The sequence below is a fragment of the Oppia nitens genome, unplaced genomic scaffold, assembly GCF_028296485.1.
Source record: "Oppia nitens isolate AA-2021 unplaced genomic scaffold, nextdenovo-longstitch-racon4-pilon3 scaffold10_pilon_pilon_pilon, whole genome shotgun sequence".
Taxonomy (NCBI): Eukaryota; Metazoa; Arthropoda; class Arachnida; order Sarcoptiformes; family Oppiidae; genus Oppia; species Oppia nitens.
Window position 1 is genome coordinate 1,130,583 of NW_026533189.1, and position 60,948 is coordinate 1,191,530.

The window sequence follows — 60,948 nt, forward strand, 5'->3', positions numbered from 1 at the left end:
GGATTGCATCTCATGATGTTCTTCGTGCCACATGGTTGGACACAAAAATACATGATATTTACGTTTATATATATTTTGTTTAGAATCTATATAACCAAAATTAATTGATGGTAAATAATAAATATTATCACTTAGTTTATTATAGTATAAACTTATATCCAAATGTCTGGATATAACTTCTGTATTGTAAACCGTTATAACAAACGATAAAAATATTATTGAAGACAATGAAATCAATATAATTAGTGATAAATTATTATTATAATGCTTATCGATATCATATAAGTTAATAAATGCTAAATAAGATATTTGAGAAATGCGATTACAATTGGTTCTGTATTTCAAATATAACACCAATAAAGCAATTAATGTAATAATTGGTCCAAATATTAATACAATAAAGTTAGTAAACATTTGTTTTGATGGCACTTTTGAGACCAATTGACGACTTAAGTGATTACTTATTAAACCACAAATTATATAAATGACTATAACATTGAAGGGAACAATAGATAACATTTGACTTTTTTGCAATAATTGTTCACTTGTTTTATTGAAACTATTTTTATATAAATAATTTRATTCAAATAAATGACTAAAATTAAAATACCATTTCATATGACTGTTAAATGACATATAAAATGACATAATGGCAAATGTGAGGACTATTTTCCACAAAGAGATAATAATTTGACAAAATTGATGACCTCTTTCATGAAGATTATCTCTGGCTTTAGCTAACATTGATATAAACCTAAATTGTGAGCCATTGTGAACATGATATGGCCATGAATTTAATGATATTAAATATACTGCAATCGGTATTAACCATAAATATAATTTTTGATTATTATTCACATATACAACATAAGTCCAAATTATAATTATAATTAGTTGTATAAATAAAGATACAATAGTTGTATATTTGAGTCGTCTTATTGTTGATTTTGTGCTATTATTGACAAGTTGTTCACTAAAACAATTCATTGCATTAATAAGTGCTGGAAATAAATAGAAAGACCATTGAATTAATCCGATTTCAATTGCATTGATTGATGTATAGACAACTAAAACTAGTAATGTTGAGCCAATTGAGACCAATGTATCCATAATTAAAACCTTTGAAAATTAGTATTTTAATTTTAAATTGAATTTATTGCGATTATACTAATTACCAGAAAAAAATCAGTAAACAATTCAGGAAAGCTGTATTTTTTAAATCTCCATAATAGCAATTTATTTATTATAGTTATCACATCCGATGATATAAGTATCAAAAATAGAGAAAATAGCCAAACATTGCTTTCAATACTTAATTCATAAGCGATATTATTACTTGATTTACATTTTGCTATAGGATTTGATATATTATTTGATAAATATGTTATAATAAATAATGTTATTTGAGAAACTATTGTAGCGAAACATAGAGTAAATAATGTAATAATTAATATAATTATTTTGAATAAACGTTTAGTGAATTTGGTATTCATTATAAATTATTGTTTATATTATTGAAATCACTAATATTGGCAATTATTTCATAATTTATTTCTAACTAATTCATCTAAACTTATATAAACTAAATTTCACTTCATAAATAAACAATTATAATAATTTAAGTACAGTATACTACTGTATACATTTAAATAAAAAATTTTATGAGAAAGTTTAAATAATATTTTCAAACATTACTACTTATGATAATGATTTCCCTGTAATTAGGCTTTTATATCAATTAGTAACTCAGTTATTTCATAGTAATCCCGACAACTTATAATTTATTTAAGATTTTACCTTTAAGTAGTAGTAAATAAATCCATAACTACAGCAAAATTTTTTATAATTTTTATATAAACTGTGCAATAATTACTTATTGGACTATAATAACATTTTAATCTTAAATATGTGAAATGTTTTAGTCATTGTAATTGATTTATGAAACCGTGAAATATTACAAGAAAAAATTTGATATACATTTTTATGAACTGATTGTTAATATATATATATATATATATATATATATCTAATTGAGCAGATAATCAAGGTGAACTAAATCATATAATTGGAAATCATTATGTGTATCACTTTATTGTACTGTATAATATTTAAATACTATTATTATACTATGATAATATTAATACTGTAAATTATATTTACTGTACATTTGTATATGATATTATATSATGATATTATACTATATATGATATGACATTTGTATATATATATATATATATATCAGTATATAAAACCCAAATATGAAAGCTTAACAATTATACAAAATAATTATTAGACTATAACTATTACATATTACATGAMGCTATGCACTAAAAAAAACTAAAGCATAAATTAAGTGATAGTACTCTATTGTAAACTTGAAACATGAATTATAATATTGAATATAAAATTTTACATACATTTATGTAAGTCATTATATTATACAGTATATCATATTATAAGATTCATATAACCAAAAAAAAAACAAAATATATTTAATTAAGTATTTTTAAAATTGAAAATAGGATTTAAACTTTAGTTTATTATAAGTTTCAATAAATTAGTGCAACACTTGAGATGATAAGGATATAAATTTAAATAATATTTCTTTAATTATTTTTTTCTTTAAAATTAATTATTTATATTTATATTATTGTAATAACGATACTATATGTAAAAATGAATATATTATGTGAGTATTAGTTGAGTATTAATAAAGGATTTATTAAATATTGAAAATAATTAAATTGAAAAATATATTTACAAACTATTAAAAAACATATTTGGAGAACAAAATTACTATTTGGTTCAATCAATGTATTATTATTTAGTCAATTATTGCATTCATGTAGATATATACATATTATACATACAACTAGCAATTTATATACTATATGACCCATTTAAAGTTTTCTTAGTTTTATTAATGATTTTAAAAATATAAACCTCTAATAGGATGTAAAATGTTTGAAGAGAAAGTGAGAGATAATTATGTCATACCGTGTGTATAGATATCAATAATATCTAACAAATAATATTTAAAAAATTATTAATCGATTTTTATTAAATAAAAATATATCGTGATGGATAATTTATTATATAACAAATATTAAAATTTGATATATATATATATATATATTAAAAATTGATATTGTTTGCTCTAAAAAACATTATTTATTATCAACAATAACAATAATTTAAAATCTTTACTTGATTTTTATAATTAGCCTACATTTAAATAACTTATAGATTTCTATTCAAGGCTTAGATACACTTATTAATATTTATAACAATATTATTAATAGATGGTTTATTATAAATTACACTATTATTGGTGTATATACTATAACATATTGAATAAATAACTTTTTTACACTAACGAAATAATAATTAACTATTAGGGTAATGTAAATAGATATCAATTTTAATAATTAAATAAACAATAATAATTGATAATGTTTTTTATATAGTAGTTGTAAATTGTAATATAACATTTGTAATATATTTCTAAACATTAATTTTAAATAAAACTAAATTATTATTAAAATAAATTGAGATACTTTATGAAACAAAAATTGGGGTCATGTATTAAATTTTGTCACTTATTTAAAATTGATTTTTATTATTTAAGTTAAAAAGATAACATAATTTTATCCAATATATCTCACAAGTAATTGATATTTTTAAATACATAAATCATATGTCTATTTTTCATTTAATGAAAACTAGCTTACTGTATGCAATTGTTGTTTATAATTTTATGATTTATAATTATAAATATATTATATCACAAAATAATAAAATCAATAATTAGTTTAATTATGTTATTAAATTAAAACAATTATTAGTACAATTATTATTGATGTATCAAATTAAATTTGTCTATAATAATAAGCAATTTTAAATAAATTATTAAATACAATAATTATATATAGTCATAAATTAAGTAAATATTTGTCTAATTTTTAAAAATTAAATACATTATAGTAAACAACAAAATCAACCAAATAATTGGATAATTAGTAATTATGTGATGGTTTACGTGAAATCACATAAAATATGTTATACAATAAAAATGTATAAAACATTTTCCTCATATTTTTGAACTTCTGGAGCATTGAATTTGTGTTTTGAAAATTGATTTTTTGTCTCATATTTTCCAAATGGTTTAATCACTCGAATAAGTCAAGGCTTTTCATAATATCTGGTCTTATAATTTGCTGACATTTATACTGTATTTAAAAGTATCAATCGATACACTAATATATTGTGAAAAAAAGGATTATCAATAAATTCATAGTATTTATACTGTTATCAAACTGTTTTGTTGACAACTATGATCTCAATTTTATTTAATATTTATGTTTGTTGATATTTATTTCTTTTATAATGATAACTATAATATTGAATTATACTATTTATTTAATGTCAAATATGACAAAACTTCGAAGCTTTAAATCTTAAATAAATAAATAAAACAATTATTTAATAATATTAATACAAATATTTGTTATTAATAATTCTATTAAATTCATTAAATAATATTTTAAATAATTGTCGATAAACAAAGTCAAACTCAATAATTATAAAAAAATAAATCTGTGACAAAAGTGTGGGCACATGTTTTCTTGAATCAATTTTTTAACATTTGAAATATTAATAAATTTATTTTAAAATATGGAATTTATGTATAGAATAAAATTGTAATAAAACTTGTATTAATCATTATATTTAGATTAATATTAAATTTTTAGACTCAGATAGATAAAAATTATATTTATATAAATTTTGGAAATCTTAAATATAGTAAATTATAAATGATTAAATAAACAATATTTTTAAATATGCAGTAGATTACTAGTAATAAAGATAAAAAATAAATTGCAACAAGTGTTTAGATTTAAATTATTAATATTATAATTAATATTTTATATAAATTTAAATTATATCATTAATTAAAACTACTGTTTAAAAATCTGTGGTCATTATTGATGTCAAGTTGATTAGACAAAATCAATAATAATAATAATATTTATTATTATTATTATATATATATATATATATATATATATAGTCTATTATTATTAAATATTTCCTCTAAAATATAATAGTATTATAACTTAAGTTTGATATAACTATAATATTTAATAATAATAAAAATATAAATGATTGACATTTCTAAAATGTTATGTTATAGTGAAATGTGTTGTTTATATTTTACTTCAAATACGTTTTAAAATACCTAGAGTTGGCAAAAAGAAAATTTCTAAAATAATGTGGAAATTTTTATAAAGTTTCTAAAAGAAATTTCTGTTTATGGGATCCGAATGTTAATTTTGTTTTCTCGTAACAATACATTATAATTTGAAATAATAACTAAATATTATAATTAATATTTAGAATATATAAATTAATCTATTTAATTACAATAAACTAAAAATATAATTAAATTTTGAATAAAATGTTTAAAAAACTATAATTATAATAATTAGACAAATACTGTATATTAGTTTTATATATAGAGATCACATTTGTATAGTAGTGTAGTGTATAGTAAATTTATAGCTTTATTATGTGTTATTAATAAAGCATTACAATAGCTATAGACATGAGATACCATAATTTGCTATTAAAATAAAACTATAGAACTATAGAAAATTATTCTTGAGAAATTTAATAGAAATTTTCTAACTAAAATTTCTATTTGCCCATCTCTATAAATAACTAACTTAAAATAATTTTATTTATTTACGTTATAACAGTTATGAATTAGACAACCGTTAATAGAAAATAATTAAAATTCAATATTAAGTATTATAAGCTAAAATACAATTATCTTATAAACTTATGTTAGAATTTTAATTTATTAATAAATTTATTTTATATATAATAAAAAGTTATAACTGTATTACTGTTTTTAATGTTATATATATTTCTATGTATTGTTAATTTTTGAGTAACTTTTCTATAAAAAAATCCAAATTTATTTTATATTTGTTTGCAAAAAAATAATAAACATTAATAAATATAATGAAAAAATCTCTAATATATCTCAATTACATTACTTTAACAAAAACGAACTAAAATTTTAGTAATAAATTTATTAAAGTTTAGTATTTGATATATTATTATTTATAAAAGATTAAAAACATTTAAAATTAAAAAGTTCTTATTTATATTAATAATATTATTTTGATAATAATGGCATAAAAATGCAAAAAATATATAAATTATAATAAACTTTTCGTAAATAAAATAAGTAATATTGTGACGGTTTTTGTTATATTGTTATATATATTTCTTATAAAAAACAAAATCAATGAAAATATTATATTACAATTGATAAATATCAAAAAATTATAAAATTAATGTTTTAATAATTAGCTAAAATTCACAATTTTATCCTCAATTCACAACCAGTTTTTTATATTGTAACTGTATTGTAATCTTCATAATTTAATAAGTATATTAAATGAATTTTTATTAATAAAGTATTAATAAAATCTTATAATTTTAATGATAAATAACTAATTTAAACTATTTTCCTCTTGCTATCGGATTATTTCTTATTTTAGATAAATTTTAAGTACTATTAATTTATTTTTATAAAAAGCATCTAGGCTACTTTAAGGTAATAATATAAAAATGACATTTTGTTATATTTTATTTATAAAAAGCTTGTTGAAGCAATTATATTAATTTTTACATATTTTAAAGATATGTTTTTATTATTATAATGTAWTATCATTATAAAACTTAAATTTCTATTTTGAAATTGAAAATGAATTTCTACTTAAAAAATTATTTAACTTTATTTTTGTTAAAATCATACAAAATTGAATTATTATTTTAATTGTTTTTGTATTTATTGTTTTATTTGTATCTATTTTAAATTAATACAAATATTTAGATTTCAACATTTTTAAAAAATAGTTTTATTATTCACGAGTATCCAAATTTTTTTTACATAAATAATTTTTATGTATTATTAAGTTATTTAGTCACGAAAAGCATCTTTGGATACTTTGGGTAATAGAATGAAAAATAACGTTATTTTATTATTTTTTAATTTTAGTTAACTATTTTTAGTTATTTTAAACTTATGTTTATATATTATAGTAAGATAAATATGAGTATTATATTGAAAAAATTAAATATGATTTGTAGTTAAAAAGTTAATATAAAAACTTAAATAACTTTATTATCTATTATCCGAATTAAATAATTTTATATTATGTAAAAGCTTTTATTTTTTAAATATTAAGTTTCAATAAAATCCATAAGCATTGATCCATTTCCGGACAAAACCTTTGTTTAAACACAATATATTCTAATAGTTTTTAATGTATACTAAATGATGAGTATTATAACATACTTAAGTTATATTAACAAAAACAGTCAAAAATAGTGATATTTTAAAAGACAAATTATTGGATCGCTTAAGTGTTTTAGCCATTAAATCAAAATTATTTTCATTTCATTAAAAGTTGAGATCAAAAGTGTTTTTTTTGTCAAAGTATGAAATAAATGAGTCATTGAACTCATTTTCCTTAAATAAAAGATTTTTTCATATTTCTAAAGTCTTAACACTTTAGTTTTAATTTTAGAAAAAATTTATTTATAAAAACCGCTATAAAAATGTTTTGACGAAAAGTGAATTTTTAATGATTAATGAAAAGAGAGAGTATTTTCTATATAAAGAATCGATAGTTAATACACAACACAATCTATTTTTTAAAACATTTATTTTGTTAAAAATCTTTTTATAATGACTTAATAAATAATTTAAAATCGATTATTTGTTATGATTAAAGACTTGTAAAATACATAAAAAAACTAAATTATTTTTATCGCTAATAGAGAAATATTTTCTAATAAAATATTTAAGTTATAATTATTTTTTTACAAAATCGAACAAATATTTTTAATTATAAATGTTTAATACTAATAAAATCAGTTTAAATAAAATTAAAAGTAATAACCAGTTGGCATTAAGCTTAGTATTATAGATAGTTTTATAGGCTTTAATAAAATAAATATAATTTTCAAACAATTTTTATTTTTGATTCAAACAAATATTTGATGAATCATTAAAATAAATAACATTATAAAATATTTATATTAAAATATTTAAACAAAATTATAAGTAAATATATATTTTGTTTAAAATAGAATTTCAATGAATAACTACTATTGATGTCTTTAATTATAAGTTTAAATAAGTATATATTAGATTGTAATAGTAATTAATTATTTAAAATAAATTTTTACGTAAAATTGATTATCAAATTTTTATTTTTAGTTGCCTTGTTTACATTATTGTCTAAGTATAGAGATATAATTAGTTAAGCAAAAAAAATATTTTTCTTAATCTAATCACAATGTATAATCAAAAGGACATTTATATTAAAGTTTTAAAATCATTTTTTAAATCATTTTTCAAAATCAAACATAAATTCTCAATTTTTGCAAATTTGATTTGCAAAATAAACTGTTTTGTTACTGTTTTTTATGTTATATTATTATTTATATTACTTTATTCATTGAAATATTTATAATATCTATAAAAAATTATTCATAAAAAATAATTTTAGTGATTTTTATTATTTTTTAAATTTATTTTGAATTATTGAAACTTTGTAGTCATTTTTATACTTTTGTAAAATATAAAGTATTGATAAATTGCTATATAAAAGGTCACTATTAATAAGTATATCCACAGAATTAAAATATAATATAAATTATAAGCTATTTTATTWTATACGTGTATTTTTAAGCAATTTTAAAATTTGTTTAACAAAATATTGACTGTAATATTAACTAAATACAATTAATTTAAATTAAGATATTAAATAATTAGTAATAATCAATCAATTAAATGATTAGCAAGTTTCATTTAAATCCAAATATTAATAAATTTATTATTAATTAAAAAAATAGAAATCTAGTAACTAACTTTTTAAAAATTAATAATCATATATATATATATATATATATACATCATGTATACTGTAGTAAATATAATGTAGTTTGAAACCTATTTTCAAAAAAAACTTGAAAAGTTTTGTTTATTGAAATCTATAATGGCTTTTTGAGTCTGTGTGTGTGTGTGTGTGTGTGTGTGTGTGTGTGTGTGTGTGTGTGTGTGTGTGTGTGTGTGTGTGTGTGTGTGTGTGTGTGTGTGTGTGTAACATATTTTTTTGCGAATTTTGAAATTCTGACTTCAGATTTGGTTAGAGGACTACTAATAATGTATTGAAAAGTTGCATCAAAAATTATCTATCTCTTCGGGAACATAGACAAAATGGCGGCCAAAGTAAAAAAAATTTAAGAAAATTTTATCAAGCATAGATTTGAATAAAGCATCAAAAACAAGCATAAAAAACATACATTAAAATTTTGATATTTTTTCGGGAACAGAGAAAATGGCGGCCAAAGTAAAAAAATTTAGGTAAAAATTTTAATGTTTATAATTGTATAGAGCATCAAAAATAAGACATAGTTGATCAAAATTATATTTTTTAAAAATGGCGGCAAAAATATAAAAAATGTATGTAAAAATTTTAACGTTTAGAATTGTATTGAGCATCAAAAATAATATTATAGATTAAAATTATTAATTTTCAAAAAATGGCGGCAAAAGTATGAATATATTTGTTTATTTTGTTATAATAAATCATTTGATACCACATATAARTAGTTGTTTATTTTGTCATACCGAGTCATTTGAATATATGACTAAAACCCAATGACAATTAATTTGCGAACATAATATTTTATGCCGTCAAGTTTTTTTTCTGATAATGCTTTCTAGCATTCTTAACTGGTTATTCTTAATATTTATAATGATAACACAAATTCAGATTTTGAGCTATTTTTTATTTTTATCATATTACACGTTATGTTGTGATTTCAAAAATTTGTAATATAATTTTTTGAAATCACAACATAACGTGTAATATGATAAAAATAAAAAATAGCTCAAAATCTGAATTACACAACAATAACTGTTATTAAAAATTATTAATAAATAAGACCTTCATTTAGGTTTAATTTGTAAACCACTTAATACAATAGAGTATATAATACAGTAATTTATAAAAACAAATTGTCTAATAAAGTGCATCAATATTTACAAAATTATTGATTAATTTGATGTTATTATACAATTATCCACATTATTAACTTGAGATTGACTTGAATTGTATAACAAAACATAAGCAAACATTGTCTCTGTTATGATGTTTGCCGACTCTCTCGACCGCACAGTCCTAATGAATATATAGTTATTCTTAACAATAAATAACAAGAATTTTAATAAATATGTGACAATAAAGTCATAAATAATATAAATTATCTAATCATTATATAAATAGTCTATACTATAATACAGTATATATAATATAATGACTTACAATAATTTAATATATTGTACAATATTAGTCAAACTTGAAGCACATGTAGTGGTATGTGTATCCGCATCAGTCAATTGACAATCAAACAACTAATTTCAGTATTGTTTTACTCTCTAAACCTAATGATAAGATCTATTTATATAATTTTAACTAATTTTAGTTTTTATAGATTATATACTGATTTAAAACTCAAGATATTTGTATCATTAGGTCACTACAGACTTAAAATATCTTTAAATAATTACTTTTTAACAATTGATTACATATTGTTTCTAATTGTAAAATTGATTGCTTGTGTTTTGTTTAAATTTAGTTTCTTTGAAAATTTTGTTATAATTTTGCAACATTTATAATACAAAAAATATTATTATTATCTTGTTAATAATTTTATTTATTAGTTTTGTAATTTTATAATAAAAATCAATCAAATAATATGATAATAAAATATATGTCAAACATTTTAAAATATTTGAAATATGAATTTATATTAAAATGATTTTTATAACGTTATAAATTTTTTTCAAAAAACATTGAGAAATATATTATTTGATTCTATAATAAACATAAAAATAAAAATTTAGGGTTTTATATTAGTTAAACTTAATTATAAACTGATAAAGATTTACTATTGCAAAAAATAATATAATACTGTATATATAATTTATATGTATAGTTAAAATATTTATTTTATTAGCAACATAAAGTTTATATAAAGTATGATATTGTGATTTGTAAGTAAGTGATGTAAAAATGTCAATAAATATAATAATTATCTAATAATTTTAATGATGACTTATAACTGAGTATATTATTGTTGTGAAACGTTGGCCTAAATTTTTATATAATATTATACTATATATAAAATATAGTCATATTTAGTGATAGTCTTGTAATTTAAATTATCTTACAATAAAAATAAATATATTTTAAAACAATTCTATTTAACTAATATTAGTAAATATTTGATTATGTAATCTATTTATCTAAACTATATTTGCTATAAACTTCATTTATAATCATATTTTTTATTTATTACTATAAACAATAATTAAAATAATAAAATTATTGTTTTAAGTATTTACTTAATTTTTTTAATTATATTTTATTTTATCCGCCGATATTTAGCACTTACTGTAAAATATTAGAAACTTATATAAAATTTAATTATTATCATTATTACAAATGTAATTGATAACTAATCTAATTTAACAAGCACTTGTTTATAACTGACAATTGATTTTAAAATCAAAATAACAATATTGACTAAAATAAAAAATTTAATTAAAATGCTAAAATTATTGCAAAATCATTACAAAATTAAATTAATTTAAGTCTGTAAAAATAAATAGTAACTTACTAGATGTTTGATCATTTTTAAATTAAATATTATAGACAAGATTAATGACGTTTAATGTTTTATTTAAAATAATATTTATTTCATAAACAATATACTGTACTTATTTAAAATATTAGATATTAAATAAATATTTTTTATACCATAATAACAACATAGAAAAAAATATATAAATAATATAAAAATATAAAAAATCAATTTTATAAATAATAATAATGCTAATATAAATTTTTAAAAATAATGTTATTTGTAATTTATGTTAAAAGATTTTTTTAATTTAGAAATAAGCACAAATGTAAAGATATTTAAAATATAATTATTTTAAAAGAAAACCTGAATTTACCGGAAATTATTAATATATAACATATTTTACTTTTTATGCTAATTATGTCTGAAATTTAAACAATTTTTAATATATAATTTGTGTTAAATAATAAATAAGACTCACAATTGTGTTTATAGCGTCAGATTCTTATGTCATATAAGTTATTCAAATAACAAATAAATAAAATATATATAAATAAATTTTACAAAAAAAACAATTTTTATAAAATTTTATTTTGTTGTAGCTATAGATTGCCAAAACATAAGTTTTAGTCAAATCAACTTTCAATACGACATGAGTTAGTTTTATATGTTTTGTAACTAAAAATAATATATATTTGAACCAATTTTTTCTTTTAAGTTAACATTTTTTGATTGTTACTATGCCCTAAAGTTTTATTTTTTATTAAACATTTATTAAAATATATTGTTTTTATATAGTAAAACAAAATTTAAAGATAATACATCTAAATTGCTATTAATAATCATAATACTAATAAATCGTGTGTTAATTAAAATAAAATAAAACTATTAACTAAATACAAATCAAATTATAGCTCATTAAAAAGTGTCAAGAGATAGGTTTATATATATTAATATTAATAAAAAACAATATAAATATTATAAAAGAAAATACAATTTAATAATTTTAATTAATCAAAAATTAAAAATTTTAAGAACTCAAAATAAACATAATGTTTTACAATTAAAGTTATATATCATTATTATTATAAAAAAAATAATATTTATATAAAAAATTATGATTACTAAATGGTAACAAAAATAGACATTGTAATACAAAAATAAATCAAATTACTAATAAAATAAATTTATGTATTGATTAGCAATGATGACTATAGTCTATACTACAGTATAGACTATTAGATGATGTACAATATGACCTTACATATACATATAAAGTACAGTATTATAAATAAATAATTTATTGTATCAATACTGTCATTTTAGTATTTAATGATTAATTTTAATTGTGTGAATTTGTTAAATGATTAATATTAATATTATTATTGGCTTAGATATTTTACTATTGTGTAGAATAATTTGCAAGTTTACACATAAAATATATCTATTTATAAATAGCAATATTAAAAATATTAATGTTTTTAAATAAATATTTATAAATTGTTTTCCTTTGAGTGCTTCAATGTTATTAAAGTGTCGGTTAATATATATCTATAAAGTACAGTAGATATGAAATGTAAAGTTAGTATTAGATAATCATAGAAAACAACATATAAATAAATTCTAAACAAGTGTTGATTTATTATTTGATTTGGGTCACAAACATACACACACACACACACACACACACACACACACACACACACACACACACACACACACACACAGTCATCCATACATACAATTATGTCATCCCTTTTTCACATAGACATCACTATCAAGTTAAGTGTGTGAATGAAAATTTTGGTATTTTGTTATACGATAAGTCATGATATATAAACACGACTTTATAGTAAAACTTAATTAATAAATCGTTTTTTCTTAAATAATTTATTGTATTTAACAACTGTTTTAATAGCAAATATCATATTATTTATATATCTATATTATACTTATATATATATATATATATAATAAAGTTTATTTTGAGGCAATTTTTTTCTCTCAATAACGTAAAAATACTATTTTTACTGACAGGGAAGCAAACAAAATACCAGTTCCTTTCACTTAATGCCCGCTTTTTGGTTTTGAGGCCACTTTTATCGTTATAAAACCTTAACAAATATTAATCCCATATCTTTGGTGTTTTTTAAATAGTAATAGTAGTAGTCATAGTAGTAGTCATAGTAGTAGTATTTTTACAATTTAATGAACAGTATTTCCATTTTTTAAATATTTAAAACCGATTCGTTTGAGTGCAACCATAAATAGCATACCTTTTTCAAAAATGTTGATTATTTTACATTTGTATAATTTGTATACAATATTAGAACTTTTTGCTATCGTTTGTCCTAAAATTTACTTTATTATTGATTTTTTTTGTTTTAAATTGAATTTTATAATGATGTTTCGTATATTAGTCATTATTTAGTTTTTTAGTACTATTATCAGTATTTTTATTGTTATTGTGTTATATTTTTAATTATTGTCTACAATAGCATTGAATTTGTTTATTAATAATTGTCATTTTTATATCTATTTTTATAGTAAAAATTGAATTTCTACATTATAAATATAATTCAGGAAAAACATTAATAAATACAAAATATTTTTAAATAATTGTAATAAATAAATATCAATGACATTAATTATTTAATTGCTTCTTTATTAGAATTAATCTTATATAATATTATTTTATTAGTTAATATAAAATGTATTCAATATATATAAAAGATAATACACATAAATTTTAATTACTATATTGTAATAAATTTAATAAATTATAAAAGTATTTATTTATGATTATTAAAATTTGAGTCTTAAAAGCAATACTTATATTACTAGAACTAATATACATTTTATAATTTATATTATAAGTATATGAGTTAATATTAAAATATAATTTTTTTCAATTACTTATGATAAATATCATTAAAAATTATTGTTTAGTAACATTGTTAACTGATGCTAACATTATTAAACTTATCATTTTAAAGTCATTTGAACTGAAATTTTATATTTTTTTGATTAACAAAAAAAATGAAGAGACTTATGAAATAAGGAAAAAATATTAATTAAGTTTAAATAAATTTATACTCAATTTCCCGGTCAACACACATCTAAATTATAATTTAGCTGAAAGTATATAATTTTATATTTTATAAAATACTATTAATTCCAGTTTTATTTAATTAATGTAAAATCAAAATAATCAACAATAAAAAAATTACTAAATTATTATTATTTTAAAAAATATTGCTTAAGTTTTATTTTAAATATTCAATAACAATAATTAAATGTTTTTAATGTTAATGGTTCATTAAAACATAATAATTATTTTTTTAAATATTGACATTTAACTAATTATAATACATAAAGTATTTGTCATATTATAAGTAATAAATTAAATAATTATTTTCATTACTAAAATTATGTAAAATTTATTAGTTGTCTTTAATAAAGTCGATTAAATGAGTCAATTTTAAAAGCGCCAAAAGCGCGCGCACACACCATCGCAACTATGATATACTGGCAGCTCATATACACACCAGCGAACACATACCGGAGCTCTAGAAGGAGTGTTATGGAGAACCAGTTTTGTTAATATAAGGTATTTCATGTGTTTGGCAATCGAGTCATAAACCTGCTGTCAGTGTAAACCTGCTGTATAGCCATCATCTGTGAAATGGGACGGAATGGCGTACGCCTGGAGTTTGACTGAAATGCCTGGTTTGGGCCACTCATGCACTTCCTCTTTGCTTCTGCCAAACAACAAACATTTACCACCAGTTAGTCAGTCAGTAGTTAGACAAATAACGGTACATAACTGTGCTTAGAGTTTACTGATAATCAAATCATTTTTGTAAAAGAGTGACAAACTGTTGTTCATAAAAATCAATTACTTTATTGTAAAGCTTTACAAAAAAATCTTTTATCATTTAGTCATTAGTTTGATACACATGTTTGTGTTTTAATGAACAATTAATTCAAAAGTTTTAAATAGTTATTAATTAATTTATAAAAAATTATAATTTTGTATTTAAAAAATAGTTTTCAACGAATAATGAAATCCTAACATTTAATTCAACAAAATTTTAACCAAAAAATCTTTTGCTTCACAAGCGATCAATTCTTCATTTCACGTGTGAAGACATGTCGTGCAGATGTATAGACACTGCACTGTCAATCAGTTTTGAGAAATTGGGTCGTTTGATAGGCCAATATCCGGGATATTTTGTGATTGTGCCCATACTGTTGGCTGCACTGTTGGCCACCGGTTTGCAACGTCTGCATTATGAAGACGACCCGGAGTACCTGTTCTCGCCATCAGATGGTCGCTCAAAGACCGAGAGAGCCATCATTGATGACTATTTCCCTATGAATTATAGCTCTAATTTTAATTTGGGACGAATCACACATAAGGGTCGCTTCGGGCGAATCATTGTTGTGGCCAAAGATGACAGTAATATTTTGCGCCGACAAATATGGGATGAGATCATGCAATTGGATCAATCTATACGTAATATGTCCATTGAATGGGATGACACGCAATGGACATATGATGATCTGTGTGCTAAACATGAGTTCAAGTGCTGGCATAACGACATACTAGACTTTGACAACCGGATCACTGAAATTGAAGAAAAAAAGTTTTTCTTGAAGTATCCCATTTGGATCAATCATAATATATATAAGGCTTACTTCTTTCCAGCGTATATGGGAGGCGTCAAAGAGGACGCCAATAATCTGGTCGAGTCGGCCAAAGCCATACATCTCATGTACTTTTTAGACACTACTATCAAAAAGGGTGATATAAGGGGACATCTCTGGGAACAGGCATTTATGAAACACATCGCAAATACTAAATTTAAATCAATATCTGTGGCCCGATTTGTGTCGACTACACTGCAAACAGAATTGGAGGCCAACACTCATTCATTGGTCCCATTCTTCAGTATAACGATCATCATTATGTTAATCTTCAGTGTGGGCACCTGTATGATGGCTGACTGGGTTCTAAGTAAGCCATGGCTCGGTCTATTGGGTTGTGTGTCGGCCGGCTTTGCAGTGGCCGCCGCTTTTGGTCTCTGCGTGTATTGCGGTATCGAAATGATAGGAATCAATTTGGCCGCACCTTTCCTTATGTTAGGTATGTCTACATTTATATTTCATATTATTATGTCATATGTATTGCAGCTATTGCTTTCTAATTGCTTTCTTTTAGTTATATTATAGTTTTTATAAATTACTTTATTATTATTTTTATTATTATTACACCAAATCGTGTATCGCTTTAAAATTAATATAACTGTGCATTTAAATGAATGGCTTACTTATTTGAATGATTGACTGATTGAATGAATGATAAATTGTCAATAATTATACATACATTTACAATATTACTGTTAGCATTAGTACAGTATATAGCTTTGATAGGTTTTCAAATAGTCTATAACTAATGTAATATAATATTAGGTCATAAACTAGAAGTCAATTCATTAAGTCAATGAAAAGAGTTTACATAAAGTTTGCAAGAAAATCAAAATAATGTTTTAGTTGAATTTTTTTTGATAATTAAATATCAATTAAATGACAGACTTTTTGAGGTTAAAAATATGACACCAACTTATCAATAATAAGCAAAATAATTATAATGAATTTCAATCAGCACTTGTCTCTCTAATTTCTTTTACAAATTATCAATAAAATTGAATATAATTACCATAAGTTTGTTTTTTATTATATTAGTATTGTTTGTTGTTGTTGTTGTTGTTGTTGTTGTTGTTGTTGTTAAACGCATAATTACAAAAGCAAATATATGATATCCATCTCTAAGATTAAAGCCGATATCTCTAACACTACTGTTAAAAATTTATAAATTAATTAGTGTTTTTAAAAAATCATTTATATAAAATTATAGTTGATAATCAAGTTTTCAATTTGATTTACATAAACGATTCGTTCAATTATATATTGAATTCATAGTACAGTATATATAACTTATATAAGGTATTATATATGAATTATATAAGAGTTGTGTCTAATTTTAAACTTTGTTTTGTAAGATGTTTTAGTAATGATGACAACAATTTATTAAACTTTTTTTACTTGTCTTACTTCTCGTTTAAACATTAAACTAATGTGTTTTATATGACGTAACTTAATATTAAAATTTAAGTCAAAACTAGTTCACAACTGAATATTTATATTTAATATAACATAAATGTTGTGAGAAAGATGTGTGTCTTTTAAAGCGATATTGTATTTATTGATTATTTTTTATGTTATATATAATAATAAAAATATAATTTTATTTTTTAAATATGAATATTTATAACATTTATAAATATCTTTTATGTATCATATGTTTATTTAAGGTTAACTTTTTATTGCATATTTATGCTAAATCATATATATATATATATTAAATAAAATTATATATTTATTTTTTTCAATATAACACATTATATTCAATGTGAAATTGAATTTGCAAAATTTAAGATTTTAGACTTAAATGTTTTTTTAGTCAACTTTTATAGACATTTTTGCTTTTAAAATTGAGACAAAAGCCTATTGAACGGGAAATGAGTTGAAAACAGGATATTATTGTCGAAAGATTTTTCATATCTTTGCAACTCTAGTGTGACTGTGAATGACAATTGAATTTGAAGCGCAATCCATGCATAACATTATATTTATTTATGTTTTACTTAACTTTTATTTATTAAAGTCAAATAATTTGTGTAAAAAATTGTATTTTATTTTTATACAAAATAGATATCATATATATATATATATATATATATATATATATATAATTAATTCTATTAAATAATKATAATAAGAGATAGTTTATGTCCAATGAATTTGTTTTACTCATAACCAAACAAACAAAAAAATCTTATCAAATAAAATGCTTGAAATGAAAATCAGGAGACAATTTAAATGTAACCATAATTTGGACAATAATTGTATGATATCTGACATTGACTTACAACTAATTCATCCGTTTTTTAGGTCCAAAGATTCCTGAAATATTTTACTGTCGATTGTATTGTCATTGAATGTCAGCATAAATACTGACAAATAGCACAAAAAACTTTTTTTGTCAAACAAAAAGTCAATATTTATTATTTTCAATACTTTATGAATCTTGTTATTTAGTAATTAATCATAAAAATTTTGCATCACTGTTTTTATTACTTTTATTATGGAAAAAATAATACATAATTTATTATAGTTGTTTCCCATCAATATTTATTTAATATAATTATATAAAAATATTTAACGATATTTACAAAATACAAACAATTGTGTTAAGAGTTTTTATTTATTTTTATTGTTAGTATTATTATTATTATTACCATTATTTAAAATATATTACAGAATTTTTTTTATTTAAAAAGATATATAAATGATAAATAGTGAAACTGAGAGTGAAAGGCATTTATAATTATGTTATGGTGTGGTCTCTCTCTCTCTCTCTCTCTCTCTCTCTCTTATGTAGTCAATGACCAGATGTAGGTTCTCTCTCTCTCTTTCTCTTTCATAGCACTGTTATAAAACTACTTTCAAAAATGTTGGCCGACTTTCTATTTATATCTAAATATAAATTCATAGAAAGTAGTCAAGTCTTCCGCACTCATACTAACATTACTAGACCTGGAAGTGAATGAAAGTCATGTTATAAATCCATTATATTAACTCAATTCACACTATATTTATGTCTAAAGTGTTACTTTGATTATCTTTATTAATATTTTATTTTTATTTGATTTGCACGATAGAGTCTAAATAAACATAAATAAATTAATAAATTAAAAAATAATATTACAATGTATTAATAAATAATAAAATAAACTCAAATTTATCAATAATTTATTTTGAAATTTCTTCTACTTTGCGAAAAGTGGAAAATTTATGTTAATTTATAAAAAGTTATAAAAAATTTCGTAATACTGTTTATTAAATTTATTTAGTCAACAAAAATATTACAATTAATCTATTCTTTTGTTGTTATTTTAAACACTTTTTTCTTTTGAAATCAGATAATTAATTAAAAATTATTTGTGAAAATATAATTAAAAAGTAAAGTTTTTTGAAGTTATATAATACTACTATTAAATATTTGTATAAAAATTGTTTTAATTTGTTTACAATTAAGAGGTCAGAAAGGAATTTTGCCTAAAATACTTTATAAATTATCTATAAATTTAATCCTTAAATTTATTAAAAAACATTTCTTTTATTTCTAAAAATAAATTATAGCTCTAACAAAATTATAATTAAATCAACTAAAATTTTAATGTCTTTTTCATTTCAGTAAATAAATTATTAACTTAACTAATAAAGTGAATAAAATTATAAATTTAAAGAGATATTGAGGAAATTTTTGAAAAAGATTTTAATTGCGATTTTAAAAGTTAAATATAATTTTTAAAAAACAAATTACACAATAATAAATTTTTACAGTTAAGAAATATAAAGTTAAACAAAATGGAAAGAGTAGTATTGATAAAATAGTGACCGCATCTCATTGTAAATACTTATTTATACTGTCATCAGATGATAGTCTAGTAGACATCGGAAGACACGACGACCCACTGACTCAGTTAGACTGTCGGTCACCGTCCTCTCAGTGACCTAACTGAGCAATCAATCTGTTTGGGCATTAAAGTGCTCTCATGTTATGCTATTTGACCAAAATTAAAATACTCTATTTATATAATAGCTATTTGATGGTCTAACAACAACAACAACAATAACAATAAAATTAATTGCCATTAAAATTTAAAAAAAATACCAATATACAGAAACTAAAAATTATAAGTTAATTATAAGTTAGAAATTTTATTTTTTTTACAAATTAATACTATAGTAAATTATAATAATTTTTTTCTAAATAAATATTTTGTTACTAGTATTAATTATAGTAATATTATTATTTTTAATACACTTTAGTTTCTTTTTATTAAAATAATAATATGTAATACGATAATAATAGATTAAAAATAAAAATATTTTTATTTATGATTTCTTTATTAATAATATTTTATTATTTTATTAATTTTATTTTTTAAGTAGTTTATTTAATATTTTTATTATTTAAGATAATAATATAATTTTAAACAAAACTATTTTAAATATTAGGTGTCGGTATGGATGATGCGTTTGTATTGTTGGCCGCCTGGAGACGGACTAACCCATTGATGACAGTGTCCGAGCGATTGGGACACACATACTCAGAGGCAGCCGTTTCCATAACTATCACATCAGTTACTAATTTCATCTCATTTATGATCGGAACAATAACTCCATTTCCATCAGTAAAATATTAAACAATTTAAATAAATAAAAAAATATTAAAAATAATATTTAAATTTTTCTTTTAAATTTAAGGTAAGAATATTCTGCATCTACACAGCCGTAGCCGTACTCTTCACATACATATATCACATAACATTTTTCGGCGGTTGTATGGCTTTCTTTGGTCACGCAGAGAGACGTAATCTTCACGGCCTGTTATGCATACCTGTTATGCCTAAATCATTAGCTGGTATTTTTCATTACACTTAAAAATTAATCGATTAATTACGACAATTGTTTACTAATATTATTATTTATATTGAATATTATTAGAAGGAAAAGGCTATTTCTTTCGCATGCTATGCACGGGTGGCAAAAACCCGGCCGATCCTAACAATCCAAAAGATAATAAAGAGCATATAATGATGATATTCTTCAGGGATGTATTGGCCAATGCTCTAAATCGGACACCAATCAAATTGTTGGTAATTTTTGTGTTTTTTATATACCTGTCTATTGGTATCTACGGCTGTACAATGGTTAAGGAAGGACTCGATCGTAGAAAGTTATCGCGTGATGACTCATATTCGGTGCAATTTTATGACTACGAGGACCGATACTTCAGGGAATATCCTTATAGAATACAAGTGGTCGTCAATGAAACACTCAATTATGCCGATCCGGAAGTCCAGAAAAAAATCGAGAGTATGTTAGAAAAGTTTGAAGAAAGTCCTTTTGTTGCCGACAAAATACTCACAGAATCGTGGCTCAGGGCTTACCAAACATTTCTCAATCAAGAGGATAGCTTCCTATTCCTTCAAGCGCTCAACATATCGGATCAATTAGACTTTAATCGAGGTCTCAGAGATATCTTTCTTCATTTTCCATTGACTGAAGCGTTCAGAAACGACATTGTCTTCAATGATGACGGCTCTGAGATAATTGCCACCCGTTATATAATACAAACCAAGAATATAATGGATGCAAATATGGAGAAAGAAATGTTAATTGGTTTGCGTCACATCGCTGACAGTTTTCCAACTCCGGTCACTATATTTCATCAATATTTCATTTTCTTTGATCAGTTTGTGTTAGTCCGAAGTATATCAATACAGACCATATCTGTAGCGGCGGCCGTAATGATGGTTATATCACTTATATTCATACCGTCCCCTTCGTGTGCCATTTGGGTCGCTTTTTCCATTATTTCTATAGAGATCGGTGTAATCGGTTATATGACTCTATGGAATGTTAACTTAGACTCCATATCAATGATTAACTTAATTATGTGTATCGGCTTTTCAGTCGACTTTTCGGCGCACATATCATATGCTTACATATCTGCCAACGAAATTGATCCAAAAGAGAAGGTCCGGTCAGCGCTATACTCATTAGGTTTGCCTATATTTCAAGGAAGTGTATCAACAGTGTTGGGCATTATAGCGCTGGCATTTGCGCCGTCATATGTTTTCGTCACTTTTTTTAAGACTGTCTTTTTAGTCATGTTATTTGGTGCCACTCATGGAGTACTTTTGCTACCAGTCCTGCTGTCTATAACAGATTTATGTTGTAGTAGTAGCAGCCAATCGGCCAAATACAAGTCATCCAATTTGGGAGATCAAAACAATCCACCTTTTTTTGTGGGGGACAAACACTTTGACGGCAAAACTATTATGCAAAACGGAGCGCCTATTTTCATTCCGCGACCAACTTTTACCGAACTGGCCGCAGACCAAAAAGTACCTTATCGTCGATCAGACGAAGACTGTGCCACCACTTCCAAGAGTTCTGCTTCTTCTGATGGAAGTGTTGTCGCTGAGAAAGACTTGGGTTTAGGTACCAGTGCTGAGGAGTGCAGTGAAGGCAGTTGGAAGGGTAGTAAAAGCCAAACCAATAATGTGGTCACCAAACAGTCAGATATTAATCACATGACTGACAATAATATTTCAACCAATGCTTATGCAAATATGTTGAGAGACTGGTCTCAAGTGAGTGCAAAACAATACTCAAACAATGGTCATACAAATGATGGATACATAAGCGATAGCACTGACTTCTATGGTCACTATTCATCCAAAAACAAACAAAATCAATCAAAAGGTATGACCACCGGTCAGCACAGGATATCAGTTTATCATCAAATAGCTGACGCAACACACACTGACCGTAATGTATGGGAACGACAATCGGCACCGTCGGCACCGTCGACATCGAAAAATAAGAAAACTGACAAAAATAAAGATAAATCAGAGAATAGCTATTTAGTAGAAGTGGATGCAACACATCGGCACCGGGAGAAAGATCGTGATGACCAACGACACAGGGATAGAGAAAGACATCGCATTTTGAATAATAACATCGAAGTCATGTCTTCCCGGATCGATAGAAATATAGCCAATAGATATAATGGGTTTCGCCCTCAATAGCACTGTTAGCATATATTTGTATGCATTTCCCAGTATTTAAAAGGGTTTTAAGTAGCGATTAAATATTAAATTAGTTAATTATGCGTTACTCTGATAGCCCAATGCTAAGTCATTAAACATTAGCCTTAAAAGTTCATTTCATCCATAGCTCATAATTAAGTTTATTATTAACTAATAATTTGTTTGGTATTTATTTAAATGGTTTGTTGTTTGTTAAAATAATTTATGTTACTATTTGTTATATAAATATATTATAATGTTAGTATTAATTACATCATAATCATATTGATCTATATATTTGGCGCAAATGATTATATATCATAGTTTAATTTATAAGACAGTTGGTTTTATTTAATTTGTTAAACTATATATTTAGGTAATTAAAATAATTTTTTAAAATGTTATGATCATGGTCAAATATAAATGTAATAATAATAATAATAATAATAATTAAAAGAATCCTTGTTTTGTGCCAATTGTCTCAACAGTAATTGAATTACTGTTAAGCCAAAGGTTTACATTGAATGGCGAGTTATGACACAAACGTTGATATTATTGATTTAAAACATTAAAGTTTTTAAATTATAAAATACTAGTAATTTTAATAATAACAAAAATTGCGTTTAGCTTTATATAAGCTATACAATGATATATTAGTGCCTAAATTAGTTGTTATATTAGTTATTATTCTTATTTCAAAATAATTGTAAATTAATTTTTTAGTTAAGCGATAGTTTGCTCAACAATTCATAAGAAATTTGTTTTCACATAAAAAATGTTTATTTTTGTACAATATAATTATTATTAAACAAAAATTTACAATAAAATTATAATAAATTATTGTAATATTTATATTATTAATAAATATTGTATATCATTGATAATTTTGTTAATCTATGATATATATATATATATATGTGTTTTTAATTATTTGCAATTTGCAATATCAAAAACTGATTCACAGTAATGAATTAATTATACTATTATTTAAATTTGGTTATTAAAGGCAGAAAATGAAATGTTTTTCATTTAAAAAAATAAAATTATATAATACAAAAATTAATATTGTACAAAATAAAAATAATGTTTAATAAAAGCTTTAATAATATATTTAATAAAGGTATATTTTAAATCTAAAAATATAAATTTGTTAATAACTCTAATTTGTAAGTCATGTTTAATAAACTACTTTTAGTACATAAATGAGATACAAATTTAATTAAAGTAATTGTATAAATTAATTAAATAGACAGTATTAAGCTAAGATATACTGAATTTATTATAAAATGCATTTAATTAGTAAAAATTTATTTAATTAAATTGCTTTAAAATATCAGAATAACAATAGAACTCAATTACTCAAACTTTGTTATTATACATGTCTTATAACAGAAAATATTATTAATTTTTTGTTGTTTAACGGTTTTAGTCATTCTGTTAGATATAAATATAAAAATAGTAAATACAGTATTATATTAATTACATTTTATATAATAATCTATATTATATAAAACTAATATATAATAGCTTTGTTATAGTACAGTATGTATATGTAAACAACTGTAGTATTATTCAACCCGAACCGTTTTTTATAAAATTTATTTTAACTAAACTATTAAAAATTATTTTTTTTTTAAATATTACTAAAATATCTGGTTAAGTATTGTAATGCATATTTATAAAACATATTGACAAAAGTCTGAGTTTAATGAGACTTAATAATAATAAATAAAAACTGTGATAAAAATAAACTAAAATAACAAAATATCTTTAATAGAATTGTYACTTAAATAAATTATTGTAATAATTTTCAATAAAAATAAAATGTTAAAATGGTTTTGTTAAAGTAGATTTTACAAATTATATTATACAGTAATATAATAATAATAATAATAATAATAATATTGTTATTATTATTTTCATCATCATCATGTTATATTGTTTTGCATTATATATTTAAAAAAATTGAATCTTTAAAAATAGTCAAAACTATACTTAAATACATTGTATAAACATTGACAATATGTTTATATCTTTATATTCACCTTATCTTATATATACACACATATGAAAAATACATAACAGTATATAATAATATAGAATAAAACTTAATTTTAGTATATATTTTCAACTATTTAATAATAATATTTTTATACAATAGTACTGTACTTTATGTTGAATCTCATGTTTGTATTCACTTTCATTAAGTTCACAATTTTTAAAAAATTAAAATTAAAATCACTATATTATTTTATTTACATACTTTTAAAACTATTTAATTTATAATAATATGTTTAAATTAATTTAGTTAAAAAATTTGTTTTATTTAATAATTCGTTTTTAATGTTTAGCAATATCTGCTAATTATAATACACTGTTAAACATTTTTATCAACATTTTTTATACAATATATGCAAATCATTTCATATTTACATATATTAAACAAATATACAGAAGTTATGAATTTTATAACATTTTTATTATAAAAAATCAAACAAATATTAATTAKTTTAATAATTAATTTAATAATAATTTAGTCCTAATTGTTTTTTTGATGAATAACAAGTCAAATGAAATAATTAAATGAATGAATTGATGTTGAAATTTGTCACAAAATGGTATGATTTGAATGTAAAATTAGTTATTATATTACAACTAATTGTTTGTAAATAACATATAGTTTATAATAATAATAATAATAATAATATCAATAATTGTCATCAATTTTTTAGTTATATTTTGATAATAAGTTAATTGTTGGCAAATTGTCCCAAAAAAGGTGTCAATTATCGGCTTTGAAGTGCAGTCCATCCACTCGTCAATTGTTTTCAAACTTTATACTCCGGAAACTTCTTTTTTGACTTTTTCTTAGCTTTTTTGTGCAAATGTTTCTCTTTTTGTGGGCTTTGGTCATCAGTGGTGGACTCATGGATACTGTCTTTGGTGACCAGTGTTACGGTAAACCGAGATATTGTCTTTGGACTCTTTCTATCCAATGGCGAGGAAGTGTGCAGTAGTTGTTGGCCGTCTGCAGCTGTGGAGGCAGTGTCTGGCTGTGGATCTGATGATAGAGGCGTCTCAGGTAATGGATCTGTTCTCGCGATAGTTGTTGCGGCAATTGCTGTGGCAGCAGCTCTTCCGGCAGCGACTGACGATTCTGGACAATGTGGCGGAAGCACTACAGATGTGGTAAACACTTGATTAGAAGGGAAGCCATTGTATGAATCAGAGCTTAATCTTAAAGTCTCTTTAGTTTTGAGACTTAATTGTCCGCTAACTGTAAAATCACAGGAGAGGCTTACTGGAAGGGCCTCTTCACTGGCACTTCTAAGCATTGGTTGGCAAACCCCTGACCCATAAAAGGCTGCGTCGCCACTCAGGTCAGTGTCCAAAACACTTCCGTTCTCGTCTTCGTCTCGATTGTTGTCGTGAACTGTGGACGTAGTGGTCGATGTGGTGGTTGATGGCGATGGCGGTTGCATTTGCTGAATCTTTTTGGTGTACGGACACAATGATCCCGTTCCGATGAGTATGGAGCTCCTGGACGGAGAAGGACTGGTATTCAGTTTTAAACAGTTTACAGTTTGAGCACTATTTGTCAATGACTGAACCTCGAAGTTGATGACTGTTGTGGTGGCGGCGGTGGCGGTGGTATACCAGCCATCAGATGGTCTGACTGTCGGTGATGAGCGCCTAAAAGATATGCCAAGTCTTGTTCAACTAAGTGTGATTCGAGTGCACTCAATGCTGAGGAATGGTATGATGTGTGAGCAGATGGCATATGACTACCACGACCTCCACTACTGCTATATAAATGTCTATCAGATTCCGGTTCACTCATACGTATGTCATCGGAACCGGAAGGTGAGAGACCAGTATTTTGAAGCGATTGTTTCTCTAACTGTCTTAAGAGGTCTTCAAGGTTTCTGATCCTAATTGGACCGATGGGAGGCACTGAGTCTTCATCAGAACCGCTCACTTGGGAATCGGCTTTTAAATGACCTAAACCTGTGATTTGAAGCATAAAACAAAACAAATAAATAGTTAATCAATTGATTCATTATTTTTATAGTCATCGGATAATAACAAAATAAGTTTTTTTTTTGTTTTAAACAAATTACAAACAATTCAATTGATTTTCTAAGTTTATGTGCATTGTTTGCTAAATAACTGTTTTTGTTTTATTTATATATTAAATTCAATATCTATTTATAGCACTGGTATCTCATACAGAATACACCAGTGATGTCAGTGAAGTATTGATTTCTATGTCACTCTAAATATCTAATACCTCCGTATTCAGGGATCGAGTCTAAGAAGGCTTTYTTAGCGGCGTCTGATGAAGGACTCTGATGACGGACCAAATCAATGGACCGACCACTGGACGATTGGAGCGCTTCCAGCATATCGTCGTGATATCCATTTCCCAGTCCTTTAAGGCGCTCCATATCACTGAAGGCATCAGAGTTGCGATTGTTGTCCGATTGGCTCTCATTGTTATCCGAGTGACTCAATTCACTCCAACGTTCTTTTAAATGGTTGACCTCAGACTGTGTGGCCGTACCGGCGGCGATGTGTTTGAGTATACCTTTCTCCGGACCCGTCAAATGGTGAGTAATTTTGGATAAATTGTTTGGCGATAACTCWATGAACTGAGAGGTGTCGTTCATTAGCCGGTTGTGTGAATCCAAGTCTGTCTGTGAATCACTTCTCATACTATCCTTTTGTCTTTTCATTTCTTGCATTTTGTCCTCTCTATAGGACGGCATACTTCCAAACGTTATAATGCGAGACACGTTGGCGTCATTGTAGGCATCGCTCTCATTGTTTGCCGAAAACTTGCGATTATTCAACTGTTTCTTCAATTGTCGCTCAGATTTTGATGGCTTCAAACTCTGTCGTCTATAATATGAAATGAAATAACATTTTTAAAACAATTATTTATTAATTTTATTTTATTATATTCTAAATTTTAGATAACAAATCTATTCAATGTGTTATTAAATGATATACAATTAGAATTATATTTTTATATTTTAACTAATTTTACAATATTTTACTATCGCATAATAAACTATTGATTTGTTTTTACAGTAATTTTCAATTTAAATTCAATTAAAACAATGGCATAAATGAAGTGCTTATTGTATTCAATTATCATAAGTGTGAGTGAGTGAGTGTGTATGTGAGTGAGTGAGTGAGTGAGTGAGTGAGTGAGTGAGTGAGTGAATGAGAGAGAGAGAGAGAGAGAGAGAGAGAGAGAGACTTGTCATTAAAGCCATTATCCAAATGGAAGGCTTTATTTGATTCCTCTTTTATTAAGACATTTAATGATATGCTTTGATATTCATTGAGTCAATGAACGAATTGTTGTGTTTTGTGCCAATTGTACGCTTAATCCAAACATTTTTTTATTTCTTTTATTTCCTAATTTAAACAAAAAGCTCTACAAAACTTAAATAATAAAAATGATAATAACAGTAAATGTTTTACTATAAAACAAAAAACCAGTTACTATACAATTGTTTTTTCTTTTATTAAAACCTTCACTTTCAACACAAATGCAATCACAACTTATATAATTGTTTTAACATAAAACTTATTTTTTTTATCACAAAAAAACTATACCATTACATTAACATTAATATTGTTATCAATTATAAACGATTTACAATTATTATTAAATTGTATTTTTTATTTATTTTTATTTTATTTTTATTTTATTTTATTTTTATGCGTTTAGTTATAAAATCAGTGAAACTTGAAATAATTTAGTCAAACAGTATTGCTATCAAATTCTATGTCATTATATTGTATAATATATGGGAAAGTGTGGACCCATTGAAGTGCATTTCGTTTGGTTGATTGAAATGTATAGCAAACAAGTGAGGCATAAGAATCGTCGTATCAATTGATTCATTGAATCATTTATTCTGAATGTGTTTCAGATTCCGCTGTAAAAGCAATCTCAGACCGGCATATAAACACCTGTCCCAACACAACATACAAAAAACAATAACAATACAAATACAACACAACAAACAATAATAGTCTGAAAAAATTTTCTGATTCCGTAGAAATTCATTCAAAACAAGTCATTCAATAGTCGTAACAAAAAATAAGATTTTAATTCTTATACTCAAAGTTTTATTGATATTTCAAACTAAATCTTTAAATATAAAAATAAAATTTTTCGACTTTTGACTTCTCAATCCAAATCTACTATTTTACTAACATATAAAAAATACATCTATTTGTGACATAGACTATGTCGATGATATTATATATAAAATGAAAAATAAATAAAAATTTAACGATTGCTCTCTCTCTCTCTCTCCTCTCTTTGCCACCAAAATTCATATGTTCAATGCATAAACAAATATAATATAAAAATTTTCGATACAATATGTTTTGAAACGACAATATAGTGTGAAAATGTGAGTTTCAATCTGTCATCTCCTGTAATATTTGTGTCAAATAAGTTCTTTGTGAGTGTCACTCAATTATAACATTATCTGAAAAACCAAAAATCTTATCATAAAAATAAATTATATATAAACTATTTTCATAAAAGACGATAATATTTATAAAGTAATGCATTTTTGACTTATTTTTATCAAAATTACTTCATTTACATTATCATTTGTGGCATATAATTAAAATTTATATACAGTCAGACTAAGTCAATATAGTAAAAATAAATGCAATACTTTTGATTATAAAATTAAATATGAATTTAAATTATTAATTATTTACAATTTTATACATTTGATATAAAAATACTGTAGATAATAATAGATAAAATAATGTAGACTATAATAAAAGTTTTATAATTAATGCTTTTTATAAATTAAATAATTTTAATTTCTTTAAAATTAAATATATTTATAATTTATTAGAAACTATAAACAAATGTATTTTAAAATGTGAGCAAAAAAGCAAACAAATCAATAAAATTCTGGTTTGCAATCAATATAAAAAATCTGACGACTCTTTACTACTTATACTGTATAGTATTATGCTTTTTGTGCAAATATATATATATATATATATATATATATATATATATATATAAGTCAAATGTCGTGCCATTTGGTATTTGCCGTACATTACAATTATGTCTAATAACCCATACCTATAACACATGGCCAACAGCGCAAAAAATATGAAAACTCCGCCAACAATGGACACTAATATCATGACCAGATAGGGGGCTCCCAATGACTTTTTCCTATTTTCTGTAAATTATTAAATAAAATATGATTTAATTTATAGTTTAAAGTTAAAGAAAAAACAGTAATTTTTATAATACCGTATTCTTTGATAGTATTTTCTGTTGAATAGGACTCGGAATTTGATGGGTTTTGGGTGGGATTTGTAACTATTGTCGTTTGATTATCTATTATGGGCTCATCTGTGGTCATCACATAATTGGACTCTTGGCTACAGTCAACTCCCATCCAATTTTGATAACAGACACACGTATTAATGTTGGAACAGTCCTATCAAAAGCAATGGTATCAATAAATTGATTGATTATCAAAATTTAGTTGGACTCGACTCCTGCTAATTGATTGGATTCAGTGTTTTAAGTAAATATTGAAAAGTCTTATCCAAATCAATCTAATGATAGCACTATTTGTTGATATTTGTGTTAATCAGTGTTAATATAACTTACTCCATGTCCAGAGCACGTAATCTTCACATCACTAGTCGGACAATCGCCCGGTTCTATGAAAAAGTCAATACTAGTGCACGACTGGTTCACACATATCTGTGGGTAAATATTGAGCAAAAAATAAATAATACAAATAATATACGATATTAGTTAACTTTAAGAAATTTTGTTAGATTTTAAAAATAATATAAATAATTTTGTTGTTCTAAAAAAACTAATGATTATATTATTAAATATAATAAATTGTTATCTAAAAAATACATTGACATACACCTACTTTATGATCAGCACATTTGGTGCCGTCCTGTATGAGTCCCATATTTTCAATGTCGGCCCGAATGGAACCGGTGGCCACTTTGCACTCGTATTCCACTTTCTCTTTGACGACAATAGTTCGCGAGTACTCCTTATCCATGCCTTTAGTAAACGGCGATTGATTGCCAAACTGGCACTGAAGCGAACCACACATAAGATTTCTATAAATGATTTTTAAATAAATAAATAAATTTATTAATTTAATCACAATATGTTGTCAAATATAAATAAAATACAAAATAAGATGATTGACAAAACAGGTATTAGTGGTTTACAGATGAATAAACATAGCATTTAATAAAAGATAGAGTGCTTTGTAAAAACAGACAATCAATTGGACGATTGGCTTACTCTTGAGTACACTTAAGATGGATGCCATTAGTGTCTTGACCGCAATTTCCCCGAGCATTTCCCTGAGCATTGAATTGCTGAAAGCAGATGAGCTCCGAAGCTCGGGAACCCTTTCCCCAAATTACTGAACATTGGTTGTCAAGAGTGGGACACTCGCCGTGAAAACAGAATCCTTTGCCGTCTTTACAAGAATTGCCATTTTTCTTGTATATGTCTGGAGGACACTAACAATAACAACAAAATATAATAATAAATCAATAGTTAAGTGCTTTAGTTATTTCATCGATGCATTTATATTAGTACAGCACTTACAGTCCCACTTTTGCCATCACATACTTCAGGCAAATCGCATTCATCATTGGAAAGCCTACAGACGTGACCCAATGGCTTCAACTATTGATATATCAATTAAATAGTTGAAATCAAACTCTTTATAACTGTCTAATAAACAAAACAAACACTAATTAGGTTTATCTTACCTTACAGTTGACACAACAGGGTCCGGATGAACACTCGGCTTCCTGTTTGAGTTTACAAGTGATTGGATCACAACAGGGATCCCTTTCCAAACAATCGTGAAACGATCCGCAATCGCAATCTTCGTCCTCCTCAACAATTGCATTACCGCACGATTTGAAATCCTCCAATTGGTTCGGTTTGTTTAATAGGCATATCCCGTGACCCATCTGTAGGGCATTATTATACTCCTCGACAGAGCACTGGGAAAAGTGATAGGGCTGTACACGATCTTCACCTAATATATTCTTAGCCATTATACAACCCCACCAGTCGTTGCACTTACAGCTACCTGAGTGTCATTTAAACAAAATAATCAAAATCACTGTAAAAATTATTATTATAAACTAATTGTACGACAGATACATACTTTTATCATCCTTACTGTCCTCATCGTGACCCATACCTATGTTATGACCCAACATATGAGTCACAGTACTGGCAACTAAATGAGGCTCATATATGCTGGAGTCAATACTAATGGCCACAGCTTTGGCAGTGCAAATAGTATCAGGAACAGCCATACCAACTTCACCTCCACTAAAAGGCTTTCCTCTATTTAAAACATTTAATTAAAACATTAATTAAAACAAATCTATAATAAATCTAAAAGAATATTAATTAAGAAAATTTAGTGTATATTATATCACTATTATTAGTACTATTAATATAAATATTCAATTAGTATATAAATTTAATTTCTTAATAATGAAATATAAATTAAGAACATTTTGTTATATAATACCAGTGTTTGTATTTGAATAGCTAATGTTATTTGAAAGATATTTTCCAACAAAAATACTAAACAAAAAACAAAAGAAAATAAATCAAAAATGTATTTTAAGTTTTATATTTAACTTTGTTTTAAATGAGTTGAATGCAATGTTTTTGCGATAAGAAAAATGATAGCAATTTTATGTATAAGTTTTTAGTAAAGTAACTGAAATGAAATGGAAGACAAAGTTTATTGAATTGAAAAAATGATAAAATACATTGAATATTGCATTTGAAGTTTGCCATAAATGCCAAACTTTAAAAGTTATATATGATTATGCTAAACACAATCATCTAAATATATGCATATATTGTATATATATATAATAAAATATAATATGTATTGATAATATATGTTTTAAGAAATCATTGAATTTATTTTACACAAATTGTTTCAATAAAACCTTTTTAACAAATAAAGTATTTTATGACAAAATACGTTGAATTTCTTTAAGCCAATTGAAACAATAAATACAAATTACACAATAAATTGTTTTGTTGTTCACTACAAATGAAGTTGATTTAAATTTAAGACAAATTCATTATTATATGGTCTTAAAAATTTTGTATTACAAAAATCAAAATCATTTACAATAATTTGAATCTATTTTTATATTAATATTTTTTTACTTTATTTGATATTTCTATTATTAATCGCATAGACTAAAAGTAAAACTTTAAATTTTATGATTAATTTTATTTTCATAATAATATTGCAAATATAAAAATAAATGTAAAATGTGTTGACATTTTGAGAAAATTACATTTAATTTTGAAGATTGCATACAATTTAAGTTAATGTAAAACAATAAAAACATTTTGTTTTTCTTTTTTGTTATATTTATCATAACTTATATAAAGATCTTTGATATAATTTTTATGTTAACTGAGCACAACTTATATAGTTTTATAATATTATAGTAAAACAAAAAATAGTGATCCAATATATAGATATTTAAGTTGATTAATTGAAAATATATTTTGCTTTGTATCACACATATGAAGCCAACGGCACAATAATAACTCAATAGTAATAAAGTAATGTTTCTGTATTTTTAGGGGATTTCAGAATTATATATTAAGAGATAGATATATAGATTAATAGATTGAAAAATATATGTGTGTATGTATGTATGTGTGTGTGTGTCTATGTGTGTGTATGTATGTGTGTGTRTGTATGTGTGTATGTGTGTGTGTGTCTATGTGTGTGTATGTATGTGTGTGTATGTATGTGTGTATGTATGTATGTGTGTGTGTGTGTGTGTGTGTGTGTSTATGTGTGTGTATGTATGTGTGTGTATGTATGTGTGTATGTATGTGTGTGTGTGTGTGTGTGTGTGTGTGTGTGTGTATATATATATATATATATATATATATATATGTATGTATGTATGTATGTATGTGTGTGTGTGTGTGTGTGTGTGTGTGTGTGTGTGTGTGTAGAGAGAGAGAGAGAGAGAGAGAGAGAGAGAGAGAGAGAGATAGAGAGAGATAGAGAGARAGAGAGAGAGAGAGAGAGAGAAATTTACAGCATATTTTGAGTTTGCATTTAATTTGAGCACAAAATTGATTTTTTGTGAGTCGTTGACGACAAACAATAAATGCAATTCTTGTCTTTGAGCACTAAAAATGTTTTTTCGTTAACTTATTTTATATGTTTAAAAGTAACATAACACACACACACACACACACACACACACACACACACACACACACACACTCACACACACACACACACACTCTCTCACACACACACACACACACACACACACACACACACACACACAAACATACATACAAACACACACACATACACATCTATATATTCAAATATTTGAAAAAACCATTTTAAATGTATATTTGCTTTATTTTTATCAAATCAGTTCATCATATTTTTTATGCATTTTTCATTCAATATGCAAAAAAATTTAAAAATATATGCAAAATAATAAGCATATATCAATAAAATTAAAATATTATACAATAAATTGTTAACCTAAATTTTTATTTTGTTAATTTTTACAAAATATTAAATATAAATAATAAAATTATTAATTTATTAAACAATTGTTTCAAACAATGCTTTCTTGACGGCAATTAAATAAAAATAAATTTATATTAAATTTCACGACAGAAAATATAAGACCAAAAAAAGAAATAATTGTCATTTAGGTTATAATAACATACATTTTTAGAGATATATTCAACTTGTTATATATAATACAAGATATTAGCAAAAATATAAGTTATATATAATAACTAAATAATATTTTTGTGTTGTTATAATAATAAGATTTTTTTGTTGGTGTGTCGAGTGTTTCTTATAAGATATAAAATGCTTTCAAATATATATATACAATGTTTGGCACAAGTGTTATATACCACACTATATATAAAAATGTTATTATATATATGTATTATACAGTATATACTATATATAAAGATTTATATAAAGAATAGAAACTATTTATTACTATACTGTATAAAAATATATAGACATCTTATTTGGAGTCTATATATATATATATATATATATATATATATTGTATATATATTCTGATATTCTTGTTTTGCACAAGAATTTCAAAAATAGTAAGAAATGATCAAAATATGTAACAAAAAATGTCTTAATAATAAACACTGTTTAGTAGTGTAGCCATTCTTGTGAATCAAACAAATAGCGTGTTGTTGTTGTTGACGATCAATATCATAAATGTCAACAACAAAAACAAGTGGTGGTATAACTATATAAAGATATGTTATTTCTCTCTCTCTCTCTCTCTCTCTCTCTCTCTCTCTCTCTCTCTCTCACACACACACACAYACACACACATACATATACATAACGTAATCTTCTTTGCATTTATTATTAAATTATTATTCAAATTTGTTATCACTTTTGATATGTTTAACATTCAATACATTTTTCATCCAAAATAATTTCATTTGCTTAGTCTTAAAAATAATATTGTTATGAAATTCAAACAATTTCTTGGAAAAGTCAATTATGTTTTCTATTCTTTAAAATTCTTTAAATTCAATATAATTTATGCAATATTTAAATAACTTTTATATTTAACTAATTTTCAAAATCAAACAATACTGTATTACTAATACTGCATTTAATTAACGTCTATTTATAGTATTTTAAAAGGAATACCAATAAATAAAATAAGATTTTATTTATTCAATTGTTTTAATTTTATAAAATATTTAATGATATATTAAGTATACGGCGTTTGCTAAATTTAAAGTTTTAGTAATAAATCACAGTTTTTGATTAAATTTTATTTTAAATGGACTAAATATAGATATCATTTATAATAAAAAATAAAATGAAATCATTTTAATCAAAGACTTATTAAAATAAATTAATATATAGAATAAATGTATGAAGTATTGGCTCATTAAATGTAAAATTGTCTAAATTCATGAGGCATTCAGTAATTTATTTTTAAATACTGCTTTTGAGTGAATAATCAAAATTATTTTTAAAAACACTTTTTACATACTAATGTGAAATATAGAAAATCTTTATAATGTCAACAATAGATTTATTATATAATAATATAATTTAGTTGATTTTCTTTGTTATTTAAAATAAAAAGTAAAAAAATAAATAATATAACTTATTCTGTAATACAGAATACTGTCTATTTATATAACATTTCATATTAAACAAAAAAAATTTATTAAGCATATAGTTTTATAATTTTAATTAAATTTTAAAAATAAATATTTGACTTTCTATATGTAGATTTCATATGTATAGCAATAAAACATTGTATTCATTCAATAGAATAGTTATAAAAAATTAAAAATACAGTATATTATAGTACTATTAATACATTGATGAATAGGAAATCAAATATGAAATGTTTAATTTATATTATGTATGAAATCAAATAAAAAACTAAGGCAACTATATGGTTATTATTATTATTATTATTATTATTATTACTACTATTATAATATAAAAAGGTTATTGAACCGGCTTTTTGTTAACGAAATTGAGTCAATAAAAAATGTATGATTTATTAAAATTTAGTTTAATGTTTATGAGAGTAAATATTAAGATTTTAATATTATTAAAAATAGTAAAAAATAAAATGTAATAAAAATGTTTGTTAGACATTAGACATACAGTAGTAGATGAGTGGCATCGGCGTGAACTTTATAAAGTTTTTTGGAGGCATATTCCATAAAGTTGAGCAAAGTTTGTCTAACGTTGTCGTTCACATCGATTTGATTACCGTAAGCCCACGTCTCCACATAGACTACCGATACCCGAGTATTGATGAGTCGGAAGTAGACGTCCACACAGTTGATGATTTGTAGAGCATCGTTGACCACATCGGTTCGGGACATATTGCGGGCGTCAAACTGTTTTTCAAACGACAAATTGTATGATTAATATATTTGTGTAAACAGGTCTCGCATTTTTCATGTCAAGTATTTAATAGTTTGAAATATATATATATAGACAATGTCGTGTCGACACAAAAAAAAAACTATACAAACCATGTCTTTGTCGAGTATTAGCGCTAATTCCACGTACTTTTCGACGGCTCTAACGTCTCGCTTGGGTTTAGTGGCGACAGCGGGAGGTCTCCTCCGGTACTGTTTGAACCCCCACTCATGCATACGGCTATTACCGCACATGTGTCTGGACTTTGTTTCTGAAAAGTAGCGATAAATGACGTGCGGATGTCTTTTCTGTAATCCAGTTATGATAGTCCAGTCATGTTATCATATATAACGGTAATAGTTATGATAGTTATGATGTCAATCGTGGATTGCATTTCCAGTTATTTAATAGTCCAGTCGTGTGTTGTGAGGAAAGAGGCAATAGTTTCAAAAATAAATCCAAGTATTAGTCATATATAACCTTAATATTTGCCTCAGTTTTGAGCCGTAATGAGCCATCACTTACAGATAGGTCGCCGCCAACAAATGGGTGTATCACAAAAGTTTGGTTCAGCACATGTATGACACCACTGGATAGTTTTAAGATGATATACATGTAATTATATAACCAATAATATGGCCATTAAAGGAGTAACAAATCGGAAAAATAAAATAAATTATTAAAGACATAAATGTTGTTTTAATATCAGTTTTTACAACAGATATTATTTATAAAGATATCTCATTAATTAAATTTATGGTGTGCTAAACAATAATTAAAATCATAAAAATAATAAAAATAGTATATTATATTATACAGTGTTTCTGAAGTAATAAATTTGATGAAAAAAGACAAAAATAATAAAACTAAGAGATGAATAATAATGGGTATCGTTAAACAAAATGCAATACAAACATTGAATATAATAATAATAATATTATTATAATAATAATAATACAAACTTTTTTAAGACATAAGGATATTGTGCCAAATGATAATAAAATGTATATTTCATACAAACAGAGTAATACTATATATGCGTTGAGAGAGACAAAACGCGAGGGAAACACATTATTTGCAAAATTTAGTTAATTTAATAAATAATAATAAATACTATTATGTAAATCATTGCTTATCATAACATTACAAATGCAAATGAGTTGATAAAATGAGAGAAAGAGACAGACAGACAGACAGAGAGAGAGAGAGAGAGAGAGAGAGAGAGAGAGAGAGAGAGAGAGAGAGAGAGAGAGAGAGAGAGAGAGAGAATATAGAATAATGTGAACCTAATGCCATTGCAAGTCCTAAAAGCAGCCACACCACCTGGGTGATCTCTGATAGTACCATGGTAGTAACAGTGCTCTATTTCCTATATTATATATTAAATATTTGTAAGATTTATAATAATATTAATAATATCTTAACCACTTGATATGTTATAACTAAAAAAGTATATGTTAACTAAATATTAAGACATYACAATTATTATATGAGTAAAATTTTTATAGACAACAAAATAAATTTAATTATGTTGCTATTTTGTTGTTGTTRTTTTTGTTGTTACAATATTCATATATAATAATGTTGTTGTTGTTTGTGGCACAAGTGCTATGAATGTGTCTGTCCATTACAATAACTATGCGTTTCATAAATTCATGTGCGATAAACTATGCCTTTTAATGGCAATGTATCAAAAACTTTACTATATCTGCATAATAATAGTCGTTAAAAATAATATGTTTTCAAATAGATAAACTTATATCGCTATCGACTCATTTTAACAATATATTTTTTAACATTATAACAAAATTTCTGACTTTAAATCATCACTCAATTTAAAACTAATTAAATAAAATGAACAAAAATATTMCAATAAAATTAATTTATTAAATAATTCAACAAAAAATTTAAACTAAAACAAATTTAATTATAATAAGTATAAGATTTAGTGAATTATTGAGAGACATCACTATATAATACAGAAATGGTTTATCGAAATACTTTAATATTAAGTAACATATGAGAGATGAGGGCATTCATTCAAAATGCATTTTCAACACAAAAATGTTAAATCGATTGTCTATACTGGAGGTCATAATTTAAAATATGTCGATTTTTTTATTATTTGTTGTTTTCCTAGATATATATCATGTATAAAGTAAACCTCTTTTTTTTAGTACACATCCAAAAATTGTATTTATTTATTGTAAAGGACTTGTCAAAGAATATATAGAATTTAGTCAAAAATTTATAAATTATTTTGTTTATCAATAATATTAAAATAATATACTAATTATATAATTAAAAGTTTAAGATTATTTCTGATTATATATAAATATTTAATAAATCTTATTTTTGCAAATTATTTTATTTCTAATTCTATATTTTTAATAATTWAAAATATTATCAGTATACACAATATAAACAATTTATTTTCATGACAGGTACTTTATTTATAATGTATTTATATTTGCTTTTTATCAATATAAATGTTATGAGACAATAAAAAGCTTATATTGCTTATGTGCCCACATATACTGTATTTGTRATGCATTTTTATGCACTCAAAACTTTAAATACTAAAAAACAATTGTCTAACCGTAAATTCGATGCATTTGCGATGATAGTCAATGTATATATATATGTGTGTGTGTGTATGATATGTTGATGTTTGTTTCTTTTAAAATATTATTTCAAGTTTTTTGCCCAAAAACGACTATAATATTATATACTGTATATAAAATATATAGTATTAAAACAATATATTTATTCAGCAAAAAAAAAATAACAAAATAAGTTAGTGAAAAATTAAGGTGTATTTGTGTTTATAGTTCAGAGAAATAGTAAAATAGATTTTTGAGATTTTTATAATATATACGGTATATAAATATATTTTTCAATTTTAGTAAACATTTTGAAMATTTTGAACATTTTGTCAAAGAATATTCTGTATATATATACTTAAATATACAAATAAAGCACAGTATAAGCTATTGTAAAAACGGTGTCCATTTAAATGGTATAATAGAAAAAAATGTTTTGTAAAGATATGTCATTACCTGAGTTGATATTTGTTGGGCGCCTTCGGGTAAAAAGTGCTTCTGTATTAGATTTGGTGCTAAAAGATGTCTGAAATAGCATTTAAAAAGATAAGAATAAATACATACAAAATAAATAACTAATATTACAAATATTTCAATACAAAAATCATACATTCACTGACAGTTTATACTGTACTATATATAATATAAAACGTTTAGGAAATAAATGTTTGGCATTCAATTGATATGTCATTTTATGTTTGACACAACAAATCAACAATAATTGAATCTAATTTGTTGCCAAAAACTATGTGTCTATCTGTTTATATGTAAGTTATGTTTAGTATTGTTTTGTGAAGCAAACTAATCATTTGAATGACAGCCTAAAATAACTCCTAGTTTTTTACGTTTAAAAAAACTAGCGTTAAGTGAGATAAATTTGGTGACAATATCACAACATGACATCACCGGTACATACATATTGAGCTCCAACTCCAGTCTGAACTTGTAATTAAAGGCTTTGATGAGCAAAGTTGTCTTATTGTAGTGTTTGCCAGTCTATGGGATAAATAAAACACAAACAATTCAGTTAATTAACACATCTATAGATTGATATCACAAGTCATTTAATCAAATTCTGTGTTAACATTGTAATAATAATAATAATAATAATAATAATAATATCAAATGATATCAAGTATTTCATTGCTAACAAATGTTACGCTAATTAGTGTCTGACAGTAAAAAATAAATTATCCATAAAAATGAGATATCAGTTAAATAATACAAACCCGATTGGCAGTCGTATCTCTGGTGGAAATACCAGTTTTGGTCAGTTCCCTCACCTGAACCGGGTATATGACTTCAAAAAAACGACTCGGAATACTAGATATAAGGCGATTGTTTTCCGGGAACCGTAGTCTTAACCGCTCCGCTTCCTCTGCAATCAAATAACATTTAATTTTAATAGACAATCAATAAATAAATAAACAAATAAAACATAAAGTAATTTAATAATAATTATTTTTAAATAATAAAATATACTCAACAAACATAATGTAATATAAAAAATAACAAAAATATACTTTTAATTTGATAATGTTAGATTAGTAAAAATATATATATTATTAACAAACAATATAGAGTACAGTAATAGTATTTTAAATTAACATAATGATGTACTATTCAATTAGGATAATTATAATTATCACAATAGTAAAGAATATAAATTCTAAATAAAAACAATTTAATTTATTTGATCACCATTTTTCAATTTAATAGTATATAAAAAAGTATTCAAACATTTCTAATTAATAAAATGTATAAATAGTTGTGTTTAATATTTTAATACAACTAATTTTTAAAATTAATTATATTAGTGATAAAATTAAATAGTAACACATTGTTTACATTTATAATAAAATATAATTGTTTTTAAAGTAAACAATATCTTTACATTGAGTATTTGATAAATATATAATTAAATTGATTATAATCAATCACAATTTGTCACTAAAATAACTTTACTTTTAATAATTATACTAAAAAAAACTAATTGAATTGGAAGTGAATTAAAAAATAAAACATGAATTATATTATATGTTTTCTATTTTCAGTTATATAAAACACATTGAAAATTGCTATCATTTTAAAATTAAGCTAAAATACTCTATTTTTTGCAAAAACCACAACAAATACAATGATATTCTATAATGTATTGTAAAGTTCTATATAATACTGATATATCCAGCAGAGAATTGTCTAAAAAATAAGCGAAAAACATGATTATTGTATCATAAGTTTCACTTATATTGTATAATAAATAATATGGTTTTTATATTCATACAAATACTTTTCAACAAACGATATACAAATTTGAATACAAAAACCAAAAGCAATAATATATTCAAAAAATAAAAATATTTTCTTTTATATTATGTAAAAAAGMAAAAATTGAAAAAATTGGTTCAATTGATGTCTGATTTCTCGATATTGTAAAACATATCGTTTTTAACAATTGATAAAATAAAGTAAATTTTAAATATTTTGATTTCCAATTTGGTAGAAAATAAATTTTTAACGACTAATAACATATTATTTTATGAATTGATTAGATTTGATTTAAAATTTTATATTAAAATTTAATTAGTATTAATAATAAGCTAAATATTGTGTGATTTATTAGTCTAATATTCTAATTGAGATTATATTTATACAAATTATATATTAAATAAAATTTATACTTCAATTTTAGTTAATAATCAAGTATAGAATTTGACTTAAATATTGGGAAAAAATAATTATAAATAAAAAAAATTATTATTAGTTCAAAATTTTTATATGTACTGTATATGATATTAAATATACAGTATTTATATATTAAATTATTACATGAGACCGAGAGATAAATGCTCGTAAAATAGAGTATATTATGTAATGAACTAATAAACTATAATAATATATTATTTTAATAATAAGTTAGTAGTAAATTGTAATAAATAATAGTAATAATTTTGAAATTAGAAATGAAAAATATTCAAATTATTTCTATCATGTAATATACTGTACTATACAGTATATATAATATATAATAATTGAATACTGTATATAAATTATATGTATATATTGAATGAGATATTATAAACATTTGGTGGCAATCATTAATCATTGAGCGATGATCTCATTAACTCTAATAATTACTTTAACGCCCTCTCCTTTGAAGGCAACGTTAAAGGCATCTAAAGTTTGTTTGAATGGAAATCGATGTGAAATCAATGGTTTGAGCTGTACTTTACCAGAGCTGACCAATTGTATTGCCAAAGGAAAACAATTTCGGTAACGAAAAGAACCCATAACTGTAACCTCTCTAATGGCCGCCGTAGACATCGGCAGATTCATGTCTTTAGGTCCGTGACCGGTCAATAGGACAGTACCACCATCTTTGGTACTCAACATTGCCAATCTGACCATCTTCGGTGCGCCACTACATTCAAGAGTTATATCAATTGGTTTACCCATTAGCTGATGCACTGTTTGTATTAGTTGTTCTTCATTGCCATCTTTATGAACTTGTAGTATCTCATCGGCACAGATAGATTTGGCCAGTTTTAGGCGATTCATATTAGTGTCTAATACAATAACCCGAAGTGATCCAAACGCTTTAGAGATCATCATTTGAAACAAACCAATAGGACCGGCACCCGTCACCATAACAGCTGATCCGCCCTCAACACCGGCTCTTTTGGCAGCATATAAGGCAACAGATAGCGGTTCAATCATAGCTCCTTCTTCGTCAGTGATATTGTCGGGCAGTTTGAACGTGAAATCTGCCGGATGTATGAAATATTGGGTTAGAGTTCCGTCATAGGGAGGCGTCGCGTGGCATAAGATTTCATCGCATAGGTTGTACTGACCATCTTTGCAATAGGCACACAGTCTACACGACACTGCAGGTTCACAACACACCCGATCACCCACTTTAAAATTTTTAACGCCTGATCCGACAGCAGCTACCTGTGCACTAGTTTCGTGTCCCATAATAATAGGATTTTTGAGCACAAAATTTCCAATAAATCCATGTTTCCAATAGTGTACATCTGATCCACAAATGCCAACACATAATGTTCGCAATAGTAGTTCATTAGGTCCGGGCATTGGTGGTATTGGTTTGTCTTCAAGTCTCAAATCATTCACTTTATGCAAAACTGCCGATATATTGGTTTTTGGTTGCGGTATCTTATTATTACTTTTAATATGACTGCTGTCACAAATTGTCGCTAATTGGATGTAACGCTTAAAGACAATTGGATGTGAAATCAAATAATTTGTCAAATATTTGCCATAATTTTGAAATATAAATGACGGCCACGAATGTTGCTGATGATGAAGACATTGGTCTCTTAATATCATTAATATTGATTGCATTTGACATGAGATTTCAATTAATAATCACTTATTTTTCAATTACAAATTATTTATAATACAACTAATACACTAATAATTTGTAAAATATATTATAAATTAATGTTTATATTTAATTAAAATCAATAAAACAGGTATTAATCAATCAATTATCAATAGAATGAATCAATTGATTCAAATTTATTGAATGCAATGATATTATTGTATAATCGGTAATATTATAGATATTTTGTACAGTGTTTTATAAATATAAGATTTCTCGCGCTATCCTTATTGCTGTTATTTATGCTAACTATACGTACAATATATTTCAATACACAGAATATTAGGCAACTTTTATATATAAAAAATCTCTGTATTTTAGTTTTTTCTATTGACTCGACTTTCTTGTGTTTTAAACAACAAAATACTATACAATAGTAAGAAAACGATAGAAAAATATGAAAAAGTGAATCATTATGTGAACTAAAGAAAAGTCTGAAAAGATATAAAAATAAAAGAAAATCTCTTCCTTTTCAGTGATAATGAATAGAAATAATACAATAGTATTGAATGAGAGAAATGTTTGTAACGAATAGATTTTATAATAATAATAATAATAATAATAATAATAATAATAATAATAATAATAATAATAATAATAATAATAATAATAATAATAATGGCAATTGTTTGATGATTAAAAAGCACTATATTAAATAATTATCAATTTGTATATGATTTGCAATTTGTCTATAAATATAATTATGATTGAAATTACAATATTAAAAATAAAATCTTATTTATCTTTTATAATAATAGTATCTATCGGTATAAAATATTTTCTAATTATTAATTAAAGTCTAACTTTCTGAAAATATTATGATATTTATTTGGAAACATAAATAAAAAATATAATTAGTAAATATAAATGTAAATTCATATATTTATTATATATTTTAAATATCTTTGTTTACTTTTAATTAAAATAAATTTTTAGTGCTAAGTTCAAAAATTGTTTCTAATATATATATAATAAATAATTAAGATAGTTATATTTTACAAAATTTTATTTTTTTAAATGCTAAATAAATATCACTAATAATTTAAATGGCAAAAAATATAAACATTATTGATTATATGTTTTTATTATATACAGTGTTTTTAGGCTTTAATGACATAGTATTTTGGTTTTAATGATGAGATTAATAATTTTTTTAGTTTAAACACAGTTAAAGAAAAAATAATAGGTTTTATTTTATGAAAATTTCATAAATCTTTTAGCTTAACGGCATTAAATTCAAGTGTAAAAATTGCTGACCATTAATAATATACTCTAAATATTTCTAATAATCAATATATAATAAATAAAAGGTTATGAACTTATTTTTAGTATTTATAAACCAAAAGACTAAAAGAAATATAAAAATATGGAAAAAGTTAGTAAAAAATTAAAAGAATTGTATCTTATGTTATGAGTGAATGATAAATGAAAATGTCATTCAATTGTGAAATTTAATTCAAAATGTTAAGGATTGCCATCAAAATGGGAAATGGATGGCAAATATAAACTATAAAAAACAGAGTCATCTTTTTTGTAATAAAATGAAAAATTTTGGAAAATAAAGTTGAAAACAGTGGAAAATATAGAATTTTTGACATATATATAAAAGATAAATAGATAGATAGATAAACAGTGAGTGAGAGAGAGAGAGAGAGAGAGAGAGAGTCATGGGTTTGATAAGAATGACTTATTTGGTGCACCGGTAGTATTGAATGCAGAACTTACCCCCACGTCTGTTGTCATCATTAAAGTCATCTCTTATGCCATCGACATCAGTGGCTAATTGTTAGATGAATGAGGCATCACATGAAACAAATAGAAATTATATATTATTTTGTAATTTGATATCAAATGTTAACAATAGTTATATAAAATAAAATAAAAATTATCACTAATACAACACAATAAAATCAAACTAATAATTATCATTTAAATTGCATTTAACATAATTCTTGTTAAATCCATTGTCTTTATAAAATATAGTAAAAATAATTTATGTTTAAAACTCTAATAGCTTTAAAATTATTTATGATGTAATATAAAGTGCAGCTGTAAATTATTATATTATATGTCACTTATATTTTAGTTTATTATATTTGCTATATATAGATAAAACATATATATTTTAAAAAATAAAGTTTGGGTAATATCGTAATATATTGTATATTACGTTTTAAAGATTAACAACCAGACTATTTTATTGTTAAATTGTTAWATAAAATATAAGACATTTTTACTATAATATATTTTGCTATCATTAATAAACAATATGAATTGATTATTGTTAATATTGAAGTTTTTTCTATAAAATCAATTTAATTAACAAACAATGACCGATATTATGGTTTCATTGACTTAATTAATATAAAATTAAATTTAAAATGACGTTAAATAAATTATAATAAATTTGTCGCTAAAATTGTGATCAATAAAGCTATTAACTGTATGTTAGTTATAATTTTTTTTGTTGATTAAAACAATATAAATTTATCGTCTAATATTGATACAATTTATTTTACCATACAATTAGAGATAAGCAAATAAAAAGTTTCTAATAAATTTTCACTGAGAAAGTTTCTAGAAAATTTCTCAGGAATATTATAATTTACTACTTTATATAAATTTAGTACACTACAATACAAAATGTAGTACCTATATATAAAATAATTATAATTATTTAATAATAATCAGTTTTGTAAAATTTTATTATATATAAATCATAGTTTAATATAATTAAATTAATTAATTTTTTATTTTAATTAATAATTAAAATACTAATAATAATATTTTATTATTACTTATAAAAACAATGTATTGTTACAAGATAACAAATATCTAGATAACAAAATTAACATTGGGATCCCATAGATAGAAATTTCTCTATTATTTTATAAATTTCTCTTTTTTTTGCCAACACTTAGCAAACATTACAATAATTTACATTAATATAATATAACATTTGTATATATAAAGAAAAAAATTATAATATTTATAATTGAATAAAATAAAAATAAAATATGCCATTATTATTTATTTTTTAAAATAATTATATCTCAAATGTCATAAAAAAATCTTTTATATTACTATTTTTATACATACTGTATATATATATAAAGGAAAGTAATCACGAATATAGTGATTAAAAACTACCAGTGCTCACTGTATATGAACTCATATACTATACATTGTATACTGTATAAATTATATAGACAATGCTATGTATTATATTGAATATGAAATACTATACTTTAGAATATAGTAAAATAGATGTATGTGTATGTGTATGTGTATGTGTATGTGTATGTGTATGTGTATGTGTATGTGTATGTGTATGTGTATGTGTATGTGTATGTGTATGTGTATGTGTATGTGTATGTGTATGTGTATGTGTATGTGTATGTGTATGTGTATGTGTATGTGTATGTGTATGTGTATGTGTATGTGTATGTGTATGTGTATGTGTATGTGTATGTGTATGTGTATGTGTATGTGTATGTGTATGTGTATGTGTATGTGTATGTGTATGTGTATGTGTATGTGTATGTGTATGTGTATGTGTATGTGTATGTGTATGTGTATGTGTATGTGTATGTGTATGTGTATGTGTATGTGTATGTGTATGTGTATGTGTATGTGTATGTGTATGTGTATGTGTATGTGTATGTGTATGTGTATGTGTATGTGTATGTGTATGTGTATGTGTATGTGTATGTGTATGTGTATGTGTATGTGTATGTGTATGTGTATGTGTATGTGTATGTGTATGTGTATGTGTATGTGTATATTTTTGTATCTGTTTAGGATGTGTCATGAAATGCCATTCACCATCAATGCATTTACATTTGTGGAGCACTTGTATGTTATTATTGCAGTGGACTTATATCTATAAGCATTATATAAGCACATAGTGTGTGCAAACGGCAGTTTATTTGAGGCATTTTCCTATGTATTAATACTATATTTATAATATAATCGGTTAATATAAAACAGTGTTATATACTGTAGATATGTGAGCGCAAAATAGATCAATCATTTGCCAGTTATATAATAAGTCTAAGCTTTATATGTAATATTAAATTTAATGATTAAAGTGTACTAAAAATAGAGAGACATTGATTTTGATTCAAATATAAATTATTTGTTTTTTAATTTTCTCGCTTTAATTTTACGACAAATTACTAAAATACATGAACTTATAAATTGAGGCTCTTTTATGATTAATATTAACTAAATAAAGCTTATAATAAAAATATACAATATATTTATATATGTAAATAACGGCAATAATTAAGAGGATGACTATATTTTATGCATAATTGTATAATCTATATATACTTCATAGATATACAAAAATTTTCTTATATTTAATAAAGTATTAAATAAAGTGCATCTAAATTAAGCAAAATTAGTTCATTTTTAATAAGACTGTACATTACGTGCGTTAACCTTAAAGGCAAATGCAATGCAATAGTATTATTAACACTTAATCTCTTCATTAAGTCATTGCATTATCATTGAGAAGACTAGGAATACAATTTAACTTACGATAGGAATTCAATCGAGAACTGGTAGGTTTGCCTAACAGTACATGTACTGTATATATATATATATATATATATATATATATATATATATATTATATATATAATATGTATGTATTTTTTGTACCCATTTATTATATACAAGTCTTATTCAATGCACAGCAAATAAGGTGTGCTATATATAGTGTATATAAAATGCAAAAATACTGACATAAGAGAGATTACATTAGAAATATTTATTATATATGTTAAGTAATATGCAACCAAAACTCATATGTAAATAATACTATCAATATGTCTAAATGTATATAAGCTTTATATACTATATATATATACTGTATATGATGAACAAAACCAATGTTAATATTGAAGAATAAATCAAATAATATTATGGCAAATGTGATGAAAGAATCAAATTATAATCAAAACCAATACCAACACTAAACTTATCGACAAATCAAATGTTTGTGATATTTAGTAATTTATATAATCTTTTATAATACTGTATTATATTTATGCACAATTATATATTCTATCATTTAAGTTATTTTAATATAGAAATTTTAATGTTGTTTGTATACTAAAAATATCAAATAATTATATTTGAATAGTTAAATAAATAAATTAATCAAATGATTTCAAGTGGGCTAATGGGTGTAATAATCTTGCAAATTATAAATAGATAATAAATCATTTCTATAGGATTTATATTGTATAATTGTAACTATTAATTAAAAACATACATAGAAGTGACATTAAAACTGTTTGTTTTTAATGTAAACAAAATTATATAATATTATATACTTTTTAGATAAAATGTTATGAAAAATTGAACTGTTATTCTATGGTTTGTTTCATATGGAGTGCTATTTAAAGTAACAAAAGATATTTAATTTTAACGAAATGAGACAACAGATTGAAAGAGGCATTCAATAGACTGATAGTTACTTTATAAACACTATGAAAGACTTATGCGATCCACTCGTTAATAATTGTTATGCAAATGCTGTCAATATATGACTTTTTCAATTTATAGTAAAAGTATATCGTATATCTAAAGTATATATAAWAATGTGTGTATGTATGTGTGTRTGTGTGTGTGTGTGTGTGTGTGTGTGTGTGTGTGTGTGTGTGTGTGTGTGTGTGTGTGTGTGTGTGTGTGTGTGTGTGTGTGTATGTATGTATGGTGTGTGTTTACTTTTAAAATAATTTTAGTATTAAATAATCTAAAAATGCAATCAACTTATTGTTTACACTTTTCTTTTGTTTGTTTCACTGCTAAACTAATTTATTGAATTTAAATGTTATGATTCTGATATATAATAATTATAAAGTTACATATATATATATATATATATATATATATATATATATATATATATATATATATATATATATATAATATTAAATAAGTAGTTTTAAAAATATCTATTCATTATTAAAGATAAAAATTTTAATATAATTTTTATTAAGTTTGCAGGGAATTATGTAAATAATTAAATTTTAGCTCTTAAGTTTTTTAAGACATTTTGATTAAAAAAATTATTATGTAAAAAATGTTAAGTAATTATATTTAATTCAATTAACTCTTAATTATTATCATTAATTATATAAATTATTAATAAAATAGTAGTGTATAAATTTGTTGCTTAGTTTAACAAAATTAATGTATACACCGTTAGCTTATTAATAAATTACTTTAATATCTAAGCTAATTATTTAATTAAAAAATTTAATAGATAAGAAAATCATAACTATTAATTTAAATTTGGTTTATAGTTAATCTAAACTATCTTACATTAGTTTAGATAAAAGTGTATATAATGTGATTTATGATTGCAATACACAACAAAACAACAATTCAAATGAAATGAGTTAATGTTTGTTCACATGATTTGTGTTGCAATGATCTCTAGTATTGCATTCAATAGTATTTTGTTAGACTGTGTATTGAATCAGTTGACCATAAACTGAGAAATGTTTTATAAGGACAGCAATACATTGTTTTATATCATTGGCTCTTAATTTTCTTCTATATTTAACATTTGTGTCAGTGTTTTACTCATTTCTGAATCTCTCAATTTATATTTGACTTTGTTTTTTATGTTTAATAAAAAAAACTTATTTAAGTTTCAGTGCTTTATTTGCAAATAAACTGATAAACGAGAGAGAGAGAGAGAGAGAGAGAGAGAAATCAAAAACTAAAACTGAAAGCAAAGTTAGTTTTATTTTGCGTCCAATGTTTGCATAGATATCATTGAATTGGGTTACAGTCTGTTTCTATATCGTGGAAATGAGAGAATGATTTGATGCTTACTATAGAAACAAAATAAACTTAGTTTAGGTTTACTGACGTGCCTTCGGCTTCTCCATGAAATCCATAGATCCATGTTTTCAAATATCAGCTTTCAATAGCTGTATGTGTTATGACATTATTTATCATATATTTGCCACATTTATGAAAAACTATTCAAATAGTATATGCAAAAAGGCCAGTGTTTGGTGAGGAGATAATCTTAATAATGCTTAAAAAAGGGTGTTTTATAAAAATAAATATCTATATCAACGCACACATAATGGCCATCATGTGAATCATTGTCGCTATCAAATCACATCCCATTTTCGTGCAAAAACATCACACAAAAGGCATTCAATCGTTTAGATCTATGACTAGACTGTTAACAGAATAAAGTTTTTTTTGTAAACTCTTTAAAATTCTATAATAAGTTTTGTATTATATTTTTGTGAAGCCGTTTGTTATGCATAAAAAAAGACAAAATTGTTTTTAGTTTATTTAATGATAATAACTTAGGAAATATTATTAAATATTACTTATAATCTAAGTTCTATTAGTTAGGAAATAAATAATAAAAAAAATAATATTAATATTAAATTTTATTAAAAATATCATTTAACTATAAGTCATTACTGTAAAATTCAGTTTACAATAACTCAAAAATAATAAACAAATTTATATAAACTTATATATTGATATATATAATGCATAATGTAAATGTGTTATTTAGTGTAAAGCATAATTGGTTAAATGTTTACTATAAAAATCATTAAACAAATTTTATCGAGCATTTAGAGTATAAAATAAATAAACAATTGAATTTTATAAATATACTGTAGAATAATATACAGTACATACAGTGCAGACTCTAAATTGATTTATATAAAAATTAATACACACTTTCATATAAATATATATTAAATTAGGATATATATTACTATATAGGGTATGGTTAGGCTAGACATTTGACATTAATAGAAATCACTCAAAAAATAGAGATTCATTATATTGAGAATCATGAGTAATGGCAATAGTAATTGTAATATAAATATTAATCAAAAAAATTTTAGAGAATAAATGCTATACAAGCAAAACATAAGTATTTATATCTATTTGATAATCTATGATATAAGGGTCTGTCTTATAATATATTGATAACTTTGTGAATACTATACAACAATGAACTCATCTAACAGTGCTTTTGTTTCCTTCAGTACCATTAAATTGCTTATAATGTCAGTCAGAGTACAACTTAGTCCTCACATCATAACAAAGTCCTCACATCATAAAAACTGTATGTATGTATGTATGTATGTGTGTGTGTGTGTGTGTGTATGTGTGTGTGTGTGTGTATGTATGTATGTATGTATGTATGTATGTATGTATGTATGTATGTAAATAAATGTATGTATGTATGTATGTACTGTATGTATGTATGTATGTATGTATGTATGTWTGTATGTATGTATGTATGTATGTATGTATGTATGTATGTGTGTGTGTGTGTGTGTGTTTGCTGTAATGCAATGTAATGCCATTTTCTTTGGACTATAGCCTGAGCTGCAGGTCTTTTTCTTTAATGATGGAAAGCCTGAGCTATACTTTATCGTTCAATGTATTGGCTATCCGTGAGTTCAACTATTACTGCCTATCCATCAGTGCCTACAATTCCCACCGTTAGAAACATTAGCCAAACGAAACTCAGTTTAGGCACTCAGGTATTCTCTTCTATATATATATAAAGGATTGGTTCAAAGGTTTGGATATGTGATTGAATCAAAAACAATGAAATGCACCGACAGTTCATATAACGTTTCATAATAATAATACTCATCATATAAAACTAAATATAACGCTATTTAATACTACAGTATATTTAAGTTTAATACTGTAGATATACTGTGTATATAACGTTAGTATATATTGAAAGTACAGTATATTGTTATAAATATAAAAGTATTAGTGTTGTGCTGACAATAATACTTTCAATATTTATAGTGATTTCAGAATTTTTGTTTCAAATATCGAAAATATTGTATTTAATATTAAAACCTAAAACTATAGTACTTTAAATAAAATATGCTTCAATGCATTAAAATTTAAATTTACTTACACTGTATTAGAATAAAATAAAAAATGTTATGAATTTATATAAATATAGTAAATTTTTACAATAAAAAAATCTAGAAATTTTATAGTAAAAAAATTAATCCGTAATACTTTAGCGTTCAATAAAAATAATGAACTGAAATAATGGTATTCAATCATTTGTTATGCATTTTTTTTGTTAAAGCATGTTATCTATAAAAAAAAATTATATTTATGGTGATATGTAATTACATTTATCAAACAAACATATTGTAATTTAGATGTCATTTGAGAATTAAAGTGTATCTCTATTTTCCTAATACTCATAATAATAATAGTCTCTAATAGTGTATATATTTTGTATACAACAAGAAACCTATAAAATACAAATATTTTTTAAAGTATTTGCTATTTTAAATTGCAATCTCATTGAGTGAATAAGTTGAGTTTGTCTTAAAATGCACACAGTTTCATATAAATAATATATACAGTATACACTATCATATACAATATACTGTATAACATATACTGTATATATCTACATTATATATATAAATTTATATATTGAGAGAAAAATACTGTTATTTTTATTTTTATTTGCATTTTATTTTGAATTTATATTAAGATTTGATTATATCTATTATTATATTATATTCGTTTCACTCAATCAATGCAATCACTCAGAAAATGGTTCTAATTTTGTAAACTCTTTACTACAGAAAAACATTTTTAATAATATTATTGATATGTTTAGTGCACTAAAACTTTGCATAATTGCATCGTTTAAAGCCAACAACATTTATTTGCATCTCACTCTCTTCTCTCTCTCTCTCTCTCTCTCTCTCTCTCTCTCTCTCTCTCTCTCTCTCTCTCTCTCTCTCTCTCTCTCTCTCTCTCTCTCTCTCTCTCTGTCTCTCATTTTCTTTATTTTTCTAAAATTACATTATTGACGATTTTTATAAAATGAAAAGACTGAACACTGTTTTGTTAATAAAATTCAATATCTTATGTCTGGTGTGTCTGTATATTAAAAGGCTAAATATTTTTAATTAAAAATAGAAATCGATTGTTTGCAACAAAAATTGATTGCTTTGTATAAAAGTCTACGAAAAAATATTTTACTATAGTTTGAGCCGATAAGAAATATTGTAATAGTAATAAATAAATGTATGTTTCAATGAACATAATATGTATATATATTTATACTGTAAATTATATGTAGTGTATATATATAAGTTAAAGTATGAGTGAGTGAGTTGTGAATTAAAAAGGTAACAAAAGTATTATAAAAAGTGTTTGTCGTATTAATAGTTAAATGCATTTTAAAAACTAATGCTTAAACATCTGAATAATAATAATAATAGAATTGATAAAAAATAATACTTTGAGTTTTTTATATAAAATCTAATAAAAAAAACATTTAACAGTTTTTATTATTGGATTTAGAGATATCATATATTAAATCAATCTATGGTAGAAAATAATATCCATTATATATTTAAAATTATTATTTATATATACAATAGGTATATAAAAAGTTAACTTTTTAATAAAATTTTTTAATTTTCTATTACTGTTTACGATGTTTTTATAAATACTTCAAAATATTAAAATAAATTTGTTTTTTATAACAGATTTTATTTCTGATATATACATCGACATAATAATGCATTTAAATATATATACAGTATATATATATTATTATTATTCAATAATAGCCACAAATTGTAGTATAATATGAATGAATGTGAAGACCCCTGAGTTGGACTTAAGTCTACCAATTATTAGTGGTTGAGTCGGAGCTCCAGAATTAATAGAAAGGCTAAGCCTATGATTTGGTGCATCTCTTTTGATAGAGATATCGAACGGCAAACACACTGACATGTATTAAACTACTGTTATGTTTAGTGAGCACTGGTATGCAATCTCTTGTGAACTGAAGCTCTGGGCTATCGCACACAACTGTCTCACTAAAATCAAACAATAATTCAATTGAATGCAATAAATAAATGTTTTTACATTCACTTTGACTTAATATATGCATACCTTTTTAAGAAAAACATTTGGAAAATATTTAAGTTTGTTATAAATATAATAAACTATTTATCATAAATATCATATTCAACAAATTAGATTAAATTTTATCAAATTAATTATTAATATTAAATTTTAACATATTTTTCCATTTAGGATAATAAAATAAAAATGTAGTTATATATTAATTAATAAATACCTAAAAATTTACAATAAATATAACAAATAAGAAAATTATAAAAATTACATAAAATAGTATTTTAGGAAAATATTTGTAAATAATATAAACATTATTTGTAAAAAATAGTCTAAGAAAGCAAACGAAATCAATAATTTCTAATATTATTAATATGACAAACAAATGTCAAATATTAAGCACAAACAACAAAACAAATGTGCCGTTTATATTGAAATACTCAACAAAATTAAATATCAATTCAATTAACTGAAATGCCATTTAGATTATCTGTAATATTGAATTAAATTGAATAGAAATATCCATTGGATGTTTTGTTTAAGCCATTGTATTAAATGTATTGTCCATCAAATCTTGAGAGTCATATCAAGAGTACAGTTGCTCTCAAAAACACTTTTATCTTAAATGTATTATACGATAGATATACAGTAATAAATAAATTTATATACAGTATATATATATATTACATCTCAACTTAGCTCTTAACATATCTTTAAGAATATAAAAATTATTTGTTTTTATTTATTATTTATTGTCATTAAATGTACAAATAAATTGAAACAATTCATTTAATATTGATATTATTAGGTCTCTAATACTAAATATAATGATTAAATGAATAATATATTGTACACTAAATAAATATAATAGATATATAAAAATCTAATCAATTATATCATTGTATATGTCGTTAAAATGCAATTCGTGTTTACATTATTTGCATTCATAGGTATCACCACTTCTAGCAATCAATCTTTTAATTTTCTCTTTTATACAATCTCTCTCTCTCTCTCTCTCTCTCTCTCTCTCTCCAATCATTCACTTAATATCATACTCTCTCAGGCATATCGAGAGTGAGTCACATCCCTGTGCTCTCTCACCCGCCACTCAGTGATCTCAAAATGTCGGCAAATGGTTTGTTATGTGTGTTGTGTTTAAAAATCATATCATATATTATATAATAAGCGACAAACAGATAACCATATGATTCATTTGGRGAGACATGTAATGAATGACTAACAACACTGCGCTTAATCTCAGCGTTAAAACGATATTTAGTTATAATAAATAGGTATACATTTATTTTAAGCGTTTTGATAAAATCTAGCAGTAATTGTGTTGTGTTGCTATATATACTATATAAACTTAAARGCAAAATATTCATTTAAATATTATATAATTTGCTTACCAATTGTATAAAAGACGTTCAAATAGACGATTGTTATTATTAGTCTTATAAATAATCCGTTAGTTATGATAAACACCATTATTTATAAATTTATTTATGAAAATATTGCATAATTATCTAATTATTTTGTAACAACAACTATATAACACTTCATTTTACTATATAATACAATTATATATAAAAAACTGATATTTTAAACTATTTTAATAGATATATACATATATTTATATATATTGTAAATTAGTTGTCAGTATATATAATAAACACGAAAATTATAAAACATTTTGTATACATGTGTGTTGTGTCAGTAAAAGAGGAATGAAATGCAAGAGTGTTTAGAAAGAGTGAGGGATGCGATGGGAAAGGGATGGATGAATGTGTGTCCGGAAAATACAATTAGTCATGCGCTACACACACATACACACATACACACACACACATATATATATATATATATATATATATACAATATATTCAAGTATAGCAATTCACACCAGTGTTCACAAAAATATTCACATCAAATAAAGTATTAAAGAAAAAAATATAAATAATTATTCAAAATTATAATTAATTATAATTAACTTTTTAAATCATAGAAATCTATTTATTGGTTTTATAAATTAAAAATTTTCCTATCAATTCATATTGACTTAAATTTAAAGATATATTTTTTTTATAAAAAAATAAAATAGTAATTTTAAATAATTTGTAATAAATATGTAAATTTTATGGGTGTTTTCGTATTTTTTCTTTTTATATAAGTATTTTTTATCAATTTTATTAATTTTAAAAATATCTGAGACTTTATTATAAAAACTTTATAATTCTCCTGTCATTTGCATTGTTTGCAATTAAATTGGAGAACAGGCGGATAATATTTTTTCCAAATTAATAATTGAATAAATTTTATTTTATTATTAGAATAATTTAAAAATAAAAATTCTAGAATAATATTATGAAACCATTTCATAAAATTTAAAGATATAGAAACTAACAATAATTTTTAGTTTCAAATTCCATTTAATGATTGAATGTTTTAACTATATTTTATATTTAAAAATGAAAAAAAAATAGATTTTAAATTAAGTTATTTATCAAAACATAAAAAGTAGTAAAATTAAAATTACAAACAACGAAGTATTAACATATTAGTAGAATCTGTAAAATTGAATGACATCTGGAAATCCTATGATAAGAATATTGATACCGTTAGATGTGTTAGCTTTCCTACCGGTGCTCATCCTCTACCACTTCCTCATATAAGACTCTTTTATTTGAATTAGGAGTACAGACATTGATATTATAGGCATCGCTTCCTATTTACAACACAGGGATAGCACTGAATTAAGTGTAATAAACGTGAATAGAGATATCATTTGTTCAATTGATTCACTCATTGACTAATTGTTTGATTCAAAGTAATAATAAAACAGTTTTGATTACACATTACAATGCATTACACGCTAATTATAAGTAAAAACTTTTTATTGTTTATCTGATTGTCTATTATTATCTATTACTAAAAGTTGAAAACACAATACAAATTAAAAATAATAAATAATAAAACATTATAATTGTTTTGCTTTTATGTTAATATAATACTTTTTTAATGATTATTACCATTTTTGTGAGTGTTAAAAGTTAACAAAAAATTAATTTTTAATTATAAATTTGGTATTTTAAAAATTATTATAATTACATATTTTAAAAATAATTTACCAGAAAACAATAAAAAATAAWATTAAATTTTTATATTATCATTAATATTTTTGTAACAATTGTATAAAAATGCTTTCTATATTAATATTGTTTATAAACTTAAACTACCTTTAACCTTTGCATGTCATAATATTTCGTATAACACATAATAATATAATTGAAAAAATGACACAAAATATAAAAGATTATTATAAAAACGAGTTATAAATAAATACATTTAATAAATATTAAAATAAAAAATAAAAGAAAAATTCCATTTTAACTGTACATATATTTACATAAAAAACATTAAAATTATTAATTAAATAATAAAATGAGATTATTATTATTAGAATAGAATAATTTGCTCTTATATTTATTAATAATACAAATTATTTTTTAATTTAATTTAATTATATAATTTTTATATATATTTATATTTTTAATAAAATTTATTTGTTTTTTGTTTAAAATGAAATAATTAATTAAATTGATTGAATAAATAAAAGTTTGAAAACAAATGATAAGAATATATAATTATATGCATATAATATATACTATATTATAATAAATAATATAATATAAGATAATTACAGTATAGTCTTAATAAAATCAATTATATTGAATTAATGTTTTATTTAACTTAACATTATGAACTGATACTGTAAATTACTGATCGCTTTTTATTACTATTTTTATTGTGTTTATTGTATAAATAATGTCAATATAAAAGTTTGTATAATTTAATGTTATTTATTTTGTTAGTAAGTATCAAAAACATTTAATAATATATATAAATGTTTGTGTAAAAAACAAAAATGTGCATTTAATTTGTACTACAATTTAATTTAAAAAGCAATAAATAAATACATTTATTATTTGAAAATTATTAAATGAGTGAATGTTTGGGATTAAAGTAAAGCTGTTTCAAGACATAAATTCATATACAATATAGTTATAAGACATCTCTTCTCAATGTTTTTAACAGAAAATATATAGAACTATATGTTTGAAGTTATTTTTATATTTGGGTTCATTATCGCTAGGGTTTAGGTGAACACTGTATATACACTAACATTATTAATGTTTTTTCTTTGGATATATATTTGTCAATAAAAAGCTTTGAGTTGAGAAATAAAAAAACGACTTACAACTGGCATATAAAATATTGTATCTAATATTCTGTGTATGTATAGTAAGTATATTATATTAATATAAAATATAAATACTGTATGATTGTAGTGATGTAAACACAATAAATTCAGACAAACTAATGAAAAAATGGTTACTTACTTTAAGTATTAATAGTTTTTTATATAATGTTTCAAATAATTAAACAAAAATACTTTATTTTTCAATATTAGTACACACACACACACACACACACACACACACACACACACACACACACACACATACATACACAATACATAATCATTTATAATAACTCTTATGATTAGAGTATCCATTAAAACAGACATATTTACTGTACATATTTTAGTAGAAAGAAAGAAAGAAAGAGAGAGATAGAAAGAGARAGAGAGAGAGAGAGAGAGAGAGAGAGAGAGAGAGAGAGAGAGATGATAGCACTATTTATAATGTACTAATTTGAGTCAAATGTTTAAACCAAAGTTTTGTCGTTTTTATATTTTATAAACTTTTGACTTTTTTAGCGTTGAGAGCAGGGATTTGTTAGAAGTTTAATTTTTTGGTCAAAACTATACATTTGTCATCTGATAATTGGATGACCACAACAACAACAACAGTATATAAAGAGTACGCTTTAGGGAGAGATAGGAAATGTTGATTTGTTTGATGAGAAGGCATAACACAAGCATACGGTATATTCTGTATTTATTATATATAGCTTGAGGTTAAATAAGTTTATGGTTTCAATAGGAAATTGTAGCAACAAAAAGGTAAAGACAATAAAAATATATGACAAAAATGATAAGGCATTTGAAAAATGATGGCACAATTCACATAGTATTAAATAATATTGTATTTAATGAATTGGTCACCAATACTACTAAGACTACTACTATAGCAATAACGTCATCACAAATCAAATTTCTTATTGAATTACTTGCCATTCAATTCAATTCATGTTTTATTTTTAGACTTTATTTTAATAGTCGTTTTTTCTTCCAACAAATAGGTCACACTTTCACAGTTTCTAAACAGTTATGCTGTTTATCACATACCAGTGCCACAACAATCGACATTATTTCATACAAACAAAATCTTATTTCGTATAATTTAAGCTTATGTTTTATTAATTGCTAAATTATATATCGTTTTAAAGTTAATCAATATTTATTACTTAATATAATTATAGATACAGTATCACTGAATATTGCATATAAAAATATTTTTTATTTAAGCAGAATAAAT

General features: G+C 23.5%; 4 protein-coding genes across 4 annotated transcripts in view; 1 reads left to right on the forward strand and 3 right to left on the reverse strand.

Moving 5' to 3' along the window:
• Positions 1–33, reverse strand: part of LOC128965067 (chitin synthase chs-2-like) — a 3,456-nt gene extending 3,423 nt beyond the window's left edge. The window contains exon 1 of the mRNA XM_054311723.1: positions 1–33. This exon is cut by the window's left edge and continues 313 nt beyond it. Within this exon, the coding sequence (XP_054167698.1) occupies positions 1–33 (33 nt within the window).
• Positions 34–15,885: 15,852 nt separating this feature from the next.
• On the forward strand, positions 15,886–23,465 carry LOC128965078 (patched domain-containing protein 3-like). Its single transcript, XM_054311734.1, has 4 exons — positions 15,886–16,882; positions 20,884–21,059; positions 21,133–21,289; positions 21,373–23,465. Exons 1-4 carry the CDS (start codon positions 15,886–15,888, stop codon positions 23,463–23,465), a joined length of 3,423 nt encoding a protein of 1,140 aa, XP_054167709.1.
• A 2,809-nt stretch (positions 23,466–26,274) lies between these two features.
• On the reverse strand, positions 26,275–37,988 carry LOC128966267 (disintegrin and metalloproteinase domain-containing protein unc-71-like). Its single transcript, XM_054313119.1, has 13 exons — positions 37,621–37,988; positions 37,244–37,482; positions 32,696–32,880; positions 32,289–32,617; positions 32,122–32,202; positions 31,810–32,033; positions 31,421–31,619; positions 31,144–31,239; positions 30,778–30,967; positions 30,601–30,703; positions 27,757–28,367; positions 27,077–27,473; positions 26,275–27,005 (listed from the first exon to the last, which is right to left on the reverse strand). Exons 1-13 carry the CDS (start codon positions 37,759–37,761, stop codon positions 26,294–26,296), a joined length of 3,507 nt encoding a protein of 1,168 aa, XP_054169094.1. The 5' UTR covers positions 37,762–37,988; the 3' UTR covers positions 26,275–26,293.
• A 5,182-nt stretch (positions 37,989–43,170) lies between these two features.
• LOC128965090 (sorbitol dehydrogenase-like) lies at positions 43,171–44,457 on the reverse strand. Its single transcript, XM_054311745.1, has one exon. The coding sequence runs from the start codon at positions 44,455–44,457 to the stop codon at positions 43,213–43,215; it is 1,245 nt and encodes a 414-aa protein (XP_054167720.1). The 3' UTR covers positions 43,171–43,212.
• Positions 44,458–60,948: the final 16,491 nt, after the last annotated feature.

Excerpts from the sequence above, each read along its gene's own strand:
- LOC128965078 (XM_054311734.1), top strand. The coding sequence starts at position 15,886 with ATGTCGTGCAGATGTATAGACACTGCACTGTCAATCAGTTTTGAGAAA. Across the intron at positions 16,883-20,883 it reads CGCACCTTTCCTTATGTTAG|GTGTCGGTATGGATGATGCG; the intron begins GTATGTCTACAT and ends TTTAAATATTAG. Across the intron at positions 21,060-21,132 it reads CAATAACTCCATTTCCATCA|GTAAGAATATTCTGCATCTA; the intron begins GTAAAATATTAA and ends TTTAAATTTAAG.
- LOC128965090 (XM_054311745.1), bottom strand. The coding sequence starts at position 44,457 with ATGATATTAAGAGACCAATGTCTTCATCATCAGCAACATTCGTGGCCG.